This window comes from Aegilops tauschii, chromosome 4 (genome assembly GCF_002575655.3).
Source record: "Aegilops tauschii subsp. strangulata cultivar AL8/78 chromosome 4, Aet v6.0, whole genome shotgun sequence".
In the NCBI taxonomy this organism is placed as follows: Eukaryota; Viridiplantae; Streptophyta; class Magnoliopsida; order Poales; family Poaceae; genus Aegilops; species Aegilops tauschii.
In genome coordinates this window covers 392,492,138-392,564,226 of record NC_053038.3, presented here as the reverse complement: position 1 = coordinate 392,564,226, position 72,089 = coordinate 392,492,138, and the positions used below count along the sequence as shown (strand labels likewise).

Sequence of the window (72,089 nt, the reverse complement as noted above, 5' to 3'; positions counted from 1 at the left end):
TAGTTTCCTCGCCCTCGCTTCTACCATGGTTTTTTCCGTCATGGACGACCCAAAGAATGTCATGCAGCTGCGCCTCCAGCCCACCCAAGACGAAAAGCCCATTTTTTGTCATAGAAGTAGGAGCCCACCACATCTATGATGATACCGGGTTTTGTCACAATTATCGTCATAGAAGTGTTAGAAGCATGACAGAAATTTTTTTCGTTCGGCCCAGAATGTCACACATGTGTCTTTTTTTTGTAGTGCTTGGAGTTGTAGTCGTACTTGATGAAGTAGAACTTGATGTAGTCTTGGGAACCCACTTGACCAAGGCCTTAGGAGCTTCCTCAAATGAGTCAATCTCTTCTTGAAGCTTGTCCTTACCTTTTAGCTTGTGGTCTTATGGTGGAAGATCATCTTGAGCTTGTGTCCCCTTGAAAGAAGTGGGGTCATACTTCTCTTGTTGAGGGACAAACTTTGTCTTGGGGTATTGATCTTCTTCCCACTCAACTCCATTGGCATTGAACTTTCGTTCAAAACCAACACCTTGATTCTTCTGGTGCCTTCCTTCCTTGCTTGCGTACAATTTCCTCAAATTGCTTACTTTCGGCAAGGCTCTTGTAAACACCTTTCTCTATAATTCCCTTCAATAAGCTATTTTCTTGCTCAAGTGTAACTTGGCTAAGAGAATCATTAGTGGAATCAAGAGAACTACTGGAAGCAACAATATTGGAGTTAGAATGATTATTGTTACTACTAGAAGAAGAATCTTTCTTGCCCTTGTTGCTAGATTTTACTTGTGGCATGTAAGTAGACAAGAGTAAACGCTTGGCAATGTAAGAAGAACTTTTCTTTCGAAGATCATCATTGATTGCTTCTAAGAACCCATGCTCTTGCTCTAAATTGAGCTTGTCAAAGCGTAGCTTCTCACGAGTCTTTAAAAGCTCTCGATGATCCTCTAAAGTAGTTTCATGAGCTAACTTAAGAGTGTTTAGTTCTTTAGTTAGACGGTCAATCTCCTTCTTATCATTGTCATTCGTTTCATCTTGATTAGCATGATTAATAGCAATTTCATCATAGTTTTCATCACTAGTGTTGTCAACAAGTAAATCATCATCACCTAGCAAATCATCTTCATCACTATTGAAATCAACATACTCGGGGTGTGATACCTTAGGGACTTTACCCATGAAGCATCTCCCAATTCCTTCATTTGGTGAGTCAAATAGGTCGTAGGAGTTGGATGACACAAGTGCAAGACCGGCAACACCTTCATCTTGAGTATATTCGGAGTCGGAGTAATAACTTCTCTTGGAGTAGTTGTCGGAGTCAGAACTGGATACCCATTCACCAACGTGAGCTTGATGTCTTCGTCTGGTGTAGCTCTTTGATGACTTGTCCTTTCTTTTCGAATCCTTGCTTCTACGAGAGGGTCTTCGTTCATAACGATCATCTCTAATCCTTCTCTCTCTTGGTGGTGATTCATCTCTTTTACTTCTCCTTTTAGGTGAATCTTCTCTTCTCTTGTAGGGAGTCGTATACTCACTAGAGTAGTGTCCGGGTCTTCCACAATTGTAGCAATTACGATCATGACTAGAAGATCTTTTGCCATTGCAGGACCTTGACTTGGAACTTCTCTCTTTGCTTCTACTCTTGTAGAACTTGTTGAAGTTCTTCACCATTAAGCTCAATTCTTCATTGAAGACTTGTTTCTCACATGAAGTTGTAGGAGCATCACATGAAGCTTTGTAAGCACCACTAGACTTGTTGTGAAGCTCTACCTTATCCTTGAGTGACATCTCATGAGCAACAATTCTACCAATGACTTCCGTTGGCTTGAGATCTTTGTAGTTGGGCATCATTTGGATCAAGGTGCACACGATATCATATTTTCCATCCAAGGCTCTTAGGATCTACTTGATGATGAATCTGTCGGTCATCTCTTCGCTTCCTAAGCCGGCAATCTCATTTGTGATGAGAGCAAGCCTAGAGTACATCTCAGCGACTCCTTCACCATCCTTTATTTTGAACTTGTCAAGTTGACTTTGAAGCACATCCAATTTGGATTCCTTAACGGACTCGGTACCTTCATGCATATCAACCAAAGTATCCCAAATTTCCTTTGCATTCTCAAGGCGGCTGATTTTGTTGAATTCTTCGCGGCACAGTCCGTTGAAGAGAATATCGCAAGCTTGAGCATTGTATTGCAACATCTTCAATTCTTTCGCGGACCCTTCACAATCCGGTACTCTTCCATCTTCGAAGTATTCACCTTGCAATCTGTCGGATCCTAGGTTCCGGCAAACCCTTGTGAGGTTCGAACTCTGGGGTGCGCACGAAGGATTCTCTCTCCCTAGCTTGCTCGCTCAACGATCTCACGGCCTAGCTCGACGAACCCAAAGAACACGTGACACAGAGATTTATACTGGTTCGGGCCACCGTTGCGGTGTAATACCCTACTTCAGTGTGGTGGTGGTGGATTGCCTCGAGGGCTAAGGATGAACTAGTACAGTGGGTAAACAGCCTCCGGAGGGGAGGTGTTCTTGAGCTCTATGAGCTGGTGGGTGTGAGGATGATCTGAATGACCTCTCCTTCCTATGGTGGTGGCTAGTCCTATTTATAGAGGCCCCGGTCCTCTTCCCAAATGTTAGGCGGGAAGGGAACCCATAACTGCCAATTTTGAAGGGAGACAACTAGTACAAGCTATCCTAACAAAAGGTGCTCTTCGCATGCCAAAGGCTCTTGTCGTGACGCTGCCGTGGGCTCCATGATGACCTCTGTCCTGCCGTCTTGCTGGTCTTGGTCTCGTTGCGCCGATATGGAAACCTTTGCCTGATGCCTCGGGACTCCTCGTCTGCGCCTGCCTCTTTGCACCAAAGAGGAAACTGGTACACTGCGCCCGCTGGCGCCCGCCTGGCCTTGGTCGTCATGGCTCACGTCATATGAACCTCGTGAGGAGCCCCTTGCATAGATATCTCTGCTCCTTAGGAGCCAGCCTAGCGAGGCCACCCCCTGGGAGGTCTTGGTGTCATACGCCTCGTGAGGCTTGGCCCCTCATGAGGTACTTGAGCTGTTGTTGTCGAAGCTGGGCCGTACCGGGCCGTTGGTGGAGCCACGCCGTGGGCTGCATGCAGACAAGTCTGGGTACCCCCGTTCCCGGGACGCCGACACAATCCAATACGCACAATAGCCCAAACGGCGGGGTTATGACCAAGAATATGCATTTTCATCTTATCCCCTTCCAACTAGCAAAATTAGTACCATCAAAGTAAGGACCTCTACGGTGGTAATTTCCCTCGCTAGACGCCATACTCTCCTAGGTTGTGAAACCAAGGCTATGATCACCAAACCTATGGAAATCAAGGCAAATGGCGACCAAAGCTCTGATACCACTTGTAGGATCGAAAGTAGGTCTAGAGGGGGTGATTAGACTACTTGACCAAATAAAAATCTAGCCTTTTCCTAATTTTAACTCTTGGCAGATTTTAGCAACTTAGCACAAGTCAAGCAATTAACCTACACATGCAATTCTAAGAGTGTAGCGGCAGAAAGAAAACATTGCATATGAAGGTAAAGGGAACTGTTTGGAGAAGGCAAACGCAATGTAGACATAGAGATTTTTGGTGTGGTTCCGATAGGTGGTGCTATCGTACATCCATGTTGATGGAGACTTCAACCCATGAAGGGTAACGGTTGCACGAGTGCACAGAGGGCTCCACCCACGAAGGGTCCACGAAGAAGCAACCTTGTCTATCCCACCATGGTCATCGCCTATGAAGGACTTGCCTCACTCGGGTAGATCTTCACGAAGTAGGCGATCTCATTGCCCTTACAAACTCCTTGGTTCAACTCCACAATCTTATCGGAGGCTCCCAAGTGACATCTAAACAATCTAGGAGACACCACTCTCCAAAAGGTAATAGATGGTGTGATGATGATTAACTCCTTGCTCTTGTGCTTCAAATGATAGTCTCCCCAACACTCAACTCTCTCTCACAGATTTGGCCATGGTGGAAAGATGATTTGAGTGGAAAGCAACTTGGGGAAGGCTAGAGATCAAGATTCTTGTGGTTGGATTGGAAAGTCTTGGTCTCAACACATGAGTAGGTGGTTCTCTCTCAGAAAATGAGAATGAAGTGTCGGCACGTTCTGATGGCTCTCTCGCAAGTGGAGAAGGGGGTGGAGGGGTATATATAGCCTCCACACAAAATCCAACCGTTACACACATTTGACCCAACTCGGTCAAAATGAATAGAAGAACTCGGTGAGACCGATTTAGTTCAAAATGTGAACTTTAGGAATATCAGTGGGACCGACATGATCAACTCGGTGGGACTAATGTGCTAGGGCTAGGGCAAAACCTCATCTCGGTGGCACCGATTGCATCAACTCGGTTAGATCAAAGTGAAGCAATAAGGCAACAGACAAGATGTCAAGCAAAATCGGTGGGACCGATTGCACATTTCGGTGAGACCGAAATAATTACAATAGGCAACAGAGAGATTGCCAGGCCATCTTGGTGAGACCGAGATCCGTATCGGTTTGACCGAATTGTTTAGGATTTCTGGCAGTGGCTATGTTAAAAGAACTCGGTGGCGCCGGATAGATCAAATTGGTGGGGCCGAGTTTGACTTTGGGTTTTGGACAAATGTGGAAATGAGAAAGTGGTTGGGGGTTTTGGAGCAATATCACTAAGGACTTTGAGCAAGTAGACCATTAAGCAACACCTCATCCCCTTTTAATAGTATTTGCTTTCCTATGGACTCAATGTGATCTTGGATCACTAAAATGAAAATGAAGAGTCTTGAGCTTTTGCCAATATGTGTCCTTAGCATTTTGGGGGGTCCATGATGCGGCTTGAAGCTACGTCGATATTTCCCCAAGGAGGAAGGGATGATGCAGCAGAGTAGCGGTAGGTATTTCCCTCAGTGATGAAACCAAGGTTATCGAACCAGTAGGAGAACCAAGCAACAAAACGTAAACAGCACCTGCACACAAATAACAAATACTCGCAACCCGACGTGTAAAAGGGGTTGTCAATCCCTTTCGGGTAGCGGCGCCAGAAATTGGCAAATGGACGTGAATAAATTGTAGTAGATTGATAGATCGAATGCCAAATAAAATAAAATAGGAATAAATTGCAGCAAGGTATTTTTGGTTTAATAGATCTGAAAATAAAAGCAAAGGAAAATAGATTGCAAAGGCAATTAATATGAGAAGGAGACCAGGGGGCCGTAGGTTTCACTAGTGGCTTCTCTCGAGAAAAATAGCAAACGATGGGTAAAAAATTACTGTTGGGCAATTGATAGAACTTCAAATAATCATGACGATATCTAGGAAATGATCATTACATAGGCATCACGTCCAAGATTAGAACGACTCCTACCTGCATCTACTACTATTACTTCACACATCGATCGCTATCCAGCATGCATCTAGTGTATTAAGTTCATGGAGAAACGGAGTAATGCAATAAGAACGATGGCGTGATGTAGACAAGATCTATTTATGTAGAAATAGACCCCATCGTTTTATCCTTAGTAGCAATGATACATACGTGTCGGCTCCCCTTCTGTCACTGGGATCAAACACCGTAAGATCGAACCCACTACAAAGCACCTCTTCCCATTGCAAGATAAATAAATCAAGTTGGCCAAACAAAACCCAAATATCGTAGAAGAAATACGAGGCTATAAGCAATCATGCATATAAGAGATCAAAGAAACTCAAATAACTTTCATGGATAAAAAGATAGATCAGATCATAAACTCAAAGTTCATCCGATCCCAACAAACACACCGCAAAAAGAGTTACATCATATGGATCTCCAAGAGACCATTGTATTGAGAATCAAAAGAGATAGAGGAAGCCATCTAGCTACTAACTACGGACCCGAAGGTCTACAAAGAACTATTCACACATCATCGGAGAGGCACCAATAATGGAAGTGGCGAACCCCTCCGTGATGGTGTCTAGATTGGATCTGGTGGTTCTAGACTCTTCGGGGGCTGGAATTGATTTTCATCGACTCTCCTAGGATTTCTGAAATATTGGGGTACTTATAGAGCAAAGAGGCGGTTCAGGGGGCACCCTAGGTGGGCACAACCCACCAGGGCGCACCTAGGCCTCCTGGCGCACCATGGTAGGTTGTGCTCCCGTCGAAGCACCCCCCAGGCGCTTCTCCGGCCCATTGGATGTCTTCTGGTCCAAAAAAATCCACAAAAAGTTTCGCTGCGTTTGGACTCCGTTTGGTATTTATTTCCTGCGATGTAAAAAACATGCAGAAAACAGCAAGTGGCACTTGGCACTATGTCAATAGGTTGGTACCAAAAAATGATATAAAATGACTATAAAATGATTATAAAACATCCAAGATTGATAATATAATAGCATGGAACAATCAAAAATTATAGATACGTTGGAGACTTATCAGCGTCCCCAAGCTTAATTCCTGCTCGTCCTCGAGTAGGTAAATGATAAAAATAGAATTTTTGATGTGGAATGCTGCCTAACATGTCATCTCATATTCTTTTCTTTATAGCATGGACATTTGGACTTTTATATTGTTCGAAGCAATAGTCTAGTTTTGACATGATTACTTAAATGCTCAAGCATATCAACAAGCAACCAAGTCTTTCAAAATATCAACGCTAAAATAAGTTATCCCTAGCCCATCATGCTCAATCATTAATCCATTCATGAAACACACTCGCATATTAGCTACACCCAATGCTCAAGTACGATCATAGTGCCCCCTAGTTGGTGCTTTATAAGAGAAGATGAAGACTCAAATTCAAAAATAAAAATTGCATAAAGTAAAAGAAAGGCCCTTCGTGGAGGGAAGTAGGGATTTGTAGAGGTGCCAGAGCTCAAAGCAAAAAACTTAGAGATAAAAACATTTTGGGAGGTGTGCCTTTCCCACCAAAGAAAACGACTTAGAGTTCCCAACACTTGCCATGCTAGATACATCATAGGCGGTTCCCAAACAGAAAATAAAGTTTATTCCTTTTTCAACCATACTTTCACTTTCCATGGCTAGCCGTATCCACGGTTGCCCTCCATACCAACACTTTCCAAGGAATTTATTATTTGACAACATCAAGTAAATTCATTTTTCATTTCGGGACTGGGCATCCCTATTACCTTTGCCTTACTCTCGTGCAATGACAAGTGAATAAACACTCATCGTGAGGATAACACATCTAGCATGGAAAATATTAGCCACCCGTCACCACCTCGCGAGCGGTACAAGCACACAAAAGAGAGGTTCATTTTGAAAATTAGAGATGGCACATACAAATTTTCTTAGAACGGCAAAAGAATATCGCATATAGGTAGATATGATGGACTCATGTGGCAAAACTGGTTTAAAGGTTCTTGGATGCACAAGTAGTGATCATACTTAGTGCAAAATGAAGGCTAGCAAAAGATTGAGGAGCGACCAACTAAGAAATGAATAATCTCATAAGCGAGAATTAAGCATAATTAACACCGAATAATGCACCACAAGTAGGATATAATTTCATTGCATGACTATTGACTTTCGTGCTTGCATAGGGAATCACAAACCTTAACACCAATATTCTTACTAAAGCATAATTACTCATCAAGATGACTCACATATCACATCATCATATCTCAAAACTATTACTAAGAATCAAGTTTATTTTGTCCAATGATCTTCATGAGAGTTTTTATTATATCCTTCTTGGATATCTATCACCTTGGGACTAACTTTCATGTGTTGCTTTTGATAAGCTCAAACAAATATAAGTGAAGATCATGAGCATTATATTTCTTTCTCTCAAATTAATTTAAGTGAAGCAAGAGAGAATTCTTCAAAAAAATTACTAACTCTCAAATAAATCTAAGTGAAGCAAGAGAGCATTTCTTCAAAAATAACTAAGCACACCGTGAACAAAAAGATATAAGTGAAGCACTAGAGCAAATCCATAGCTCATAAAAATTTAAGTGAAGCATAGAGAGCAATTCTAACAAGTCATGGCATAATTTTGGCTCTCTCAATGTCCAGCAAGGAATCAAGACTTAAAAAGCAAAATAAAACAAGCAAAGACTCATATCATACAAGACGCTCCAAGCAAAACTCATAGTATGTGACGAATAAAAATATAGTTTCGAGTAAAATACCGATGGTTGTTAGAAGAAAGAGGGGATGCCACTCGAGGCATCCCCAAGCTTAGTTGCTTGCTCTCTTTGGATAATAGCTTGGGATTCCGGGGCATCCCCAAGCTTAGGCTCTTCTTACTCCTTATTCCTTCATCCATCGTAAGATAGCCCAAAACTTGAAAACTTCAATCACACAAAACTCAACAAAACCGTCGTGAGATCCGTTAGTATAAGAAAGCAAATCACTACTATAAGTACTGTAGCGAACCAATTCATACTTTATCCTTCCATTATATCTACTGTATTCCAACTTTTCTATGGCAAAAACTCATCAAAGAAAACCATAGGATCATCAAAACAAGCACACAACGCAAAGAAAACATAATCTTTCAAAAACAGAACAGTCTGTAGTAATCTGGATATTTCGAATACTTTTGAAACTCCAAAAATTCTGAAATATTAGGACGACCTGAGAAATTTTTATATTAATCTTTTGCAAAAATAATTGGTATTTTATCACACTCTGGTTAAAAATGAGAATTTTTTTCCTGAGCACAAAGGTTTCTGTTTTTTCAGCAAGATCAAACAACTATCACCCAAAAAGATCCTAAAGGCTTTACTTCGCACAAACACTAATTAAAACACAAAAAACACAATCATAACAGTAGCATAATTGTGTAAACACTCAAGAACAGAAAGCAAAAAGCAAAAATAAATTTTATTCATTGGGTTGCCTCCCAACAAGCGCTATAGTTTTACGCCCTTAGCTAGGCATAAAGCAAGGATCTAAGTTTTGTCATCTTTGTTTCGAGATCCATAAGATGCTCTCGTGATTGATTCATATGGAGGTCTAATTCTTGTTCTAGGGAAGTGTTTCATGCCCTTCCATAGTGGAAATTGGAACTTAATATTGCCTTCTTTCATATCAATCACGACACCAATAGTGCGTAAAAATGGTCTACCAAGAATAATTGGACAAGACGGATTCCAATCAATATCAAGAACAATAAAATCTATGGGCACATAATTCCTATTTGCAAGAATAAGAACATCATTAATTCTTCCCATAGGCTTTTGAATAGTAGAATCCGCCAAGTGCAAATTTAAAGAACATTCTTCAATATCGGTAAGACCAAGCACATCACATAAAGATTTCGGAATTGTAGAAACACTAGCACCCAAGTAACACAAAACAAAACACTCGTAAATTTTTATTTTGACTTTGATAGTAGGTTCCCACTCATCATGTAATTTTCTGAGAATTAAAACTTCTAATTCCAATTTTTCTTCAAAAGCTTTCATCATAGCATCGACAATATGTTTAGTAAAAGCTTTATTTTGTTCATAAGCATGGGGTGAATTTATCATGGATTGCAACAAAGAAATACAATCAATCAAAGAGCAACTATCATAATTAAAGTCTTTGTAATCCAAAAGAGTGGGCACATCACTAGTTAAAGTCTTGACCTCTTCAAACCCACTTTTATCAATTTTCTCAACAAGATTTTCACCCTCCAAGATATTGGGACGCATTCTAGCTAAAGTTGACTCTTCTCTAGTCCCTTTTTCATCAATCTTAACTTTACTAAACAAGGAATCAATAGAAGAAACACCAATCACTTTAAGATCATCATTTTTATCTTCTAACGAGATTGGTTTAGCGGCCATTTGATTTACTAGGGTAGCTTGTGCATTGGATATTTCCCTAGCAAACTTTCGGCAAAAGCATACTTAGATTGGAGATTGCAAACTCCTCTACTAATATCATCAAGTTGTTTTGTCATAGCATCAAGCACAACGGAGTGCTCCTTAAGTTCTTCGGTAAAATACTTATTATGCTCAAATTGTGTAGTCATATATTCCTTAGTACTTTCCTCAATTTAAGAAAAATATTGGGGTAAGGAACATCATAATATTTTCTTTGAGGCATCATGACTATGCAAACATGAACGCACACAAAAACAGACCCGACAAGAAAACGGCGAACGAAAAAAGAAGGCGAATAAAACGGTAAAACTTTGTGAAGTGGGGGAGAGGCAAATGTCAAATAATGTAAACTATGAGGAGATGAGATTTGTGATTAGGAACCTGGTATATGTTGAAGATCATCCCCGGCAACGGCGCCAGAAATTCCTTTTCTTGCTGCTTGAAGCTACGTCGGTATTTCCCCAAAGAGGAAGGGATGATGCAGCACAGCAGTGGTAGGTATTTCCCTCAGTGATGAAACCAAGGTTATCAAACGAGTAGGATTACCAAGCAACACAACGTAAACAACACCGGCACACAAATAACAAATACTCGCAACCCGACATGTAAAAGGGGTTGTCAATCCCTTTCGGGTAGTGGCGCCAGAAATTGGCAAACAGACGTGAATAAATTGTAGTAGATTGATAGATCGAACGCCAAATAAAATAAAATAGGAATAAATTGCAGCAAGGTATTTTTGTATTTTTAGTTTAATAGATCTGAAAATAAAAGCAAAGGAAAATAGATCGCAAAGGCAATTAATATGAGAAAGAGACCCGGGGGTCGTAGGTTTCACTAGTGGCTTCTCTCGAGAAAAATAGCAAATGGTGGGTAAACAAATTACTGTTGGGCAATTGATAGAACTTCAAATAATCATGACGATATCCAGGCAATGATCATTACATAGGCATCACGTCCAAGATTAGTAGACCGACTCCTGCCTGCATCTACTACTATTACTCCACACATTGACCGCTATCCAACATGCATCTAGTGTATTAAGTTCATGGAGAAACGGAGTAATGCAGTAAGAACGATGACATGATGTAGACAAGATCAATTTATATAGAAATAGACCCCGTCGTTTTATCCTTAGTAGCAACGATACGTACGTCTCGGTTCCCTTCTGTCACTGGGATCAAGCACCGTAAGATCGAACCCTCTACAAAGCACCTCTTCCCATTGCAAGATAAATAGATCAAGTTGGCCAAACAAAACCCAAATATCCGAGAAGAAATACGAGGCTATAAGCAATCATTCATATAAGAGATCAAAGAAACTCAAATAACTTTCATGGATAAAAAGATAGATCTGATCATAAACTCAAAGTTCATCTGATCCCAACAAACACACGGCAAAAATAGTTACATCATATGGATCTCCAAGAGACCATTGTATTGAGAATCAAAAGAGAGAGAGGAAGCCATCTAGCTACTAACTACGGACCCGAAGGTCTACAAAGAACTACTCACGCATCATCGAAGAGTCACCAATGGAAGTGGTGAACCCCTCCGTGATGGGGTATTTATAGAGCAAAGAGGCGGTTCAAGGGGCACCCGAGGTGGGCACAACCCACCAGGGCGCGCCTGGGCCTCCTGGCACGCCCTAGTGGGTTGTGCTCCCCTCGGAGCACCCCCAGGCGCTTCTCTGGCCCATTGGATGTCTTCTGGTCCCAAAAAATCCACAAAAAGTTTCACTGCGTTTGGACTCCGTTTGGTATTGATTTCCTGCGATGTAAAAAACATGCAGAAAACAGCAACTAGCACTTGGCACTATGTCAATAGGTTAGTACCAAAAAATGATATAAAATGATTATAAAACATCCAAGATTGATAATATAACAACATGGAACAATCAAAAATTATAGATACGTTGGAGACGTATCAGTCAACATCTCTAATCCATGCCATGCCAATCATTGAACTTTCTGAAATATTTAACTTGAAAGGATAGTTCAATGAGCTATATGTTGTTATGAATTACCAAAACCACCTGGGGATTAGTTGCACTTTCATCGGAGCAGCAGTCACGCCTCCTCACGAAGGCGGATCTGACGGATAAAGAATTCACCCATCAGATGGGCGCGGCACCACCGTTGGCCGTGCAAGTCAAGGAGGAGCCACAGTCCCCGCTGCGCTACCACATGAAGCCAGAGCCAGTGTCCCCACCCCGGTGGGTCAAGGAGGAGCCCACCCCCCTCGCGCAGCCACAACGCCTAGATTGGATGCGCGTCAAGGACGAACCCACATCACCACTGGCGCACAGCCAGTACGTGCACATCAATGGGCCCGCCTCACCGCGGCCGCCAAGCCATCAAGGAGGAGCTGTCACCGGTGGTAAGGAAGGCGTGTGGCCGTGTCCGACATTACCGCGGAGGGGGCGGTGTTGGCGGTCCCTCGAGCTCGAGGTCCGCCGTCTCCGAGGAGGAGCGCGCGGTGCGGCAGCGGGCGCGATACGACCGGCGCAACACCGCCCGTCGGTCCTCGTTTGCCAAGAAAGATGCGGTGCCGGAATTGGTCCGTGACAACCCGGACCTCGTGGTCACGTGGGCCCTCGATCGCTCCATCAACACCAGTGAGATAGACGCCAGCTGGCACCGCCTCGACACCGAGATCGCCAAGTACGGCGAGGAGTGGTCTCTTAGCAGGACATCTGACGTCGGCAAGGGCAAGGCCGGCGCCAAGTCTCCGCCGGTGCCATTGGCAGTGGCCGCGGAGTCACTCTGCACCATGCAGTAGAAGGCAGAGCGGCGACGCCACGAGCGGCACATAGCCGATGGACAAGCTTGTCGCGGCCCTCAGGCGCCCTTCTGCCACTGGAGGGACGACGGCGATGGTGCAGACGGCGACGGCGGTACGGCAGGGTACGGCGGCCACGCATACGAGGTGGTCGTCTGGTATAGGGTTTAGGATTTTTTTTGTTTTTAGTTAAACGATCGAAATATCGACCTTTTATGTAAATTATGTCCGAATTTTAATGAAATCCGACATGTTTGCATGAATTCCGTCTGGATAGTTCAAGTAGTGGTTGAAACGTATGTGAGGAACGACGGTTGCAGCGTCGACGACATCGACCGTCGCGGCTCGCTCCTCTCCGGTCATGGCTAGTTGTACTCACCATGCGTGACACCACCCCACCCCGAGCATCACATCACCCCCTCTATTTACTGGTTCCAGCAAAACAGAATCATCAATCTAGCAAAAACGCCATAGGTCGAAGCAAAAACCGCCGCCGATACCAGCAAAATCATCATCCATCGCCCACCGTTGCTCGTTCCAGCAAATTTCGACGCCTGTCGCAACAAAATTCACACCCGCTACCAGCAAAAACAACGTTAGTTCCAGCAATAATTACCACCGGTTGGAGCAAAAAACATCGGTGGTTCCAGCATCCCGCTGCCCCGGTTCTAGCACATCGCCATCTCGCGTGTCATCATCGTCCTAGCTTCTTTGAGTGCCGGTAGCAGCTTTTCCGCTAGCCGAATGCAGATTTTTCCACGGCCCGTTGCAGCACGCAGAAAAAAAGGACGGCGCCATAGTAGCACGCACGGCCGGTGATCTGTCAACCACTGCTTCTGTTCCAACATCGATGGCGACTGTGCATCGCGGGGCTGCGGCGCCAGTTGCAGCTTTTTTGTTCTGGGTGTAGCTCCACCAGTCCACCGCGATGCTCATACCGGCGGTGCGCGCGATGACAATGGGGCTTCTTGGAGCACGACCATGAAAAAGCTACCAGGGGCGCCGCGGGGAGCACAACTGCACAAGTGAGTAGCAGGGTGAAAGCGGCGGTGGAAAGGAGAAGAGACAAGGGGGAGAATGTGTGTCCAAGAGAAAAAGGGATAAGACAGGTGGTGGCGCCGCGCAGCCCACGTGGGAGGACGTGGCTCGCATGGGGAAGTAGCGACGCGCGTGATGATCGAGTCGACCGTCCAAACCTTCAGCGGACAATTAGAAGGAATCCTTTACCTATATCAAGTCATGGATTTTGCTATGTTGGCTCCTTGGTTTGTGATTTACGATGCGTTTAGTCAGCAAGAATTTGACACGTGCATTTATTTGCGCTTTAAAAAAAGTCGTAACTTTTGAATTGAGGGGCGGAATTAAGATCTCTTTAACCATTATAGGCTTCCCCCGGTGAGCTCTCTAAAACTAGATTGAGCACCTTTGGTGCTATGGAGACTACTTTAGTACTACATGATACAACTTCCTGCTAGGCTGTCTACCATGACCATCCTTAAACTCAATGCTCTCACAAGTTCCTACCTTGACTAATGAGTATCCTAATATTATCCTATATTACTCTCTCCATTTTTATATACGAGTCCACAAACTCAAATTACATGTATCAATGTAAAATTTAATGTCTACTTTGCAAGTCAGTTTTTTTTTACTGGGATCATTAATACCCCACATGCATGCAAGAAAATTGAGCGGAGGAAGTAGCTGACTATCATTATGACTGCATGCATGCAACTATTAAACAGGTTGCTAGTACGAGAAAATATCATTAATTTTGCCTTGATTACTGTTAGTGGCCTTGTATAGATGCAAAATGTATATGCCATAGTGGCCTTGTATAAGTAAATGAAGGGAGTACCTACAATTACTTTCCAGACAAATTTAGAAACAACAAATGAACTAAACTTTCGTAATATCGTACGCAACTTTATTAGTGATGGCATGCAACCGAGCAATGCATGTAGGCAACTAATTAATAATACATTAAGATTAGAAATACCAATTTGATATGGTCGTCACACCTACGAGATCTCATCCGGAGTCGATCCAATAAAAAGAAACTCGGTGAGGTTAGATTGTGTATTTAAATGAAGTCATCATGTTGAGAGTTGACACCACTAAACCTATGCACCATAAGCCTTATTTCCAACTATTGCAAATCTCTCACATTTCCACCTTGTTACCTTGTTGTTTTTATTATTACAAATAATAATAATAAATTCGCCATCCATATTGCGTATTTAACACACTTCAACTATCAAAAAATAACTTCCTTTGTATATTCGAGGTTCCTCCCATTAACATTGTGTGGGATAAAGTTTTTAACTTAGTTAATAATACCATCATCGTGGTTCAAGTCAATCGAAGGATTGTGGAATATTGAGGTTATTACTGATGAATCCAAAGAAGATGCCAATGTTGAACTAGACAATCATTCTGCTAATGGAGATGAATTAGCAATAGGCGTCTTTGGTGACATCTTGCAAGGTGTAGATAGATGAAGGAAGATATCTTTTCATCAAGTGCGCCATAGTTTCAAACAATTGATTCAGATCATTACACACATTTTCGAATCATGTTGTTTCTCTTCAAATTTAATTGGCTAAATGGTAATGCACCTATCTTCTGATCTTCTTTCCCTTCTTTTTAAGTAGGGCATGGATCTTACATCTGCAGGGATACAATAAGATTTTGCTACAGCGGAAACTTCGTTTTCATAAGTCGCAAGATATGTAAAATTTATGAGAAATAAAGATACTATGATATTACCGTGGCAAAAATGACAAGGAGAAGGGCAAGTGCAGTTGTCAGTGAACTTTCCCCTATCGTATCCTAGTCCTAGTGTATGCTATCAAACTATGTCCTAGTCTTAGTTTTATATTAATTTTTGTTATCCTACATTGTCTGTCGGTGAATTTTGTCTTATCTGTATGCTATCTACGTATATGACAATCAATGTTGCATGTGCTTGTATGAATTTGGGGTTGGAAAATGAGGGACACAGTTGCGTTGGCGGACAAATGGGGTCTAGGCTTTGATGTCGCAGACTCACCCACAAACAAATGAGGGGAGGGAGGGGGTCAATGAAGGAAATATGCCCTAGAGGCAATAATAAAGTTGTTATTTATATTTCCTTATATCATGATAAATGTTTATTATTCATGCTAGAATTGTATTAACCGGAAAATTAGTACATGTGTGAATACATAGACAAACAGAGTGTCAATAGTATGCCTCTACTTGACTAGCTCGTTGAATCAAAGATGGTTAAGTTACCTAGCCATAGACATGAGTTGTCATTTGATTAACGGGATCACATCATTAGAGAATGATGTGATTGACTTGACCCATTCCGGTAGCTTAGCACTTGATCGTTTAGTATGTTGCTATTGCTTTCTTCATGACTTAAACATGTTCCTATGACTATGAGATTATGCAACTCCCGAATACAGGAGGAACACTTTGTGTGCTACCAAACGTCACAACGTAACTGGGTGATTATAAAGGTGCTCTACAGGTGTCTCCAATGGTATTTGTTGAGTTGGCACAGATCGAGATTAGGATTTGTCACTCCGATTGTCGGAGAGGTATCTCTGGGCCCTCTCGGTAATGCACATCACTATAAGCCTTGCAAGCAATGTGAATAATGGGTTAGTTGCGGGATGATGCATTACGGAACGAGTAAAGAGACTTGCCGGTAACGAGATTGAACTGGGTATTGAGATACAGACGATCGAATCTCGGGCAAATAACATACCGATGACAAAGGGAACAACGTATGTTGTTATGCGGTTTGACCGATAAAGATCTTCGTAGAATATGTAGGAACCAATATGAGCATCCAGGTTCCGCTATTGGTTATTGACCGGAGATGAGTCTCGGTCATGTCTACATAGTTCTCGAACCCGTAGGGTCCGCACGCTTAACGTTCTCTGACGATCGGTATTATGAGTTTATGTGTTTTGATGTACCGAAGGTTGTTTGGAGTCCCGGATGTGATCACGGACATGACGAGGAGTCTCGAAATGGTCGAGACATAAAGATCGATATATTGGGTGACTATGTTTGGACATCGGAATGGTTCCGGGTGAGTTCGGGCATTTACCGGAGTACCGGGAGGTTACCGTAACCCCCCGGGGAGTGTATGGGCCTTATTGGGCCTTAGTGGGAGAGAGAGGAGGCGGCCTAGGAGGGGGCGCCCCCCCCCAAGCCCAATCTGAATTGGGAGGGGGGCCGGCTCCCCTTTCCTTCCTCCCTCTCTCCTCCTTCCTTCCTCTCCTACTCCTACTTGGAAGAGGGGAATCATACTCCCGGTGGGAGTAGGACTCCCCTAGGGCGCGCCATAGAGAGGTCCGGCCCTCCCCCTCCTCCACTCCTTTATATACGGGGGAAGGGGGCACCCCATAGACACACAAGTTGATCATTGATCTCTTAGCCGTGTGCGGTGGCCCCCTCCACCATAATCCACCTCGGTCATATCGTTGCAGTGCTTAGGCGAAGACCTGCGCTGGTAGCTTCATCATCACCGTCATCATGCCGTCGTGCTCACGAAGCTCTCCCTCGACACTCAGCTGGATCGAGAGTTCGTGGGACGTCACCGAGCCGAACATGTGCAGATCGCGGAGGTGCCGTACTTTCGGTAGTAGGATCGGTCGGATCGTGAAGACGTACGACTACATCAACCGCGTTGTCATAACGCTTCCACTTACGGTCTACGAGGGTACGTGGACTACACTCTCCCCTCTCGTTGCTATGCATCACCATGATCTTGCGTGTGCGTAGGAATTTTTTTGAAATTACTGCGTTCCCCAACAGTGGAATCCGAGCCAGGTCTATGCTTAGATGTTATATGCACGAGTAGAACACAAGTGAGTTGTGGGCGATAATAGTCATACTGCTTACCAGCATGTCATACTTTGATTCGGCGGTATTGTTGGATGAAGCGGCCCGGACCGACATTACGTGTACGCTTACGCGAGACTGGTTCTACCGACGTGCTTCGCACACAGGTGGCTGGCGGGTGTCAGTTTCTCCAACTTTAGTTGAATCGAGTGTGGCTACGCCCGGTCCTTGTTGAAGGTTAAAATAGCACATACTTGACGAAAAATCGTTGTGGTTTTGATGCGTAGGTAAGAACGGTTCTTGCTCAGCCCGTAGCAACCACGTAAAACTTGTAACAACAAAGTAGAGGACGTCTAACTTGTTTTTGCAGGGCATGTTGTGATGTGATATGGTCAAGACATGATGCTAAATTTTATTGTATGAAATGATCATGTTTTGTAACAAAGTTATTGGCAACTGGCAGGAGCCATATGGTTGTCGCTTTATTGTATGAAATGCAATCGCCATGTAATTGCTTTACTTTATCACTAAGCGGTAGCGATAGTCGTAGAAGCAATAGTTGGCGAGACGACAACGATGCTACGATGGAGATCAATGTGTCGCGCCGGTGACGATGGTGATCATGACGGTGCTTTCGAGATGGAGATCAAAGGCACAAGATGATGATGACCATATCAAATCACTTATATTGATTTCATGTGATGATTATCCTTTATGCATCTTATTTTGCTTAGTTCGGCGGTAGCATTATAAGATGATCTCTCACTAAATTTCAAGGTACAAGTGTTCTCCCTGAGTATGCACCGTTGCGAAAGTTCGTCGTGCCGAGACACCACGTGATGATCGGGTGTGATAAGCTCTACGTTCACATACAACGGGTGCAAGCCAGTTTTGCACACGCAGAATACTCGGGTTAAACTTGACGAGCCTAGCATATGCAGATATGGCCTTGGAACACTGAGACCGAAAGGTCGAGCATGAATCATATAGTAGATATGATCAACATAGTGATGTTCACCATTGAAAACTACTCCATCTCACGTGATGATCGGACATGGTTTAGTTGATTTGGATCACGTGATCACTTAGATGATTAGAGGGATGTCTATCTAAGTGGGAGTTCTTAAGTAATATGATTAATTGATCTTTAATTTATCATGAACTTAGTACCTGATAGTATTTTGCATGTCTATGTTGTTGTAGATCAATGGCCCGTGCTACTGCTCCTTTGAATTTTAATGCGTTCCTAGAGAAAGCTAAGTTGAAAGATGATGGTAGCAACTACACGGACTGGGTCCGTAACTTGAGGATTATCCTCATTGCTGCACAGAAGAATTACGTCCTGGAAGCACCGCTAGGTGCCAAACCCGCTGCAAGAGCAACGCCAGATGTTATGAACGTCTGGCAAAGCAAAGCTGATGACTACTCGATAGTTCAGTGTGCCATGCTTTACGGCTTAGAACCGGGACTTCAACAACGTTTTGAATGTCATGGAGCATATGAGATGTTCCAGGAGTTGAAGTTAATATTTCAAGCAAATGCCCGGATTGAGAGATATGAAGTCTCCAATAAGTTCTACAGCTGCAAAATGGAGGAGAATAGTTCTGTCAGTGAGCATATACTCAAAATGTCTAGGTATAACAATCACTTGATTCAACTGGGAGTTAATCTTCCTGATGATAGTGTCATTGACATAATTCTTCAATCACTGCCACCAAGCTACAAGAGCTTCGTGATGAACTATAATATGCAAGGGATGGACAAGACAATTCCCGAGCTATTCGCAATGCTAAAGGCTGCGGAGGTAGAAATCAAGAAAGAGCATCAAGTGTTGATGGTCAACAAGACCACCAGTTTCAAGAAAAAGGGTAAAGGATAGAAGGGGAACTTCAAGAAGAACAGCAAGCAAGTTGCTGCTCAAGTGAAGAAGCCCAAGTCTGGACCTAAGCCTGAGACTGAGTGCTTCTACTGCAAGCAGACTGGTCACTGGAAGCGGAACTGCCCCAAGTATTTGGCGGTTAAGAAGGATGGCAAGGTGAACAAAGGTATATGTGATATACTCCCTCTGTAAACTTTTATAAGAGCGTTTACAATTTTCAGACACAGCCGACAAATGGGGAAATGGACAGTTTTACCCTCAATTTGAAATTTGAGTCGTCTTCCTCCTCCAGAGCTCGCGTCGTCTTCTTCCTACAGGAGCTCGCCCGTCTTCCTTCTCCAGCGTGCCGTCTTCCTCCTGCAGGAGCTCGCGTCATCCCCTTCGTCCAAGCGCTCGGGCCCCGCCTGCAGGCACTCGGTCCCGATCCCAGGTGCCCAGTTCAGCCTCCGCTGCGCCCGCTTGGTTGCTGCCGCGCCCGCCCAGCTTGGCCGCCGCCCCCGCCCAGCTTGGTCGTCCCCGCCCCAGATTGGTCCTTGCCGCACCCAGCCCACCTAGCTCGTCCCCGCCGCCGCAGCACGTTGCTTCCAGACAGGTTCTCCTCGCCTCTCCCCTTGCACAACAACAGAACTCAGATCAATTCTTGTGTGCAATCTTACAAATCAATTCTTCTGTACAGTAGAAGTCAGACTAATTTCACAATTTTTTGCACAGTATCACTTGTGGGCAATCTTACAAATCAATTCTTCTGTACAGTAGAAGTCAGACTAATTTCACAATTTTTTGCACAGTATCACTTGTGGGCAATCTTACAAATCAATTCTTCTGTAATCCATAGTACTCCTGCATTTGAAAAAAAACCAAATCGATGTGTTCCCATAGAAGATTCTTTTCATGAAATTTGCTCATGTAAGAATGAGAAAGCTGATGTGCACTTCTGTAGCGATAGGGGCATGCACTGAATTGATCTTAGCTTCAAACAGACTGAACTGAACTGATAGGGGAGACAAGGAGATGTTATGGCGTACCTGGGATTTGAGGAGGGGGCGATGCCCAACCTACGACTCCTCTGTCTCCATAGCAAGGATCTAGCTGAGTTGGAAATTAATCTGGTCGATTCCCATAACTAGGCATCTAGCTAAGTTGGAAATTAATCTGGTCGGAGCATGTGATGTTTTCCTTTGTTCCAATTTCTGCTTCTGAACATATTCAGCAGTATTTGCCAGTCCGGTTGCAGGATGAATGGTGGATAATATGATAAAATCTTCAGGCCATTAACACCACATCTAGTGAAATGCCAAGGAAATTTGTCTTAGCTTCAAACAGACTGAACTGAATTAGTCTTAACTTCAAACAGTGCATCACATGATCATTCTAGTGCCCACTTGATTGTAATGTTCCCACCCGAATCAAGCGAATCGTACGCGCCTGCAAAATGCCAAGGATTACTAGATTCAGCAGATTGACACAAAATTTACAAATGGATCAGTTGAATGATCCTAGAGTACTCCTGCATTTCTATATAAATAAAAGGAGGAGTACCATGAAGGAGCATTTTGTCTCTACAGCAGCATTACTATGAATCTGTACAACAGCATCTAATGATACTCCATATAATTTTTTTCTCTAACGGAGTATTACAAAGAGTTCAAATTTATTTGGTCAATCTGGGCAAATGTATATGAATCTCTACAGCTGAATAAGCTAATGCATATAAATTCACACTATTCTGCATTACTACTCTTATTCAGAAACTACTCATATAAATTCAGCGGGTAATTCTTCAAACAGGAACCATATTCACATTATCCTGCAGGAAATGAACTGTACAAATGCTGTCCATTTTAAATGCAACACAATGGCAGCAGCAGTCACTCAATCAAGTACTCCATCAACAAATTAGCAGCAGTAGCTCAAGCAAGTACTCCAGCAACAAACACAATAGCAGCAGCAGTAGCTCAAGCAACAACAGCAGCAGTAAATTAGCAGCAGCATCAGCAACATCGCGAAGATGATGAACTTTGACCTGAATTGTTCTCCACCAGAAGAGGATGAACCTGGACCTCAAGCAAATACTCCACCTGCAGGAGAAGAAGTTGATATGGAGCTCCAAGAAGAAGTTGACATGGAACTCCAAGAAGAAGTTGGTATGGAACTCCAAGTAGAAGAAGCAGTGCATGGTCAAGCAGCAGGTACTCCTGCTAGCCACTCTAGCTAGCTACCCACAACATGTGGTCTATCTTGTGATCATTAAGGCCTCCATCACTTCCCTAATTTCCTTTTTCTTTTGCTACTGTAGGTAGTCAGCACATACGTAGGCAAAGAATGTCAATGACAGCTGAGCAGAGATATGCTGCCTACATGGCACTGCATACCCTGAATCTGGCCAGGGGTGGCAAGTTCAAAAGAAATGACAAGAAGGATGTTGCTCAAATTTTTCAAGTTGGTGTTCAACATATTCGGAAAATTTGGACGACAGCAAAGGAACAAATAGCGCTTGGTCGGGAGGTGGATGTATCCAGCAAAAGGAAAGGAAGATGCGGAAGAAAAGGAAAGGATGATACTCTATCCCAAATCCCCACAGTTCCATTGAACAGAAGGTCGACTCTCAGGTCACTTGCTCGCCAATTGAGTGTCAGTCATACTACACTCTACAAGAAACTCAAGCTTCGCAAGATTAGGAGGCACTCCAATCGTCTGAAGCCATCCTTGAAAGAAAAGAATAGAAGAGAGAGGATCAAGTTTTGTTTGTCAATGCTTGACGAGACCACCTTAGCAGCTCCAAGACCTAAGTTCATTGGTATGCACAACATTGTGCATATTGACGAAAAGTGGTTCTATATGACGAAAATGAACAGAAACTACTACCTCCTCCCAGAGGAAGATGATCCGGTCAGAACTATTCGGAACAAGAACTGTATTGGGAAAGTGATGTTTCTGACCGCTGTTGCTCGACCCAGATATGACGCTGAAGGCAATATGACATTCTCCGGTAAAATTGGTGTATGGCCCTTTGTGCAAGAGATTCCCGCTGCTAGAAGAAGCGAATATAGAGCAAGAGGGACCATTGAAATGAAGTCCGTCAACGTGAACCGACGGGTAATGAGGAGGTATATGATAGAAAAAGTGGTTCCAGGAATAAAGGAAGTTTGGCCCGCAGATGATACTAATCCAATATTGATCCAGCAAGATAACGCGAGAACGCACATTCTTCCCGGTGATGCAGAGTTTGCAGAAGCTGTGGCTACAACTGGTCTGGACATTAAAATAATAAACCAGCCTCCAAATTCTCCTGATCTAAACGCACTTGATCTTGGATATTTCAGATCCCTTGAGTCTTTGACCGATTGCAGAGCACCCACGACTATCAAAGAACTGATTCAAGGTGTACAGGAAGAATTTGATGAGTATGATGCCGGGAAACTCAACAGAATATTTCTAACACTTCAGACCATCATGGTAGAGGTGATGAACCATGGAGGAGAAAATTCATACAAAATTCCACATTTGCGCAAGGAGAGATTGGAAAGGCAAGGAATCCTACGGCCTAGGATTCACTTTCCCCGTGAGGTTTATGAAAATGCCATGGAGATTCTAGAACAAGATATCATGGAGTAGTGGAGTATGTCAAGACTTGTAATGCTTGCAACTTGTTGTGGAGTATGTTGAGACTTGTAGTGCTATGATGAAACTTATTTGTGGAAGTGCATTCATGAGACTTGTATTGTTTGTGGATATGGATTATTTGTAGGTGAAATGGATTATATTGTGTTGTTTGAAATGGAGTACTCCATATGTGTTGTTTGAAATGGAGTGTGCAAGTTTCTAAAATTATATGCAAGCTTCTGAAATTATATGCAAGTTTCTTAACTTTATGGAAATTTCCAAATTTTATGTGCAAGTTTCTGTTTTTTTTAAGTTTTCCGAATTATATGGAAGTTTCTGTATTTATTGAAGTTTTCTGAATGGAGAAGAGTGGAGAGGAGAGGACAAGAGTGGAGAGGAAAGGAGAGGACAGGAGCATGCTCTACAACTACTCCATGAGCAACACTAGATTAGCTGCTTAGTCTATTTTCAATTAACAGTAAGCAAGCAACTCCAGCAAGCAATATTCTACTCCAAGTACCAAATGAAAAATTTCTACACAATCATGCTCACTAAATATTCTTCTCTAGCAAGCAATATTCTAGTTTTGCGTACTCTATTTTCAATTAACAGTAATCAAGCAAATAAACAATGAACCATCAATAGATTCATTCCGAAACTTTCATGAGTACTCCTTGTTGGAAAGCTTGCTGGTGAATTAACAGTAAATAGTGAACCACCAGTAGGAGTAACTAGTGAAGCTTGCTGGAGTATTTTGAATCTCTGGTGAATACTCTTGCAAAAATTGACTCAGGAGCAAAGACTAAACACAAAATATGAAGTGACATCATCAGTAGTGCTCTGGTTGCTCTGTATACATCTACTACTCCCTCCATGTTCCTAATTTTTGTTCAGAACATCATTTAATTTCTGTAAATAATCATCACTCTACAGTGCATGAAGATCCTATCCCAAGTCTGTCTTAACAAAAAAGTGCAGAATTGAAATAATCATCAGAGCACACAATCTGAAGCAGAGAACACAAGCAGAGCATGAACAAGTTTTTCTTAGCATCTCTGAAGCAAAGCACACAATCAGAGCACACAAGGGGACGAAGATGAAGTCTGACCTGATCTGTAGATGAAGATGAAGTTGAAGTCGCCCGGCAGCTTGAACTCCCCCTCGTCCGCCAGAGCAGCAACCGCATCTGCAGGACCTCCACGTCGTGCAGACCTGGCAGCAGCAGCCGCATCTCCAGTACCGGTGCTCCTTGCAGGTCGAGGAAGACGAGGAGCGCTAGCGTTTGTCGCCGCCGTCGTCGAGCCGGAGAACGCTGCCACCGTCGTCGAGCAGGACAAGGCTGTCTGCCCTGCACTACTGCTGCTCTTCCTGGACTTCAGTAAAAAAGCCAGCTTTGGCTTGAGCAGGAGAAGGTGGCGCATGCGAAGCCGGCGAGAGGGAGAGGCGGCGCGGGCGAAAGGGAGAAGCGGCGACGTAGACGCAGGCGAGCCGCGTGGGTGAGAGGGAGAGCGGCACGGGCCAGAGGAAGAGCGGCGTGGGCGAGAGGGAGAGCGGCGCGGGCCAGAGGAAGAGCGCGCGCGGGCGAGCTAGGGATTTCAGAGTGAGTGGGGAGAGGAGGGGAATCACGAGTGAGTGAGGCGAGGGAGGGGCAAAATGGGAAACGACAAGATTTTCGTAGCGTTACGAAATTTGAACTACAATTCCTAAACGCTCTTATAAAAGTTTACGGAGGGAGTACATGTTATTGATGTGTACCTTACTAATGCTCGCAGTAGCACCTGGGTATTTGATACTGGTTCTGTTGCTAATATTTGCAACTCGAAACAGGGACTACGGATTAAGCGAAGATTGGCTAAGGACGAGGTGACGATGCGCGTGGGAAATGGTTCCAAAGTCGATGTGATCGTCGTCGGCACGCTACCTCTACGTCTACCTTCAGGATTAGTTTTAGACCTGAATAATTGTTATTTGGTGCCAGCGTTGAGCATGAACATTATATCTGGATCTTGTTTGATGTGAGGCGGTTATTCATTTAAATCTGAGAATAATGGTTGCTCTATTTATATGAGTAATATCTTTTATGGTCATGCACCCTTGAAGAGCGTTCTATTTTTGTTGAATCTCGATAGTAGTGACACACATATTCGTAATATTGAAGCCAAAAGATGCAGAGTTGATAATGATAGTGCAACTTATTTGTGCCACTGCCGTTTGGGTCATATTGGTGTAAAGCGCATGAAGAAACTCCATTCTGATGGACTTTTGGAATCACATGATTATGAATCACTTGGTACTTGCGAACCATGCCTCATGGGCAAGATGACTAAAACTCCGTTCTCCGAAACAATGGAGCGAGCAACAGATTTGTTGGAAATCATACACACTGATGTATGTGGTCCGATGAATATTGAGGCTCGCGGCGGGTATCGTTATTTTCTCACCTTCACAAATGATTTGAGCAGATATGGGTATATCTACTTGATGAAACATAAGTCTGAAACATTTCAAAAGTTCAAAGAATTTCAGAGTGAAGTGGAAAATCATCGTAACAAGAAAATAAAGTTTCTGCGATCTGATCGTGGAGGAGAATATTTAAGTTGCGAGTTTGGTCTTCATTTGAAACAATGTGGAATAGTTTCACAACTCACGCCACCCGAAACACCACAACGTGATGGTGTGTCCGAACATCGTAACCGCACTTTATTCGATATGGTGCGATCTATGATGTCTCTTACTGATTTACCGCTATCGTTTTGGGGTTATGCTTTAGAGACGGCTGCATTCATGTTAAATTGGGCACCATCTAAATCCATTGAGACAACACCTTATGAACTGTGGTTTGGCAAGAAACCCAAGTTGTCGTTTCTTAAAGTTTGGGGCTGGGATGCTTATGTGAAAAAGCTTCAACCTGATAAGCTCGAACCCAAATTGGAGAAATGTGTCTTCATAGGATACCCAAAGGAGACTGTTGGGTACACCTTCTATCACAGATCCTAAGGCAAGACATTCGTTGCTAAGAATGGATCCTTTCTAGAGAAGGAGTTTCTCTCGAAAGAAGTGAGTGGGAGGAAAGTAGAACTTGATGAGGTAACTGTACCTGCTCCCTTATTGGAAAGTAGTTCAACACAGAAATCTGTTCCTGTGACTCCTACACCAATTAGTGAGGAAGCTAATGATGATGATCATGTAACTTCAGATCAAGTTACTACCAAACCTCGTAGGTTAACCAGAGTAAGATCCGCACTAGAGTGGTACGGTAATCCTATTCTGGAGGTCATGTTACTTGACCATGACGAACCTACGAACTATGAGGAAGCGATGATGAGCCCAGATTCCGCGAAATGGCTTGTGGCCATGAAATCTGAGATGGGATCCATGTATGAGAACAAAGTGTGGACTTTGGTTGACTTGCCCGATGATCGGCAAGCCATCGAGAATTAATGGATTTTCAAGAAGAAGACTGACGCTGACGGTAATGTTACTGTGTACAAAGCTCGACTTGTTGCAAAAGGTTTTCGACAAGTTCAAGGAGTTGACTACGATGAGACCTTCTCACCCGTAGCGATGCTTAAGTCCGTCCGAATCATGTTAGCAATTGTTGCATTTTATGATTATGAAATTTGGCAAATGGATGTAAAGACTGCATTCCTGAATGGATTTTTGGAAGAAGAGTTGTATATGATGCAACCCGAAGGTTTTATCGATCCAAAGGATGCTAACAAAGTGTGCAAGCTCCAGCGATCCATTTATGGACTGGTGCAAGCATCTCGGAGTTGGAATAAATGTTTTGATAGTGTGATCAAAGCATATGGTTTTATACAGACTTTTGGAGAAGCCTGTATTTACAAGAAAGTGAGTGGGAGCTATGTAGCATTTCTAATATTATATGTGGATGACATATTGTTGATTGAAAATGATATAGAATTTCTGGATAGCATAAAAGGATACTTGAACAAGAGTTTTTCAATGAAAGACCTCGGTGAAGCTACTTATATATTGGGTATCAAGATCTATAGAGATAGATCAAGATGCTTAATTGGACTTTCACAAAGCACATACCTTGATAAAGTTTTGAAGAAGTTCAAAATGGATCAAGCAAAGAAAGGGTTCTTGCCTGTGTTACAAGGTGTGAAATTGAGTCAGACTCAACGCCCGACCATTGAAAAAGATAGAGAGAAAATGAAAGTTGTTCCCTATGCTTCAGCCATAGGCTCTATCATGTATGCAATGCTGTGTACCACACCTGATGTGTGCCTTGCTATTAGTTTAGCAGGGAGGTACCAAAGTAATCCAGGAGTGGATCACTGGACAGCGGTCAAGAACATCCTGAAATACCTGAAAAGGACTAAGGATATGTTTCTCATTTATGGAGGTGACAACAATGTTGGGGATATCGCTTATCGGGAACTTATCGGTCGACCCAAGATAAGGGGTAAATCGGCCAGTTTATCGGCATATCGGCTGATTTATCGCCATATCGGCTAATTTATCGGCTGATTTATCTTATCGGCCAGACAATGGTAAGCGATAAATCGGCCGATTTATCGGAATATCGGAAGATATCTTGAACAGTGGGTGACAAAGAGCTCGTCGTAAATGGTTACGTCGATGCAAGCTTTGACACTGATCCGGATGACTCTAAGTCACAAACCGGATACGTGTTTATATTGAACGGTGGAGCTGTCAGTTGGTGCAGTTCTAAGCAAAGCGTCGTGGCAGGATCTACGTGTGAAGCGGAGTACATAGCTGCTTCAGAAGCAGCAAATGAAGGAGTCTGGATGAAAGAGTTCATATCCGATCTAGGTGTCATACCTAGTGCATCGGTTCCAATGAAAAATCTTTTGTGACAATACTGGTGCAATTGCCTTAGAAAAGGGATCCAGATTTCACAAGAGAACCAAGCACATCAAGAGATGGTTCAATTCCATTCGCGATCAAGTCAAGGAGGGAGACATAGAGATTTGCAAGATACATACAGATCTGAATGTTGCAGACCCGTTGACTAAGCCTCTCTCACGAGCAAAACATGATCAGCACCAAGACTCCATGGGTGTTAGAATCATTACTGTGTAATCTAGATTACTGACTCTAGTGCAAGTGGGAGACTGAAGGAAATATGCCCTAGAGGCAATAATAAAGTTGTTATTTATATTTCCTTATATCATGATAAATGTTTATTATTCATGCTAGAATTGTATTAACCAGAAACTTAGTACATGTGTAAATACATAGACAAACATAGTGTCACTAGTATGCCTCTACTTAACTAGCTCGTTGATTCAAAGATTGTTAAGTTTCCTAGCCATAGACATGAGTTGTCATTTGATTAATGGGATCACATCATTAGAGAATGATGTGATTGACTTGACCCATTCTGTTAGCTTAGCACTTGATTGTTTAGTATGTTGCTATTGCTTTCTTCATAACTTATACATGTTCCTATGACTATGAGATTATGTAACTCCCGAATACCAGAGGAACACTTTGTGTGCTACCAAACGTCACAACGTAACTGGGTGATTATAAAGGTGCTCTACCGGTGTCTCCGATGGTACTTGTTGAGTTGGCATAGATCGAGATTAGGATTTGTCACTCTGATTGTCGGAGAGGTATCTCTGGGCCCTCTCGGTAATGCACATCACTATAAGCCTTGCAAGCAATGTGACTAATGAGTTAGTTGCGGGATGATGCATTACGGAACGAGTAAAGAGACTTGCCGGTAACGGGATTGAACTAGGTATTGAGATACCGACGATCGAATCTCGGGCAAATAACATACCGATGACAAAGGGAACAACGTATGTTGTTATGCGGTTTGACCGATAAAGATCTTCATAGAATATGTAGGAACCAATATGAGCATCCAGGTTCCGCTATTGGTTATTGACCCGAGATGAGTCTCGGTCATGTCTACATAGTTCTCGAACCCGTAGGGTCCGCACGCTTAACGTTCTCTGACGATCGGTATTATGAGTTTATGTGTTTTGATGTACCGGAGGTTGTTTGGAGTCCCGGATGTGATCACGGACATGATGAGGAGTCTCGAAATGGTCGAGACATAAAGATCGATATATTGGATGGCTATGTTTGGACATCAGAATGGTTCCGGGTGAGTTCGGGCATTTACCGGAGTACCGGGAGGTTACTGGAACCCCCCGGGGAGTGTATGGGCCTTATTGGGACTTAGTGGGAGAGAGGAGGAGGCGGCCTAGGAGGGGGCGCTGAGGGAGTCCAGGACTAAGGGGTCCTCGAGCGTCCGGCCTATTATCAATGGGCCGGACTGATGGGCTGTGAAGACACAACAACAGCAGCAACACAATGGCAGCAGCAGTCACTCAATCAAGTACTCCATCAACAAATTAGCAGCAGTAGCTCAAGCAAGTACTCCAGCAACAAACACAATAGCAGCAGCAGTAGCTCAAGCAACAACAGCAGCAGTAAATTAGCAGCAGCATCAGCAACATCGCGAAGATGATGAACTTTGACCTGAATTGTTCTCCACCAGAAGAGGATGAACCTGGACCTCAAGCAAATACTCCACCTGCAGGAGAAGAAGTTGATATGGAGCTCCAAGAAGAAGTTGACATGGAACTCCAAGAAGAAGTTGGTATGGAACTCCAAGTAGAAGAAGCAGTGCATGGTCAAGCAGCAGGTACTCCTGCTAGCCACTCTAGCTAGCTACCCACAACATGTGGTCTATCTTGTGACCATTAAGGCCTCCATCACTTCCCTAATTTCCTTTTTCTTTTGCTACTGTAGGTAGTCAGCACATACGTAGGCAAAGAATGTCAATGACAGCTGAGCAGAGATATGCTGCCTACATGGCACTGCATACCCTGAATCTGGCCAGGGGTGGCAAGTTCAAAAGAAATGACAAGAAGGATGTTGCTCAAATTTTTCAAGTTGGTGTTCAACATATTCGGAAAATTTGGACGACAGCAAAGGAACAAATAGCGCTTGGTCGGGAGGTGGATGTATCCAGCAAAAGGAAAGGAAGATGCGGAAGAAAAGGAAAGGATGATACTCTATCCCAAATCCCCACAGTTCCATTGAACAGAAGGTCGACTCTCAGGTCACTTGCTCGCCAATTGAGTGTCAGTCATACTACACTCTACAAGAAACTCAAGCTTCGCAAGATTAGGAGGCACTCCAATCGTCTGAAGCCATCCTTGAAAGAAAAGAATAGAAGAGAGAGGATCAAGTTTTGTTTGTCAATGCTTGACGAGACCACCTTAGCAGCTCCAAGACCTAAGTTCATTGGTATGCACAACATTGTGCATATTGACGAAAAGTGGTTCTATATGACGAAAATGAACAGAAACTACTACCTCCTCCCAGAGGAAGATGATCCGGTCAGAACTATTCGGAACAAGAACTGTATTGGGAAAGTGATGTTTCTGACCGCTGTTGCTCGACCCAGATATGACGCTGAAGGCAATATGACATTCTCCGGTAAAATTGGTGTATGGCCCTTTGTGCAAGAGATTCCCGCTGCTAGAAGAAGCGAATATAGAGCAAGAGGGACCATTGAAATGAAGTCCGTCAACGTGAACTGACGGGTAATGAGGAGGTATATGATAGAAAAAGTGGTTCCAGGAATAAAGGAAGTTTGGCCCGCAGATGATACTAATCCAATATTGATCCAGCAAGATAACGCGAGAACGCACATTCTTCCCGGTGATGCAGAGTTTGCAGAAGCTGTGGCTACAACTGGTCTGGACATTAAAATAATAAACCAGCCTCCAAATTCTCCTGATCTAAACGCACTTGATCTTGGATATTTCAGATCCCTTGAGTCTTTGACCGATTGCAGAGCACCCACGACTATCAAAGAACTAATTCAAGGTGTACAGGAAGAATTTGATGAGTATGATGCCGGGAAACTCAACAGAATATTTCTAACACTTCAGGCCATCATGGTAGAGGTGATGAACCATGGAGGAGAAAATTCATACAAAATTCCACATTTGCGCAAGGAGAGATTGGAAAGGCAAGGAATCCTACCGCCTAGGATTCACTTTCCCCGTGAGGTTTATGAAAATGCCATGGAGATTCTAGAACAAGATATCATGGAGTAGTGGAGTATGTCAAGACTTGCAATGCTTGCAACTTGTTGTGGAGTATGTTGAGACTTGTAGTGCTATGATGAAACTTATTTGTGGAAGTGCATTCATGAGACTTGTATTGTTTGTGGATATGGATTATTTGTAGGTATGAAATGGATTATATTGTGTTGTTTGAAATGGAGTACTCCATATGTGTTGTTTGAAATGGAGTACTCCATATGTGTTGTTTGAAATGGAGTGTGCAAGTTTCTAAAATTATATGCAAGCTTCTGAAATTATATGCAAGTTTCTTAACTTTATGGAAATTTCCAAATTTTATGTGCAAGTTTCTGTTTTTTTTAAGTTTTCCGAATTATATGGAAGTTTCTGTATTTATTGAAGTTTTCTGAATGGAGAAGAGTGGAGAGGAGAGGACAAGAGTGGAGAGGAAAGGAGAGGACAGGAGCATGCTCTACAACTACTCCATGAGCAACACTAGATTAGCTGCTTAGTCTATTTTCAATTAACAGTAAGCAAGCAACTCCAGCAAGCAATATTCTACTCCAAGTACCAAATGAAAAATTTCTACACAATCATGCTCACTAAATATTCTTCTCTAGCAAGCAATATTCTAGTTTTGCGTACTCTATTTTCAATTAACAGTAATCAAGCAAATAAACAATGAACCATCAATAGATTCATTCCGAAACTTTCATGAGTACTCCTTGTTGGAAAGCTTGCTGGTGAATTAACAGTAAATAGTGAACCACCAGTAGGAGTAACTAGTGAAGCTTGCTGGAGTATTTTGAATCTCTGGTGAATACTCTTGCAAAAATTGACTCAGGAGCAAAGACTAAACACAAAATATGAAGTGACATCATCAGTAGTGCTCTGGTTGCTCTGTATACATCTACTACTCCCTCCATGTTCCTAATTTTTGTTCAGAACATCATTTAATTTCTGTAAATAATCATCACTCTACAGTGCATGAAGATCCTATCCCAAGTCTGTCTTAACAAAAAAGTGCAGAATTGAAATAATCATCAGAGCACACAATCTGAAGCAGAGAACACAAGCAGAGCATGAACAAGTTTTTCTTAGCATCTCTGAAGCAAAGCACACAATCAGAGCACACAAGGGGACGAAGATGAAGTCTGACCTGATCTGCAGATGAAGATGAAGTTGAAGTCGCCCGGCAGCTTGAACTCCCCCTCGTCCGCCAGAGCAGCAACCGCATCTGCAGGACCTCCACGTCGTGCAGACCTGGCAGCAGCAGCCGCATCTCCAGTACCGGTGCTCCTTGCAGGTCGAGGAAGACGAGGAGCGCTAGCGTTTGTCGCCGCCGTCGTCGAGCCGGAGAACGCTGCCACCGTCGTCGAGCAGGACAAGGCTGTCTGCCCTGCACTACTGCTGCTCTTCCTGGACTTCAGTAAAAAAGCCAGCTTTGGCTTGAGCAGGAGAAGGTGGCGCATGCGAAGCCGGCGAGAGGGAGAGGCGGCGCGGGCGAAAGGGAGAAGCGGCGACGTAGACGCAGGCGAGCCGCGTGGGTGAGAGGGAGAGCGGCACGGGCCAGAGGAAGAGCGGCGTGGGCGAGAGGGAGAGCGGCGCGGGCCAGAGGAAGAGCGCGCGCGGGCGAGCTAGGGATTTCAGAGTGAGTGGGGAGAGGAGGGGAATCACGAGTGAGTGAGGCGAGGGAGGGGCAAAATGGGAAACGACAAGATTTTCGTAGCGTTACGAAATTTGAACTACAATTCCTAAACGCTCTTATAAAAGTTTACGGAGGGAGTACATGTTATTGATGTGTACCTTACTAATGCTCGCAGTAGCACCTGGGTATTTGATACTGGTTCTGTTGCTAATATTTGCAACTCGAAACAGGGACTACGGATTAAGCGAAGATTGGCTAAGGACGAGGTGACGATGCGCGTGGGAAATGGTTCCAAAGTCGATGTGATCGTCGTCGGCACGCTACCTCTACGTCTACCTTCAGGATTAGTTTTAGACCTGAATAATTGTTATTTGGTGCCAGCGTTGAGCATGAACATTATATCTGGATCTTGTTTGATGTGAGGCGGTTATTCATTTAAATCTGAGAATAATGGTTGCTCTATTTATATGAGTAATATCTTTTATGGTCATGCACCCTTGAAGAGCGTTCTATTTTTGTTGAATCTCGATAGTAGTGACACACATATTCGTAATATTGAAGCCAAAAGATGCAGAGTTGATAATGATAGTGCAACTTATTTGTGCCACTGCCGTTTGGGTCATATTGGTGTAAAGCGCATGAAGAAACTCCATTCTGATGGACTTTTGGAATCACATGATTATGAATCACTTGGTACTTGCGAACCATGCCTCATGGGCAAGATGACTAAAACTCCGTTCTCCGAAACAATGGAGCGAGCAACAGATTTGTTGGAAATCATACACACTGATGTATGTGGTCCGATGAATATTGAGGCTCGCGGCGGGTATCGTTATTTTCTCACCTTCACAAATGATTTGAGCAGATATGGGTATATCTACTTGATGAAACATAAGTCTGAAACATTTCAAAAGTTCAAAGAATTTCAGAGTGAAGTGGAAAATCATCGTAACAAGAAAATAAAGTTTCTGCGATCTGATTGTGGAGGAGAATATTTAAGTTGCGAGTTTGGTCTTCATTTGAAACAATGTGGAATAGTTTCACAACTCACGCCACCCGAAACACCACAACGTGATGGTGTGTCCGAACATCGTAACCGCACTTTATTCGATATGGTGCGATCTATGATGTCTCTTACTGATTTACCGCTATCGTTTTGGGGTTATGCTTTAGAGACGGCTGCATTCATGTTAAATTGGGCACCATCTAAATCCATTGAGACAACACCTTATGAACTGTGGTTTGGCAAGAAACCCAAGTTGTCGTTTCTTAAAGTTTGGGGCTGGGATGCTTATGTGAAAAAGCTTCAACCTGATAAGCTCGAACCCAAATTGGAGAAATGTGTCTTCATAGGATACCCAAAGGAGACTGTTGGGTACACCTTCTATCACAGATCCTAAGGCAAGACATTCGTTGCTAAGAATGGATCCTTTCTAGAGAAGGAGTTTCTCTCGAAAGAAGTGAGTGGGAGGAAAGTAGAACTTGATGAGGTAACTGTACCTGCTCCCTTATTGGAAAGTAGTTCAACACAGAAATCTGTTCCTGTGACTCCTACACCAATTAGTGAGGAAGCTAATGATGATGATCATGTAACTTCAGATCAAGTTACTACCAAACCTCGTAGGTTAACCAGAGTAAGATCCGCACTAGAGTGGTACGGTAATCCTATTCTGGAGGTCATGTTACTTGACCATGACGAACCTACGAACTATGAGGAAGCGATGATGAGCCCAGATTCCGCGAAATGGCTTGTGGCCATGAAATCTGAGATGGGATCCATGTATGAGAACAAAGTGTGGACTTTGGTTGACTTGCCCGATGATCGGCAAGCCATCGAGAATTAATGGATTTTCAAGAAGAAGACTGACGCTGACGGTAATGTTACTGTGTACAAAGCTCGACTTGTTGCAAAAGGTTTTCGACAAGTTCAAGGAGTTGACTACGATGAGACCTTCTCACCCGTAGCGATGCTTAAGTCCGTCCGAATCATGTTAGCAATTGTTGCATTTTATGATTATGAAATTTGGCAAATGGATGTAAAGACTGCATTCCTGAATGGATTTTTGGAAGAAGAGTTGTATATGATGCAACCCGAAGGTTTTATCGATCCAAAGGATGCTAACAAAGTGTGCAAGCTCCAGCGATCCATTTATGGACTGGTGCAAGCATCTCGGAGTTGGAATAAATGTTTTGATAGTGTGATCAAAGCATATGGTTTTATACAGACTTTTGGAGAAGCCTGTATTTACAAGAAAGTGAGTGGGAGCTATGTAGCATTTCTAATATTATATGTGGATGACATATTGTTGATTGAAAATGATATAGAATTTCTGGATAGCATAAAAGGATACTTGAACAAGAGTTTTTCAATGAAAGACCTCGATGAAGCTACTTATATATTGGGTATCAAGATCTATAGAGATAGATCAAGATGCTTAATTGGACTTTCACAAAGCACATACCTTGATAAAGTTTTGAAGAAGTTCAAAATGGATCAAGCAAAGAAAGGGTTCTTGCCTGTGTTACAAGGTGTGAAATTGAGTCAGACTCAACGCCCGACCATTGAAAAAGATAGAGAGAAAATGAAAGTTGTTCCCTATGCTTCAGCCATAGGCTCTATCATGTATGCAATGCTGTGTACCACACCTGATGTGTGCCTTGCTATTAGTTTAGCAGGGAGGTACCAAAGTAATCCAGGAGTGGATCACTGGACAGCGGTCAAGAACATCCTGAAATACCTGAAAAGGACTAAGGATATGTTTCTCATTTATGGAGGTGACAACAATGTTGGGGATATCGCTTATCGGGAACTTATCGGTCGACCCAAGATAAGGGGTAAATCGGCCAGTTTATCGGCATATCGGCTGATTTATCGCCATATCGGCTAATTTATCGGCTGATTTATCTTATCGGCCAGACAATGGTAAGCGATAAATCGGCCGATTTATCGGAATATCGGAAGATATCTTGAACAGTGGGTGACAAAGAGCTCGTCGTAAATGGTTACGTCGATGCAAGCTTTGACACTGATCCGGATGACTCTAAGTCACAAACCGGATACGTGTTTATATTGAACGGTGGAGCTGTCAGTTGGTGCAGTTCTAAGCAAAGCGTCGTGGCAGGATCTACGTGTGAAGCGGAGTACATAGCTGCTTCAGAAGCAGCAAATGAAGGAGTCTGGATGAAAGAGTTCATATCCGATCTAGGTGTCATACCTAGTGCATCGGTTCCAATGAAAAATCTTTTGTGACAATACTGGTGCAATTGCCTTAGAAAAGGGATCCAGATTTCACAAGAGAACCAAGCACATCAAGAGATGGTTCAATTCCATCCGCGATCAAGTCAAGGAGGGAGACATAGAGATTTGCAAGATACATACGGATCTGAATGTTGTAGACCCGTTGACTAAGCCTCTCTCACGAGCAAAACATGATCAGCACCAAGACTCCATGGGTGTTAGAATCATTACTGTGTAATCTAGATTATTGACTCTAGTGCAAGTGGGAGACTGAAGGAAATATGCCCTAGAGGCAATAATAAAGTTGTTATTTATATTTCCTTATATCATGATAAATGTTTATTATTCATGCTAGAATTGTATTAACCAGAAACTTAGTACATGTGTAAATACATAGACAAACATAGTGTCACTAGTATGCCTCTACTTAACTAGCTCGTTGATTCAAAGATTGTTAAGTTTCCTAGCCATAGACATGAGTTGTCATTTGATTAATGGGATCACATCATTAGAGAATGATGTGATTGACTTGACCCATTCTGTTAGCTTAGCACTTGATTGTTTAGTATGTTGCTATTGCTTTCTTCATAACTTATACATGTTCCTATGACTATGAGATTATGTAACTCCCGAATACCAGAGGAACACTTTGTGTGCTACCAAACGTCACAACGTAACTGGGTGATTATAAAGGTGCTCTACCGGTGTCTCCGATGGTACTTGTTGAGTTGGCATAGATCGAGATTAGGATTTGTCACTCTGATTGTCGGAGAGGTATCTCTGGGCCCTCTCGGTAATGCACATCACTATAAGCCTTGCAAGCAATGTGACTAATGAGTTAGTTGCGGGATGATGCATTACGGAACGAGTAAAGAGACTTGCCGGTAACGGGATTGAACTAGGTATTGAGATACTGACGATCGAATCTCGGGCAAATAACATACCGATGACAAAGGGAACAACGTATGTTGTTATGCGGTTTGACCGATAAAGATCTTCATAGAATATGTAGGAACCAATATGAGCATCCAGGTTCCGCTATTGGTTATTGACCCGAGATGAGGCTCGGTCATGTCTACATAGTTCTCGAACCCGTAGGGTCCGCACGCTTAACGTTCTCTGACGATCGGTATTATGAGTTTATGTGTTTTGATGTACCAGAGGTTGTTTGGAGTCCCGGATGTGATCACGGACATGACGAGGAGTCTCGAAATGGTCGAGACATAAAGATCGATATATTGGATGGCTATGTTTGGACATCAGAATGGTTCCGGGTGAGTTCGGGCATTTACCGGAGTACCGGGAGGTTACTGGAACCCCCCGGGGAGTGTATGGGCCTTATTGGGACTTAGTGGGAGAGAGGAGGAGGCGGCCTAGGAGGGGGCGCTGAGGGAGTCCAGGACTAAGGGGTCCTCGAGCGTCCGGCCTATTATCAATGGGCCGGACTGATGGGCTGTGAAGACACGAAGGCCGAAGACTGTACCTGTGTCCGGATTGGACTCTCCTTGGCGTGGAAGGCAAGCTTGGCGATCAGCTATGAAGATTCCTTCTTATGTAACCGACTCTATGTAACCCTAGATCCCTTCGGTGTCTATATAAACCGGAGGGCGCCGTCCGGATAGCGGATACTCATTACCATAGACATACTGGCTAGACTTCTAGGGTTTAGCCCTTACGATCTCGTGGTAGATCAACTCTTGTAACACTCATATTCATTAAGATCAATCAAGCAGGAAGTAGGGTATTACCTCCATAGAGAGGGCCCGAACCTGGTTAAACATCGTGTCCCCTGTCTCCTGTAACCATCCATCCTAGACGCACAGTTCGGGACCCCCTACCCGAGATCCGCCGGTTTTGACACCGACATTGGTGCTTTCATTGAGAGCTCCACTGTGTCGTTGACGAAAGGTTCGATGGCTCCTTCAATCGTCGATGGTGACGCTGTCCAGGGAGAAACCTTCCTCCCCGGACAGATCTTCGTATTCGGTGGCTTCGTACTGCGGGCCAACTCGCTTGGCCATCTGGAGCAGATCGACAGCTACGCCCCTGGCCATCAAGTCAGATTTGGAAGCTTAAACTACGTCGCGGACATCCGTGGAGACCTGATCTTCCACGGATTCGAGACCGCGGCGATCGCTCCCACTCGCTCCGATCAACATGACTTGAATCTGTCATCGGATCACATCCAGGAGATGGTTCATGTTGGTGCAACGACCTTTCATCCGGAGCAGATTGCGCCATCCGAAGCCACGGAGTCCGCGGCGTTGGAGCCGCACACAGACTCGACACCCTGCAATACTTGCGTCAACGGAACTCCGGACTCGTACGCTTGCGGACACCGAGCTGGATCGGCTATCAATTTTCGAATTCGACGCCACAGACATCTTCCAACACTCGCCCTGGGCGATGTGTTAAACTCGTTAAAAAACATGTCCTTGGCGGGGGACTCACAGCCGAACTATGTCCAGCTCGAACTAGGGGCTGACGACGGAGAATTTTGCTTCCCACCCGCCACCCACTTCATAGCCACTGTTGATGACTTAACCAACACGCTTGGCTATGGCTCCAAGGACATCGACGGTATAGACGACGATGCTGACAAGGAGCAAGGCCAAGACCCGCCATTCATGGGGCGTGGGACGGCCACCTCTTCGTACGACGTACATGGTTGATACACCTAAAAAAGCCAGCGATGATGACAAAGAAGATCCAGTTGAGAACAAACCTCCTGAGACACAGTCTAAGTACCGGCGCCCTAAACGCCACTCTAAGTCACATCGCAGCAACACTGGCACCGGAGAAAATAGTACTCCGGACGACGCCGAAAACAATGAAGCCCCTGTTGGAGCAAGATCCGAACAGGAGGAAGAAGAAAACGGGCAAGCCAGCCCCGATGAACAGGCCCTGCCCAGCGACAATTCGGAGGACTACAACTACCTTCTGCTCTCCGAAGAACAGGCCCTGCCTAGTATGACATGTGGGGCTTTAGGTGTGACTAGAACCAAACACCCATCTAACTCGATCAAACTTATAGAACCTAAGTTATGACAAAATATGGAAAGATGTGGCTAGGAACTAAACAACCCATAAACTCCCGCCCCTCTTCCTAATAATTGCCAAACGTGTTTTCAAAGCATATACAGCTGGACCCCTCATACCTCCCTATATGTCCGGATGGACGACCCGATCATTGCCTGATCACTTTTTTGCCACCCAGCCGGACAACTCAAATCTGCCCTATACGTATGGGCTGATTGACACCCTCATACCCAGGCCATATGTGGGCACATATGGGGACACCCAGACGCGTCTGCCACGTAGGATCCAATAGGACAGACCCGTACCAAATCCACTTCAAATTGACAAAGTCCACCAAACCAACCGCACACTCTTCCATCATTCGTCCTTCATTACCTTATTCGAGTCCTCCTCCTCATCGACCCTTTCTACCCATCCGCACTGCCACCCTCCGTCCCCCACCATAGATGTCCTCACCGAGTACCCCGTCCCCCATCGTCATCATGGATGGTGATTTGGAGGAATCCGTGGGGCTCCCGACCATGGCCGTCAGTTGCATGACAAGCTCGACCAGAGGGAGTGGCACCAGAAGCAGTGACAGAGAGGGCCGACGAGGAAATGGCCGGTGATGAGGACATGAACATGGGTGCTTCCGGCCTGGTGATATCCACACGATCCGTCTGTCATGGTCGCGAAACAGAAGAACCCACCGACACAAACCGAGTCCCTTCGCACCTCCCAGTAGCCTGGCATTCCAACTAAGGAGACGATGTTCGATTCACCAAAACTCCAAATTAACAGGCAACGGCAGGCAAGGCCAGCGCCGGGGATGCCCACCTACTATTTGACAATATGCACCCACAAGACCCGGTACATTCTTTGCCCCATATGCCATTTGCATTGCTTGCTTAATTTGTGCACATAAAATTGAATAAATCTAGGGATGATGGCTTACTTGTGATGCATGTTGTAGGATGAAATAATGCTAAACATGATTAATAATGGTCAAGAGTCTGCCCATTTTTACTTGGGTGTACCAACTCCTCCTTGTTTGAAGTCTTGCAAATATCACGCGCTTAAAATAAGAAGGTAGCCAAGCCTAGAGGTATGGCATTCACAACCTTTGAAGATGTGTTCTTAGCCGAATCCTGGTTGGCCACAAGCTTGGATCCAATATGTGGAGCCGAGAAAAAGGGCGTCAAATATTGGAAAAATCACAAACTCTACCATGAGCAAAAGAACTGTGTGGAGCCGCACCCTATCTATAGGAACCGCAATGACGATTCTCTCCAACATAGACGATCCACCATCTAAGAGAACGCTAGCAAGTTTGCTGGTTACTACAAGCAAGTGGTTGACTAGAACCAAAGTGGTGTTGAAGTCCAAAGCCATGCAATTTGACACCGACTTTGTACCAACAAACCGAGAAGAAGCCATTCACTTTGTCCCATTGTTGGTTGAATGGAAAACCAAAATGCCAAACCATCATTGAGGAGCTCCACAGTGGCACCAAAAAGATGAAGAAAATAATGACACTAGCTCCAATCAATAAATTGCATTGGATGTTGAAGAAGAACAAAGTGGAGGGGCAAGTCTTGCCCAAGAGGAACCGGCGGGTGGTGGGAAACAAGCGGGAGAAGAAGACGCGCGTGATGGCGTGATATATCTCCAATGTATCTATAATTTTAGATTGTTCCATGCTATTATATTATCAATCTTGGATGTTTTATATACATTTACAAGCAACTTTACATCATTTTTTGGGACTAACCTATTAACTTAGTGCCCAGTGCCAGTTGTTGTTTTTTGCTTGTTTTTGGTTTCGCAAAATATCAGTACCAAATGAAGTCCAAATGCCACGAAACTTTTTGGAGACTTTTTTCTGGACATAAGAGACACTAGAAGCTTCGGGAGAAGACCTAATGTGGGAGCATGGGCCCAACACCCACCAGGGCACGCCCAGGGGGGCAGGCGCGCCCTGATGGGTGGGGGGCCCAGGTGGCTCTGTTTGATCTAACTCCGCCTCTATAAATACTCTAAAATCAGGAAACCTACCGGGGAGTCCACGAAATACTTTTTCCGACGACGCAAGCCTCTGTTCTCAAGAGATCCCATTAGGAGGCCTTCTCCGATACTCCGCCGGTGGGGGAAATGATCACGGAGGCGTGAGTAGTTTACCACAAACCTACGGGTCAATAGTTAGTAGCTAGATGGATTCTTCTCTCTTTTTGATTCTCAATACAATGTTCTCCTCGTTGTTCTCGGGGATCTATTTGATGTAATGACTTGGAGCTATATTTTTATTCGTCACATATCATGAGTTTAGCTTGGAGCGTCTTGTATTATATGAGTTTTTGATTGTTTTGCTTTTTAGTTTGTCACAATCATCCTTGATGCACAAACCTAGTTGAAAGAGTCATACTGACATCATGATTTGTTAGAATTGCTCTAAGTGCTTCACTTAATTTTTTTTGAGCTAGGCAATTGCTCTATGTGCTTCACTTAAACTTTTTAGAGCACGGTGGTGATTAAATTTTCAAGAAATATGCACTCTCATGCTTCAGTAATATTATTTTGAGAGTATAATTTTTTTGAAGAAATATTTATGCTCTCGTGCTTCACTTAAATTTATTTGAGAGTTGATAAATAGTAGTGGTAATTTGCACGAGATATGAATTTGGTCCCGAAGTTATGAATATTCAAGAGAGATATACTAAAAACTTTCGTGAAGATTATTGGATATTATAGACTTGATTCCTTGCAATAGTTTTGCGATATGAAGATAGTGATATGTGAGTCATGTTGGCGAGTAATTATGCTTTAGTAAGAATATTGGTGTTAAGGTTTGTGATTCCCTATGCAAGCACGAAAGTGAATAGTTATGCAATGAAGTTACATCCTACTTGTGCTGCATTATTCGGTGTTAGTTATGTTTAATGCATGTTTATGACCGTTTTCATTTTTTGGTTGGTCGCTTCTCAATCTATTTACTAGCTTTCAAGTGTACTAAGCGGGAATACTGCTTGTGCATCCAACTCCTTAAACCAAAGTTGTGCCAAATGAGTCCACCATACTTACTTATACGCGGTATTTACATCTCGTTTCAAGTAAATTTGCATCTGCCAACTCTAATATTCAAAATGAATTTCTGTATTGTGCGCCCATGCCGATCATGAAGTGGCGGGGCTGGCCAATATTTTCCATGCTAGGTATTATATTCTGACGATGAGTGTTTATTCACTTGTCATTGCACGAGAGTGTGGCAGGTAATAGGGATTCCCATCCCAAGATGAATTTTTTATATGTTGTTAAATAATAAATTCCTCGGAAAGTGTTAGTATGGAAGGCACCCGTGGATACGGCTAGCCATGGATTGTGTAAGAGTGGTGGAAAGGAAATAAACTTTATTTTCTGTTTGGGAACCGCCTATGATTTATCTAGCATGGAAGATATTGGGAATTCTCGATAGTTTCGTTGACAGGAAAAGCATGCCTCTCAAAATAATTATATCACAATTTAAGCTATGAGTTCTGCACCTCTACAAATCTCTACTTCCCTCTGTGAAGGGCCCTTCTATTTACTTTTATGCAATTTTTATTTTTATTTTGAGTCCCCATCTTCTCTTATAAAGCACCAACTAGGGAACACTATTGTCATACTTGTGCATTGGATGTAGCTAATATTTGAGTGTGTTTCATGAATGGATTAATGATTGAGCATAATGGGCTGGGAATAACTTTCTTTAGCGTTGATATTTTGAAAGAGATGGTTGCTTGTTAATATGCTTGAGTATTGATGTCTTCATGTCAAATTATAGACTATTGTTTTGAATCATTTAAAGTCCAAATATCCATGCTACAAAAGAAAAGAATATGTGATGAACATGTTAGGTAGCATTCCACATCAAAAATTCTGTTTTTATCATTTACCTACTCGAGAACGAGCAGGAATTAAGCTTGGGGATGTTGATACGTCTCCAACGTATCTATAATTTTTTATTGTTCCATGCTATTATATTATCAATCTTGGATGTTTTATATACATTTACAAGCAACTTTTTATCATTTTTTGGGACTAGCCTATTAACTTAGTGCCCAGTCCCAGTTGTTGTTTTTTTGCTTGTTTTTGGTTTCGCAGAATATCAGTACCAAATAAAGTCCAAATGCCACGAAACTTTTTGGAGATTTTTTCTAGACATAAGAGACACTAGAAGCTTCGGGAGAAGACTAGATGTGGGAGCATGGGCCCACCACCCACCAGGGAGCGCCCAGGGGGGCAGGCGCACCCTGATGGGTGGTAGGGCCCACGTGGCTCCGTTTGACCTAACTCCGCCTCAATAAATACTCTAAAATTAGGAAGCCTACCAGGGAGTCCACGAAATACTCTTTTCAGCGCCACAAGCCTCTGTTCTCGAGAGATCCCATCTGGAGGCCTTCTCCGGTACTCCGCTGGAGGGGGAAATGATCACGGAGGGGTTCTTCATCATCCTTGCTGCCCCTTCGATGATGCGTGAGTGGTTCACCACAGACCTACGAGTCCATAGTTAGTAGCTAGATGGCTTCTTCTCTCTTTTTGATTCTCAATACAATGTTCTCCTCGTTGTTCTTGGAGATCCATTTGATGTAATGACTTTTTGCGGTGTGTTTGTTGGGAATTGATGAATTGTTAGTTTATGATCAGATCTATCCATGAATATTATTTGAGGTTTCTCTCTCTCTGAACTCTTTTATGCATAATTAATATAGTCTCATTTTTCTTCTCTGATTTATTGGTTTGGTTTAGCCAACTAGATTGATTTATCTTGCCATGGGAAGAGGTGCTTTGTAATGGGTTCGATCTTGCGGTGCTCAATCCCAGTGACAGAATGGGATATGACACGTATGTATCATTGCTATTAAGGGTAAAAAGATGGGGTTTATTCATATGTGAGTTTATCTTGTCTACATTATGTCATCTTGCTTAATGCATTACTCCGTTTTCCATGAACGTTATACACTAGATGCATGATGGATAGTGGTCGATGTGTGGAGTAATAGTAGTAGATGCAGGCAGGAGTCGGTCTACTAATCTTGGATGTGATGCCTATATGTTTGATCATTTCCTTGGATATCGTCATAATTATTTGCTTTTCTATCAATTGCCCAACAGTAATTTGTTTACCCACCGTATGCTATTTTCTCGAGAGAAACCTCTAGTAAAAACTATGGCCCCGGGGTCTATCTTTTATCATATAAAAATCCTAAAAATACTTTGCTGCAATTTTCTTTTATTTATTTTATTTTGTATTTTTGTTTAATCTATCTATCAAAACCTATACAATTTAATCTTGCTCGTAACCGTTGAGGGATTGACAACCCCTTTACGCGTTGGGTTGCAAGTATCTGTTGTTTGCGTGTAGGTGTTGTTTACATAGTGTTGCTGGGTTCTCCTACTGGATTGATAACCTTGGTTTTGTAACTGAGGGAAATACTTATCTCTACTGTACTGCATCATCCCCTCCTTTACGGGGAAATCCCAACGCAGCTCACAAGTAGCATGCGCGCGACAAGCAAAATCTCCATTGTATGGACAAGCATTTTTCCGTCAAGGAGATGAATATAGAGGAGATGTGTAATCTCTTCATTGATGTGCAAAGGGAGAGGATGAAGTTAGACCATGAGAGGGTCAAAGAGATGTTGAACATTGAGAGGGATAAAATAGAATTGAAGAAGAAAGAGAAATATACAAAATGGGAGCTCAAAAAGGAGGCGACATTGCAAGCAATTGAGAGAGGGAGAGAGAGCTTGAGGCTTTCTAGACAAAGGAGGAGTCGAGGATCATGTTGCAGGACACTGGCCTCTTGGATATTGAAGGCAACAAGTAGGTGATCAACATGAAGAAGATGATCAATGAGCGAAACAATGCATGTGTTTGATTCATTCATGTATCCCTTATCTATGTATGAATTGTTATTTTGTATCGTCAAATTGTTGAAATGATAATTAATTGGGTTAATTGATGTTATGCCCTTAGTTGCGTAACACTCGGTTGGCTTGCCTCTAATTTCGAAAAACCCTTGGTCTTGCTCAAGTGCATTTGGTCCCCTTATGTTTTTGCCCTTCCGTCCCAATTCCGTTCAGTCAAAGGCGTTTGACTGTTACGGAGACATTTTTTGGACCATTTTGCCCTTCCTTACATGTTGGCAATGACTTGTCAAATAGGGCAACTAGATCATTGGGTCCACCTGTCATAGACTGAAATGCTTTATTACTAATTGTCTAACTGCCACATATGGCCATGTCACAAAAGAGATAAAAATGCATCTTTCCCAGCCCCAATCCCCTCTCAGTCGACCGCGCTGCCGCCAGGAGAGGGTACACGTTGCACCGCCCGATCCGGCGCCTGCCCAAACCATCGCACCGCTGGACCACCGCCGACAACGAGCAGCAGGACCCCGGTGCCCTTGTCCTTCCTTTTCTCCCTCTGGTTCTTCCTGTCTGAGGCGCCACCATTATCTCGCAGGTTCAAGCCACCATGGCCATGGTGCCCTGAGCCCCGGGACGGAAAGCTCGTGCCCATTGCTACTCGTGAGCTGCGTTGGGATTTCCCTGAAGAGGAGAGGATGATACAATAAAATAGAGATAAGTATTTCCCTCGGTTAAGAACCGAGGTTATCAATCCAGTAGGAGAACCACATGAAACCTCGTTAGTAGCACCTACACACAAAAAAGCAAATACTTGCACCCAACGCAAACAAGGCGGTTGTCAATCCCTTCGGCGATTAATTGCATGGATCAAATATCATAGTGATAGATAGATATATTATAACACAAAATAAAATAATGATAAATAAATTGCAGCAAGGTATTTTTGGATTTTATATATGATAAAAGTACACCCGGGGGCCATAGTTTTCACTAGAGGCTTCTCTCTTAAACAAAAAGCATACGGTGGGTAAACAAATTACTGTTGGGCAATTGATAGAAAAGCGCATAGTTATGACGATATTCAATGCAATGATCATGTATATAGGCATCACATCCGAGACAATTAGACCGAATCATGCTTGTATCTACTAATATTACTCCACCCATCGCCCGCTATCGAGCATGCATCTAGAGTGTTAAGTTAATAAAATGGAGTAATGCCTTAAGTAAGATGACATGATGTAGACAAAGTAAATCCAACCAATATGAATAAACCCTATCATTTCCCCTTAATGGCAACAAAACAAATATGTGTCTTGTAGCCTACTTTGTCATGGGATATAGAGCACCGCAAGATTGAACCCATTACAAAGCACCTCCCATTGCAAGGTAAATCAATCTAGTTGGCCAAACCAAACGGATAGATCGAAGAGTAATACAAAGCTATAACAATCATGCATAAAAGATTTTAGAGAAGACTGAAATAATATTCATGAATAATCTGATCATAAACCCACAGTTCATTGGATCCCAACAAACACACCGCAAAAGAAGATTACATCAGATAGAACTCCTAGAACATCCAAGAGAACATTTTATTGAAGATCAAAGAGAGAGAAGAAGCCATCTAGCTACTTGTTATGGACCCGTAGCTCTGTGCTAAACTACTCACACATCATCAGTAGGGCAGCAAGGTTGATGTAGAAGCCCATCGTGATCGATTCCCCCTCTGGCAGAGTGCCGGAAAAGGCCTCCAGATAGGATAGCGGAAGAAAAGAGACTTGTGGCGGTGGACAAAGTATTTTGGGTGGCTCTCTATTGGTTTCCCGATTTTAAGAATTTATAGAGGTGGAATTAGGTCAAACGGAGCCATGAGGGGCCCACAAGGTACTAGGGAGCGGCCACCCCCTCGGCATGCCCTACTACCTTGTCGTCTCCTTGTTTGCCTTTTGGTCTCCTCCCGAAGCTTCTAGGGTCTTTTATGTCTAGAAAAAAAATCATCTTTTCGTAGCATTTGGACTCCATTTGGTACTGTATTTCTGGAAAACCAAAAATAGGTAAAAAACAACAATTGACACTTGCCACTGGGGTTAATAGGTTAGTCCTAGAAAATGATATATAATTGCATATAAAACATCCAAGATTGATACTATAATAGCATGGAATAATAAAAAAATATAGATACATTGGAGACGTATCAGCATCCCGAAGCTTAATTCCTACTCGTCCTCGAGTAGGTAAATGATAAAAACATAATTTTTGATGTGGTATGTTACCTAACATGTCTATCATGTAATCTCTTTTAGGTATGAATATTAAGACCTGAGTGATTTAAAGCAATAGTCTATAATTTTATATAAAGACATCAATACTCAAGCATACTAACAAACAATCATGTCTTTCAAAATAAAAATGCTAAAGAAAGTTATCCATACAAATCATATAGTCTTGTCATGCTCCGTCTTCTTCACAAAAGTATTTATCATGCACAACCCCGATGACAAGCCGAGCAATTGGTTCATACTTTTTAACGCGCTTCAGCTTTTTCAACCCCCACGCAATACATGAGCGCAAGCCATGGATATAGCATTATGGGTGGAATAGAATGCGGTGGTAGAGATTAATAAGGGGAAGTCAAAAAGGAAGACCGTCTCACATCGACAAGGCTAATCAACGGGCTATGGAGATGCTCATCAATTGATGTCAATGCAAGGAGTAGGGATTTCCATACAACGGATGCACTAAGAGCTATAAGTGTATGAAATCTCAAAATAAAAACTAAGTGGGTGTGCATCCAACTTGCTTGCTCATGAAGACCTCAGACATTTGAGGAAGCCCATCATCGGAATATATAAGCTAAGTTCTATAATGAAAATTCCCACTAGTATATGAAAATCAAAGCACATGAGACTCTTTATACGAAAACATGGTGCTACTTTGAAGCACAAGTATGGAAAAGGATAGTAACATTGCCCCTTCTCTCTTTTTCTCTCAGTTTTTGGTGGGCTCTTTTTGGCCTCTTTTTTATGGGCTCTTTTTGGCCTCTTTTTTATTTTTTATTTCCTCACTGGGATAATGCACTAATAATGAATAATGATGATAGTCACACTTCTATTTACTTACAACTCAAAATTACTACTCGATACTAGAACAAAATATGACTCTATATGAATGCCTCTCGCAGTGTACCTGGATGTGCAATGATGGTGGCGTAACATTACTAGAACAAAATATGACTCTATATGAATGCCTCTCACAGTGTACCAGGATGTGCAATGATGCTAGTGTAACATGTATAAAACTGATGAACGGTGGCTGAGCCACAAATACTATGTTAGCTATATGATCATGCAAAGCAATATGACAATGACGATGTGTGTCATACAGACGAAACGGTGGAAGTTGCATGGCAATATATCTCGAAATGGCTATGAAAATGTCATAATAGGTAGGTATGGTGGCTGTTGTGAAGAAGATATAAGGAGGCTTATGTGTGATAGAGTGTATCATATCACGGGGTTTGGATGCATCGGCAAAGTTTGCACCAACTCTCGAGGTGAGAAAGAGCAATGCACGGTACCGAAGAGGCTAGCAAATTGCGGAAAGGCAAGAGTGAGAATAATCCATGGACTCACATTAGTCATAAAGAACTCATATACTTATTGCGAAAGTTTATTAGCCCTCGACAGAGCAACATACTACTATGCATGCCCCTAGGGGGATAGACCGGTAGGAAAAGACCATCGCTCGTCCTTGACCGCCACTTATAAGGAAGACAATCAATAATAAATCATGCTCCAACTTCTTAGCATAACTAAAGACCATAGGTTCATGCTTCGGGAATCACAAACCTTAACATCAATATTCTTACTAAACCATAATTTATTCACTAGTACATCCCACATATTAACATCTTAATATCGCAAAACTATTGTAAGGAATCAAACTTATTATATTCAGTGATCTACATGAAAGTTTTTATTATATCCTTCTTGAATACCTATCATATTAGGACTAATTTCATAACCCGTGCATATTGTCATTACTTTTATAAGACTCTCAAAATTATATAATAGAAGCATTAGAGTGCAACTATTTCTTTAAAATATAACCACCACCATGCTCTAAAAATATAAGTTAAGCACTAGAGCAACTGTGTTGGGATTTCTCTGAAGAGGAGAGTATGATGCAGTACAATAGAGATAAGTATTCAGAGATTTCTTTGACAAGCCTAAGAAGAAAGATAATAACGCCCATACCCATTGGTCAAGCCTGACCAGGATGCCAAACCCTGAATGTGGACGGGAGTTTCAACGAGGCCGATGCTAGCGGCGGATGGGTATTTGTTGTACGAGATGATGTCGGTGATGTACTGTTGTCTGTTGCAAGCTCGCATTTTACATGCATAAGACCCCCTACATACTACATACAGAAGCGGAACTGCAGAAACATGCCTACAAGCCGTGACAATGATCCAAGACTTTGGCATCAATCAGATTGCAGTCGAGACACATGTGTTGCTACTGGTCCAAGCTATCAACATCAGTGAACATGATCTAGCTCCTAATGGTGGCGCCGCCTGAGACGAAGCTGGGTGGTGTCAGGTGGGAGACGCCCCTTCCACTCTCCTATTTGCACAAGGACATGCCCGCCTTTTATTTACGTATATGTTCACACATGCACGTGAAACTGATCAGGACATTCCTAAAACCAATCAGATGCAAGCAGAATGATTTGGTAACTTGTTTCTCCCGGTAATTGTAAGCTGCTACAACATCTCCAACACTAAAAGAGGAAACTCTCAGCAGGAAACGATTCATCCAGAGGTAACATACATCAACATGGAAAGCAAGAACACTAGCACTCATTGAAGCTTGATCAGAAATGCAAGCTTCTTTGGTTTTCTTTCAGACATATACAGAAACCTTCATTCTTCTAACCGGCTAGATATGGAGCTGATTAATTAGATCGATATGAGTACCTACAAACACAGGAACAAGTACATAGTTATGTTGATTTTGCAATGAAATAGAAGATAGAACCAATCAACTTGAAGTAGCATTCCCCCACTTGTTCATTAGAATCATTCATCTTGTTGGATGCAGCACAAGAAGCGACGAATTAGGTAGTAAAATTCCCCCATTTGCAGGCTCTTCATGAGGACGCCACGCTCGTTCACCAGGAGGGTCTCCAGAAGAGTGGACCAGAATCCCATCATGCCCGAATGTGCCTGCCACACAGAATGCGCTGAAAAAAATTAATTGACAGCAATTGAAATCCATTACGGCCACTGCACATGCATAAAAAAGATTAGGCTAAGAAGCAAAGACAATAGCATCATATATACTGATAGGTGCATATAAACACAGAGACATTGTTTATAACCTAGATGAGGCAGTGTTTATAACCTAGATGATTGACCTGCCGATAAGCGGAAACATAAAGTTGAATATCATGCTCAGAGAATGCGTATAAAAAGTTTAACTTCAAGATGAAAAACACAATAGCATGGACTTTCATACTTCAGCGTGTAATTTTTTTTGCAGAATAACTGCTATAATGCTTTTACAAAATAGAGCTTACCTAAAAGAAAAAAAATATTGCTCAGAGGCTGAGGTAGGGATTCCTTCAGGCCACATTGGTATGACTACATAAACAGCAAATCATTCGCCAGCTCTAATCTTGGTTGCAATTTTGAGGGCCAATTCCTTTGGTATTAGATTGTCCGCACCTGCAGCTTCCCAATGGATCAAAAATCCAGTTTGTGTAAATCATGTGATAACATTGAACATCAATGTTCAATTTACACAATAGTACCGTTAGCAACAAAGGCATGAATGAAACAGAAACATTGTGCCCTACCTATCAAAAGTAGAAAGAGCAAAATAAACCCATGTTCTCCATGCAATGTGGCCTATCAAATAAACGAACGAAGAGAAAGATAAATCCATGCTCTCCCTGCATTCCGTAGTGCGTGTTTTGCTCTGTTTTACCAGCTTAAGAATATGCAGGCAAATGTGGAAGTGAAGCTATGCCTAACAATCATTATTCCAAGTTAAAACCAGCAATAGACTCCTTACCGTAGTTAAAGAAACGTTGTTAGGCACTTGCCTAGGTGTGCTTAAACGCTGGGCGTTGGCACGCTGGCATAATGCCGCTTTGGCCCTAGATGCTCAAAAAGGCGACCAGTAAGAAATCAGCCTTCTCCGTCAATCTCCCTGGCAAGGATTTGACCTCCCTAATAAGGATTTGACCACTCGAACGAGAAATCGATCGATTCCGTCAAGGGGTTGAGATTCTCCAGCGTGAAATCGAGCAAGGAAGAGGGAGAGAGGCAGTGCGAGGAGGATCCCTATAAATTTTGTCGACTGTGCACACACGGCAGATTTTAATAAGAGAAGAATAGGATAGACGGGCCAGTGCTTTAATGAGCTAGGTCAGTCCGTCTTACTTATTTCTTCACACCGGGTATGATGGAATTGCCGTCGACATCTCGATGCGAGATTGATAGCGATGGTGGCACCTACAGGAAGAACACATCAGGATTACACATTAGAAGGAACATGTACAGAACTGAGAGAAGTTCTGGTTGATAAATAGAGGTAAATAGTGAGACCATTTTTAAACAATTTGCTGCTTTATATGAAGTCCAAGTTATCAATTCACTAATGTTATTGGTAAGTAAAGATGTTCATTTACGCCTAAAATGTAAAGATATTCGTGTTCAAAGATCCCACTTAGTTGTTGCAAAATAGCTTTCATTTAGGGATACTTACGGGAAAAAAATTGCACGTATGCCTAGACAAAAATATTATCATACTGCAATAACATTGCTATCAAATAATGATGATTGTAGCGGAAAACATATCAGATGAACTTGTTGAAAACCTTTAGCTCAGCCACCTAAAACCATGTTGTATTGAGTGAGTTATAATGAGTCATAAACAATACTCCCTCCGTAAACTAATATAAGAGCGTTTAGAATACTAAAATAGTGATCTAAACGCTCTTATATTATTAATTTACAGAGGGAGTATTAAATATACACATAATACAAGAAACAAGACTAGGAGACATATGGGGAATTATTGCAAAGGCTCGTCAACAGCTTACATGCAAAACCGATATATCTGTAAACATGGACATAACTGAATTTTGGGTTGGGAAGCATTTGAATTTCAGTATAGTTTTGTCCTTGCAAAAACAAAAACCTCTAATTTCTCAACAATTCATATGATTGATAAGAACCAGAAAACAAAGTGGCTCCCATATGACAGTCTCGTCAACTGCATATCCTATTTTGTAAAGTAAACATACATGTGCTATTTTTTCCAAACAAATGTCGTCTTTGCATACAGGGGTGTTACTGTGTATAAGTAGATGCAGGACAACAGCCAAGCTGACAAACATGAATTAACATGTATGATGGGATTGGATTGAGTGAGCGAAAATAAAATGGATCACAAGAAATCAAATGTTTAAGCTTAAAAAACATATTTTCTATAGCTGTCCTCTGCAGCCTGATTGGATTAGAAAACATAAGAGAGTTAGCTTTAAGTCAATAAATGTCCTTAGCTGCAAGACCTGCTAAGAATAAATCATGGCATTCAAGCTTCCACATAATATGTGCTTATAGATTCAAACAACTCACCACTGTCACATTGCCACAGTCCCCAATGCAATATTCTCAGGTAAGCAAGTTCCCATTACTTCCATATCTTCTGAAGAATATGTCTATTCCATATCTTCTGAAGAATATGTGTACATTTGACCAAAATGAATTATGAAGTACACTCACACAAGCACAAGCTCTCTATTGATGCCATGTACAGCTGTAGGCACCGATATGTATCAGATTTACATATGATGGTAACATGCAGAGTCAAGTTATAATTTCATTTCTTTAAGTATTTGGATTATGCTAATACAGTGGTACATGCAGATTCTAAATTACAAGATCCGCAGAGAGTAGGTGTAGGAACACTTGAAACAAATAGTAATGGGAGTAAAACAAGGACTACACTATGTATATTCTTGCAAGCATTGATGGAAAACAACTGATGACATGGTACGACCCACGTGAGCATCAGATTGATCCAGAATTCCAGATCAACATTAACACATACATGGATGGATCAAGATGAAATTGTGAAGTATCCCTCCCTACCCTTGTTGGATTGATTGATTTGGAATGAACAGAACTGATTGTGCACTAGATGAATAGTACAATCCAGCTGCTGGTAGCCTGGTGCCTCAGTGGGACGGGGTGGAGACAAAGTGCCCGGCAAACATGACGGAGAATCAGATTACCTGGAGAAACGGCAGCAAATGAATGCTTCATGTCTCTCCTCCCCTGCTTGGCCTCCTCCCTTGTTCCCCATCCTCCTCTTTTTCTGATGGTCCTCCCGTCACCGCCACGCATGTTCCCTTCCCATCACCACCAACGAAAACCGCATCCCCGTCGACCAAGGGATCAAGAAATCTGTAGCGCCACTAACTTTTCCAATTGGACTTCCCCTGCCGCTTCCTTGCTCCTCTCTGCCGCTATGTCCTGGCCGGGAGACGACGTCTCACCTCACCGGTGACGGCTCGCCCGTAGACGAGAGAAAAGGGGCGGCGGTGGCGCTGGTCGGGATGGAGCAGGGCGAGAGAAGAAGCAGCGGAGAAACGGCCGTCCTCTGATGGGCAGCGCTAGAGAAGCGATGGGGGCGGGGGCGACGACGGCGGCAACCGTTGGGGTGGAAAGTGAGAGAGGGAGAGAAAAAGAATCGTTCCGTGCGAGGGATGACCTACCAGCATTTTTTCTTTCTGTGCGAGTGTTGCACAGTAACACAACGATACGTGCCTTCCGCAACTGTTAATGGGATGTATGTATTTTAGAGAGATTAAGTCTATTGCTATGCTGCTTTTTTTTTTGAACTTTATTGCTATGCTGCTCTTTAGTCGCTGTACCATCTCACATTGCCTAACGCTTTGTAATAATGTTGCAAACCTCTAGCGCTGTTTGGGTGGAGGATGGAACATGAGCCCCAAGCCGTATGGCCGGGCGATATCCCTACCTTCGCTCAATGTTTCTTTGCCAGCGATCGTGCTCGGCAAGTTGGTCAATGGAATGAGATTTTCAATTTTTTTTATAAAAAAAAAAACTCTGTTCTGAGATGAAAAGACTCTGTCATGTCAAAAAAAAAAAAAAAACACGCCGTGCATCACTCATTCACGCGCCTCTCGTCAGACCGACGACCTGCATCAGCAGTTCAGCACCTTCACGGCAGCACGGGTCCGCTACGGATAAACGGTCGCTACTCGCTAGTCGTCCGGTGAAGCCGCGCAAGCAGCTGCCGCCGGGATAAACCGTTTGTTGGCCAGGTCCCTCTATCCGGTTTCACCCCTCAAATTATATCGCCCAAGCAGCCGCGCCGCCGGGCAAAAATGCTCTCGCTGCGGGCGCCGCCCCGTACTCTGTCGCCCTCGCCGTGGCGGAGACGGGGCCGCCTCGACGGTTTCGCCGCGCCGCGTTGTGTCAGCGCCGCGCCACCTGCGACAACCCTAGAGACGGCTACCGCGCGGCCGGCAGGCGTCTCCTTCCCGATTCTGGTACGCCGGCTGCATTTATCATGCCACCACTAACCTGTTCGGCGGAATGCCGCTGAGGCCACTGGTATTCAGTTGTGTGCAATCTCACCTTTATCGCATCAGGCAAACTTTCACGATTGTCTCATCATAAATCGTTTCTTTAGTTATATATATGGCTACTTGATGCACAGTGAGCTATTATTCTTTTCCAGCTCTAAAAAAAATTCCGTTTCTTATCATTATGGTACTGGATTTCGACTTCCCATGCTGGAAAGGAGGCTATTTTCAGCCGTCAAATATTAGTGCAATATTCTTGACAAGCTATATCATTATATTACTGGAATTCGAGTTCCATGGCACTATTTTATTTGAAGGAACCGAATATCAGTGCAACATAAGACATGGTCAATCCTGCTCACTATATCTTATGCCTATAATACCCTATTCCTTTGGAAGGCTAAGGACGGATGAGGAAGTTGATGCAATCATCAAACTAACATAAGCATAGCTGCCAAGATAACGAAAGGAAGTTGAGCTGACCTAACCACATTTGATTTCTTTAGTAATAGATGAGGCCCATGCATAATTCTGTAAGATGAACGATGTCCTATTTGGTTCACATTCTACACTGATTTTTTTGTATCCACCTGTAAATAACAGTCTACTTTAGGAGAAAAACAGAAAATATGTTGATCTCATAGTCCAATGTTTTTTTAATCCAAGTTTCAAAACTTTGTAGATGGTAGGCCAATTTGCCAGCCCCTTGCTTGTACATATTAAGGATGACACATGTGTAGTCAACAACAATGATTACAGGTCCAGTCCAACAACTCTGGCTGGATAAGACAAAGGGACTAGAGTTACTGAATTTATACAATTTCCTGCAATGCTTTACTAGAAGATCAATTGAAGTATATTCTCATAGTCATGCTAGACAATTATGTGACAAATTTATTTAGTAGTATTTACTATTTAGTCTTTCATTTGTTCAATTTTGTAGGTGAATGGCTGCACTGGTAAAATGGGGGTATCTGTTGCTGAGGCAGCTACTTCAAGGGGTCTTCACCTAGTTCCTGTTTCATTCAGTAGTAGAGAGAACCTTGACAAAACAATACAAATTGGTGATATAGATGTTGAGATATATGGCCCTTCTGCAAGAGAAGATGTTCTTTCATCTGTCATCGACGAATTCCCAGATGTCATTGTGGTGGACTACACGGCGCCTAATTCTGTGAACTGTACGGTTTTGTCTTGTTATTTTATTTTGCTTTATGACGTCTTATAACTTGCTTGGAATGATTTATCATCGCTGGTAGCTTCTACAATCGTGAAATTACTGCTCCAGAAATTCCTTTTCCAAGCCATTATGTACAAACATGCTTCTATCTGAACTAATATCTGCAGAAATTTCAGCTGCTTGGCTTTTCTTGAAAATTTATTTGCAAGATTTGACGCATATATTTTTTGTTTGGCTTACATTAAGGATTAATCTCAGTTTTATATGGCAAGATACTGTGATAGGAAACTACTTTGATTTGATAGCTTGATTTTTTTAACCTAGAATAACTAAACTAGTAAATTGATTTGGATCTTGTTGAAAGGCTCAGGTTCTTAATCCGTGGGTAGATTTTGCCCCTCCATTGCTCAAGAGATATACAGAAAACAAACTAAAGATGCTTGATTTTTCGGTATCTGTGTTGTTTCCTTTCCCGTCGCCGCCTTCGGTCTGCACTCTTCTGGCTGAAAATACACAATACTCTTGCATTATGCAGCTAATGCCGAGCTCTATTGCAAGCTTGGTGTGCCATTTGTAATGGGCACAACTGGTGGCGATCAGCAGTTACTGTACAAATCAGTGCAAGATTCAAATAACTACGCACTAATATCTCCACAAATGGGCAAACAGGTACGCCGAAAAAGCACTGTCAAATTTAATAAGTAAACTATTATTGTTGCCAAGTTGTTGAAAACACAAACGGCACACATCATTTTTCCTTGTCAGGTTGTTGCATTTCTTGCTGCAATGGAAACAATTGCGGAGCAGTTTCCTGGGGCCTTTTCAGGCTATCGTTTGGAGGTATGGTTCTACCTGAAAATTAGGTTCAGAAAGGAAGTGTCTGACAATGTTAAAAGTCTTTAAGCTTTTACTTCGAGGACCAGTACTTCAATCATTAGTCTACCCTAATATGTTTGAGAGCAACTACTCAGTAATATAAGCTCTTTTGCAAGTTTTCGTATTGTTTGTTTGGTCTGAGACTTTCTAAAAGAAATTAGGCCAAACACATTTCTATTGGCTGACCCTAAACTTCCACGTGTCATTTTGGAGGTCTAAGTGTGAGAATATTTGCAGGTACTGGAATCCCATCAAGCAGGAAAGCTGGACACATCTGGTACAGCTAAAGCTGTAATTGCTTGTTTCGAGAAGTTAGGCGCGGTCTTTGACATGGACCGGGTAAATTCGTATTCTTGTGCTTGAAATTGAATGTATATATTATCCGTATTCTTAAGCAAATAGCAACTTGACCCTCATAATGCGCATCATGACCTTAAACTAGTCATTTTCAAATCCACAGTGAAATTACCATACCATCTTTTTTGGAATTATATCTTTCCTTCAAATATGATTGATCTTCTCTCAAACTTCTCTCTTTCTAAACCTGAGACATTAAAATAGTGATGATAACTACTTCGGTGTTGGATTTTGTTGATATTGCATTACTGCAATCTAGATGAGGAATTATCTTTTCTTTCCACAAAAAAGGTACCATAGTATGTATTACCAATTTGAAAGAAGGGTTGGGTCTTAGTGACTACTCTTGGGAGTTCAGCCAAACTGGTTCCTTGACTGCAGGATAAATTCTGAAAATTGTATGCATGATCACAGCTGCATCTCCTTGTTATATTGTTGGAAAATATTTTAGTACATCAACTGGAGGTTATAAGTCCCAACTCTAGCCTCCTTACTCTTAAATGCTTGATAACTCCTTTTGGGAACAAATACTTGATGACTGAATTTTTTGGAATCATGATGATTGTAGGTTTCTATCTTTGCCTCTTTATTCCTTTGGAGCCGAGTTTATGTTTACCTGTTAGTGTCCTGAAGCTAGGATTGTAGGAGATGCGTTGCGGTGCCTGTTTACTTTCCTCCTATTTTATCGGAAAGACGGATGGGTCTGCTGGTAGACGAGTTCACAAGTCTCATTTCATTTCTCCTCCTACCACCTGGGGAGGGGGGCTGGGAACGGTACAATACTACAGTGAGCTCTTCAGGTGTGCCACTTGCCACCAGCTCACTCGATATAAATGACAGAATGAAAGTCTATGCACAGTAGTACAGTGAGCTCTTCGGGTGTGCCACTTCGGGCGGAGCCTGTTTTCTTCCATGAGAAAGATCCATTAAATTTACGAACTACCAGCCCAATTTTTTTTTCTGTGTACTGATGTCTTTTTTTCTAGCTTGTTACTACTGATTTATGGCATTGGTTTGCTATACAAGTGGTCAATAGACCTGCACAATTTTCTGAAAGTTATGAAACTGGTGTTATATTATGTATTGGTTGTTACCTTCTATGCCAGCAGATGGTTAAGATCAGGGATCCTGAGCAACAGCTTTATATGGTGGGTGTCCCCGAAGAACACATTGAAGGGCATGCATTCCATCTGTACCATCTAACTTCTCCCGATGACAGGTAATTACCACCCTTCTGAAATGTGATGCTTTACATTCAGGTTTGCTGATTGTTCGGTTTTCTCCTGCCAGCGTTTCATTTGAGTTCCAGCACAATGTTTGTGGCCGTTCAATCTACGCCGAAGGGTCAGTTGATGCTGCCGTATTTCTGTATAAGAAGGTTTGTTTATGCTTGCTTCGTACGATTGTTGTAACACGTTTTACTTGCAGTTCTTGTTTCTTATTATCTTACTATTTCTTTCTAATTTAGGTACAATCAATGGATCCTAAGAGAATTTACAACATGATTGATGTCTTGCAAGAAGGCGATATGCGGTGAAGTTAATTGATTACCTCTTAATGGATCTGAGTGAAATTTTGAAACAAATCTTCCCATATCTTGCGGAAACACAGGGGATTGGGAGGGGGTAGTATTTAGTGAGTAGTGTGGACTGTGGAGTACTAGAGTTGATATATGTACTGAACTGCGAATAGTTTAGTCCAGAACCTTAAACTGTACGAACAGAAGTGGGGCAGGACGTCAATATTGTTCATGTGGGTGGTAGCCTGGTTGGTACTCTGCTCCGTTCCATAATGTAAGACGTTTTTTGAAACTAGTGTCAAAAAACGTGACTAATGTAGTGTCAAAAACATCTTACAATAACTGTTAAGCAAGTTTTTCTGGGCATCCCGCTCATTCATCTACCAAAGTTGCATCTCATATGTACCATCAGTGAGAAGGTCAGTGGCAGAAGTCGCCGTACGCATCAAGTGAGAAATAACAGGATGCCAATCATATTTCCAACATACATTACACATTTACACAGTACATCAGAGTGGAACAAACACACAAAACAAGCAAGATCGAACTACTCCAGAAATGGAACGCCCTCAACCGAACTAACAATAGTCCTCGCAATCCAGTTCAAAAAAATGAAAAACAATCGTCCTCGCAAACATTATTTTGTGGAAGCAACGTCGCCTGCTACCAGCGAGCAAAGGAGTGAAAAGAACTCGTTCGTGGCTTCAAACAAAAGAGCGAGCAACCTCGCTCCGCCGCGGACAAAACCATCTACGGCTTGCCGCCGCTCTGCTTGGCAGGAGGAAAGAACGGCAGCTTCTTGAGGAACGGGAGCATCTTCTTGAAGAGTTGTGGCTCAGTGACGGCGTCACGCTGGGCCCGGGGGTGGTAGATCGGCGTCGGGGTTGGCGCCGTCGGCGTGTACACCGGCGTCGTTGGCGGCTTGACTGCAGGCGCGAGATCGTGATCGTGATCGTGGCCATGATCGTGATCGTGGTCGTGGTCGTGATCATGGTCGTGGTCGTGGTCATGGTCATGATCGTGCTTGGGAGGGACAGTCACGGGCTTGTGGAAGACGACCAGGTGGTGCTTGTGCAGAGGATGGCACAGGAACGCGGATGCGCACTCAGCTGAAGGTTGGTGCACCTCGCCGGCGAGCGCGACGAAGGTCGTCTGGCCGTCGCGGCCGGGCCGTGCCGCGACGATCTTGGAGGGCTCCTGCCCGGGGCACGGCGCGCCAGACGCGCTGTGGAGCTGCGCGAAGCAGTCCTGCTTCAGCTCGCCGCCGTCCCCGACGAGGCGTCCAGGGGGACGCTGAAGGCGCCGGATTTGTCCACAGGCCCCACGGACTTGCTCTCGTACTCGCCCTTGCCATTCTTACACTTGACAGCAACTTGGAGACCTGACACAAGTAGATAACAAATTGAAAAAGGGCCAATTAGGCTCTGCTTTTCTTTGACGCCGTTGGCAAATTCAGTGTGTCTAAAAGTACTTTTAGAGGGACTGTGGTATCCCCAGTCCATCACGGTTCAAGTTCTGGTGCTCGCATTTATTCATGAATAATTTCAGGATTTTCGGCGATGCGCATTTAGTGGGAGAAGACGTTCCCGTCGACGACGAAGTGCCTACGGTAACTTTGTAAATTTTAAGATGATATGCCGGCTCAGTCTTTCGGAGATGCTCATAGGGGTAGGGTGTGTGCGCGTTCATAGGGTGAGTGTATGCGCGTGTATATGAGCGCTTGCGTATGTACTGTGTTCAAAAAAGTTTACGTACCTTTGAAAGCTGCCTCGGCGTTCATGTTCTTCCTTGTGCAGTCCGAGCACCTGGCCAGGCCGACCACGACCGGCGCCGCCTCGCCGTGCACAGCGTTCGCGAGGCCGATCGCCAGCGCTACGGCGCAAACTCCGAACAGGAACCGCCGTGGTAGGAGCGCCATTGTGGAGCTCAATCTACCACTTGTTCGGAGATGCCAAGGAAGGGAAGCTGTGGATGGATGGATGTGGCCAAGGATGGCATCGTTTATATAGGCGTCAAACACCGACGCGGTTCAATCAACCGGATCGGCCCGTAAGTGAAAAGGTGAAGAACAGCTAAATTCGGCGCCGGCTTTGCAGATTAGCCATTAACGTCGCGTAATGTGATCTCCTTTCCTTCAAATATACTCTCCAGTTCCAACTTTCCTCGTACTGGCCGTTAAATGCTCAAGCGAAGTTTAGTACATAGCACATGGATTGCCCTTTTGCAGGATCAAGTTGTCGACCAGATCAAGGGAGGGTGAATGAAAGATTTTAACAACTTCTTAAAAAAAACACATTTTCGGAAGAAGAAGAAAGTAAACAAAACAAAGCGCAAATACTGAAAAGATGAATAGCTGAACTTAAGCGGTCATTAACTTGTAAGCATGTGAGGCAGACTAGTAAGCTAAAGACAGAAGTACGCATAGGGTTCATCTGACTCCCACCGGCGCCGCCGCCGGTCCGCCTTGTCTCCGGTGGCCCTAGGGCCATGAAGACGTGGTAGACCCCGGCCCTTGCCGGTGGGAGGGACCATGCTCCCTTTTTAGGTGTTTTTATGATTTCGTTTAGGGTTTGTGTCCTACTCACGAAAAGAAGGCGGTGACGCATCTCTGAAGATGGAATAAGCTTCCCCCATCTGATCCCATTCTGGTGATGGGTCTAACATCGTCGGAGGGCGTGTGGAGGTGTGTCTCCGATAGATCTTGCAGGATTCAGTCAGTACTGGTCTTTGATGGATCTGTTTGTATCCAGTCTTCGTTCGTGCGTCTACAGGTTGGTTCTTTCGATGTATACTTCTCTTCATCGGCAACGGTTGCTGTTCTGGTGCGCTGGTCCTGTAGGGCCTTAGCACGACGACTTTCCAACTGTCTACTACAACAAGTTTGGCCCGGCTCCGGTGAGGGAGGGACGATGACGGTGGCGCATCTTCAACGCGCCCCAGTGCTTGTATTCGTCGCTACTCGCTAGGTGGTCGGACATGGATATAATTTTTGTTATTTTTGTGTTCTTTGTACTACCACGGCATGATGAATAGATCAAGAGTTTTCTAAAAAAAGGCAGAAGTACGTTAGATAGAGAAATAACCAAGTAGCATTACAAAAAAAGTGAAAGTGCATCTAATCCTCAAGGTGGATTTTGATAATTCATGTCTACATATCTCAAAGAACTAAGCATGAAGTTAAGCCGCGGAAAAACATACAATACTGAATAATGTTTCTACAACGATTAGAAAGAAAGGGGAGGGGAAGTTCTTCGAAATAGAGGCGATTATAGAATGTAAAGGCAGTGCGAGGAAATATAACTCGACAAAGACAAAGAGATCTGTTACCCCAGTTCGAACTATTGGCACATTTCTATGTCTGGTTGGAGAGGATGAGCCATAGCTCTGGGAACACTTAGTCCTCGTCTTGTTCTCCATGAGTTAAGTTCCTCGAAACTTGCCCAGTCACTCGAGGTAGATCTTGATTTGATCTTCAGGCCTTCACATACTTGTTCTTCGGCGAATCCACAATCTAGAAGCTCTTGAACAGACGGCTAACCGTCTAGAGGATGCACATCCTCAAGAGTAACAAGCACAAGTTAGGCTTTGATCAAATTATTCGGTGATGCTCGATCACTTTTCGTAATTAGGCTTAGATTATTATGAGGAATGAGTTGCTCATACAACACTTGTAAATTTCTCATGGATCAACCAACCACTTATGGTTGAGTTAGGGTGCTAATTATAGCTATGGGTGGCAACCCAGGGCTTGATATGACCGTTGGAGCTACACGCACAATGACAACACGACACACGACTAACAGTTGAATTTCAAATCAGGGACGTGTGGACTTCAATATAACTTAGCATTTAGACATCCAACGCATCGCCAAAGACGTTTAACTCGGATGTGTTGATAGTAGTGAGACTAAATAACTCGCCTAAAAGGATATTTAAAAGTATTCTCTCTCATAAGAAATAGGTTGGATTGAGTACACATTAAAGATTTCAATCTAACTTTCACTTGAACCCCTCTTAATAGTACGTTTTATCACATGACTCAAATAGAAGCAATAGAGAACTAGTAAACAAAAGTCTACACAGAAGCTTCTAATACTCCACAGGACATTTCGAGTTCTTCAATTGTTCCACAATTTTTATGGGTCATAAGTCTTGGGTTAAACCAAATCCCTGGGGACTTTAACTTGTGTACACTGATGACCCACAAGTATAGGGGATCAATTGTAGCTCTTTCCGATAAGTAAGAGTGTCGAACCCAACGAGGAGCAGAAGGAAATGACAAGTAGTTTTCAGTAAAGTAATGTCTGTAAGTGCTGAAACTGTAAGTAGTGGAGTAGTTTGGTAGCAAGATAATTTGTAACGAGCAAGTAACGATAGTAGTAAAAAATATGCAGCAAGGTAGCCAATCCTTTTGAGGCAAAGGACAGACCAAAACGGTCTCTTATGATAAGCAAAGCGTTCTTGAGGGTACACGGGAATTTCATCTAGTCACTTTCATCATGTTGGTGAAAGTGCGTTAAGTCGACTAGATGGGGGGGGGGGTGAATAGGCAATTTTTAATAATTCTTCACTGAGGAATTTCAGGGTGAGGAAATTCCTAAGTCACGAATGACTAGCAGCGGAATACGTACTCAGATGCAAGCATAACAGAACAGAAACACATGCATCATGATGAAATGAAAGCAAGCATAGAGTACAGAAAGCGTAAACACAGGATTAGCAGGCTGAAGACAAACTGACTGAAGAAAATGAACTGAGGAAATTGTGAAAGTCTTCAGTCAAATTCTTCAAATAGTAACGATCAAGTACACAACACGGTAATGAGGAAATGAAAGGGTTGAGGAAATAGAACCGGTTAGCTCGGTGAAGACAATGATTTCGTAGACCAGTTCCAACTACTGTGACAGTTGTACGTCTGGTTGGAGCGGCTAGGTATTTAAACCCGAGGACACACAGTCCTCACCGTATTCTCCTTGAGCTAAGGTCACACAGACCTCGCCCAATCACTCGTGGTAAGTCTTCAGGTGACTTCCAAACCTTCACAAACTCGATCACTCGGTGATCCACAATTTCCTCTTGGATGCTCTAGACCATGACGCCTAACCGTCTGGAAGATGCATAGTCTTCAAAGGTAACAAGCTTCGGATCCACACATGAACAATATCTTCAGTGATGCTCAATCACTTTGGGTTTGTAGGTGTTTGGGTTTGGGTTTTCCTCACTTGATGATTTTCGCTCAAAGTCCTCGGAGGATGGGATGCTCTCAATGACAAGTGTCAGTTTCTCGCGGAGCAGCCAACCAGCTAGTGGTTGTAGGGGACGGATATTTATAGCCTAGGGAGCAGCCCAACATGATAAGACATAAATGCCCTCCAATGATATGACCGTTAGGTGGAAGATATTTTGGGACAGCTGGCGCATAACACAGCAACAGTCGGAATTTTGAGGTTCAAATTCCTCAGGCCTATCATGTTCCTCACTTGTAGGCAATCGACACTGGCGAATTCCTAACTCCTCAGTCAGAACAAATTCCTCAGAGACCAGAAGAACTTCGTCTCTGTCACTGAAGAAATTGACTGAACTGTATGAGATTTCCAATGGCTTCACTCGAAGGGATTGGTAGGTATAGGATTTTGAGATGAGCATCACTTGGAAACTTTTCCTTAGTTTTACCTCGACCCCCTTTAACAGTACGGTGTTTCCTATGACTCAAGAAAGGGAAAACGAAACTACGGAAACAAAAGTCTTCACGCTTCATATTCCTCGCATGAATATTAAGTCTTCAGGATCACACCAATTTATTCACTTTCAAAGTCTTCAGAAAGCCAAAGTCTTCAGTTGAAGACATTCATTTTTAGGGGCCGACTTTCTCTGTAACTATCAAACTCCTAATAGACTTATAGACCTGTGTACACTCATAAACACATTAGTGCCTTAACCTATAAGTCTTCAATACTCCAAAATCACTAAGGGGCACTAGATGCACATACAATCTCCCCCTTTTTGGTGATTGATGACAATATAGGTTAAGTTCTCAACAGGAATAAATATATGAAGTGTAAATACTTGTATTGAGGAATTTGATTGCAAGATATAGAAGAACTCCCCCTGAAGATGTGCATATGTGAGGAATTTGGTTTTGAAGCAATGCACATTGAAGAGTAGAATCATGGAGATCTCCCCCTATATCTTGTAATTCATACACGCATTTAACATATAATATAAAGAATTTGAAATGCATGATGAAATACGGTGGCTGATGTAATTCAGCATGCGTGCATAAACATATATGAGGAAATAGCATGCAGAAGAACATAGCGAAAGTATCAGACCACCATCGGACTTAAGTTTACAAATCGATCCAACAAATCTTTAGAAGAACGAGAGTTGTAACTTAGCAAAAAAACGCCCGTATAGATAGACCCGATTGAAGACTAACTCAAATTTCCCCCCCTTTGTCATCGAATGACCAAAAGGGATGAAAAATGAGGACTAACGCCCCTGAAGAATATCATCACGAAGTCGATGGAGGAGCGCCAGCGTTGTTGGGGTCGGTTGTGGAAGTAGGGCCTGCCGCAGTGTCGTCCAAATCTTCATTATCATCAGTCTCGCGCGATGAAGAATAAGAGTTGGCCACCAAGTGAGGAACTTTGACCTTCTTGAATTTCTTCGAAGGTGGCTGAGACCAGTCAAAGTCCTGCTTGAAGCCCATCTGCTTGAGATCTTCTTCACCGTAGAGATGAGATAGAACAGCCTAGGTGCGATCAAAGACTTCATGGAGGTAGTAATGGTTCTTCTTCACTGAATTCTGAGTGATGGTCATGTTCTGAAGAATTGAACCAAACTGTCTCTTGACCCATTTGTGGTTGCGATCGAACTTCTGGTGAAGACTGAGAAGAAGCTCATGATCAGTCATCACCCTTGGAGCTGTGCCTTGAGGATTTTGCTTAGAAGCATTGGCGGCAGAGTCGTGAGTGGCAGAGTCATAAGTAGCTGAGATGATTTTGAAAGTCGGCCTTGTAATTGATTGAAGACCTTGATCTAAGGAATCTCATAATCCAAGGACGCGTAAGGCTTCAACTCAAATGGTGACAATGCGATATTTGCCAGAGTCCTCATGAACAAATCATGGTAGTTGATTGGAACACCATGAATAATGTTGAATAGCAAATTCTTCATGATGCCAACGACTTCTTCTTCATTAGAATCATGGCCTTTGATAGGACTCAGGGTCTTGGTCAGAATTCGATAGACAGTCCTCGGCACATATAGCAGTTCCTTCACGAGGAATTTGGTTCTGGGGGCTTGACCAGGCCTCAGCGGCTTCATCAGTACTTGCATGTAATGATCAGATAGCTCAGGTTCATGGTAGATAAGTTGAGCGCCTTCAAGAGGAGGACTGACAGGCAGGGCATGAAGCAATTCAGAGGCCGGTGCTTTATAGTGCGTGTTTTCTGTCATCCAATCCAGCACCCATGAATTCACATCTTCTGCATTGCCGGTGATGTGCAGTGTGGCGTAGAACTGAAGAATTAGCTCTCATTCCAGTCAACGATGTCGGTGCAGAAGTTTAGCAGCCCAGCGTCATGAAGAACACTGAGGACTGGGGTGAAGCAAGGCAGTGATTCCATGTCAACATGAGGAATATGCTCATGGTCGAAGATTTTGTCTTTATCGAATAGGAGTGAAGAGTAGAAGTTCATCTGACTGGCTGTCCAGAAACGCTTCCTTCGAAGACGAGCAGAGTCATAGGGGCGTAATCAGTGAAGAATACATGCTCGTGAAAGAAGTCATCAGCCTTGAACTTCTGCTTCTTTGAGAAAGGATTCTTCGGCTTGGGCTGAGGAGTGTCAGTCAATGTCTTCGCAGCCTCAGGAATCACAGTCTCAGGAGCCGCAGGCTCAGGAATTTCAGTGTCAACTTCTTCAGTGGTAGCCTGGGTCTCCATCTCTTCAGCAGTGATAACATCAACACTAGTGGCTGGAACAACTTCAGGAATGATAAGAAGTGAAGCTTGATGTTCATCAGAGCCCATATGAATTTCTTCAGTCTGAACTGGGGACTGAGGAATCTGTTGTAGTGGGTGAACATTGGAGAGTTGGGATGATGACTTTCCCAATAGTCATCATTCAGAACAGGAGTGGTGCTCCCAATGTCCACGTCTTCATCTTCTTCATTTATTTCTTCAACGCCTGCCTCTTCAGCTGTGAACTGAGGCATGGGCAATGATACTTGTGGGGTTGAAGGGATATCATCCACTTCAATTTCTTCGTCCAACTGCTCTGACGAAGCAGCAGAAGGAACATCTTCATCCGATCCGCTTGGGATCTCATAATCTTCACCAAAGGGAACGAGTTCCTTGGATGCCATGCTTGAAACAGGAACAACATCAATTGGGTTCTCAAATGAGCTTGTCGAAGTCTGCGTCTTATTTGGTGCTGAAAACTCCGAGGAAGCAGATGCTTTCCTTTTCTTTACAGCTGCTCGTTCCGCAACTTTGGTTTTCTTCGCTTCTGATGCAGAAGGAAGAACTGGACTAGGCATTGGTGCAGGAGGAGCAGAGGAAATTGATTCATTTTCATCAGGCGCAACTGATGCAGTTGCCCTGGCTTGTTTAGTTTCTTCAGGCGCAGCGACAGATGCTTCAACTGGCCTGGCTTGTTCTTCAGGTGCAACACTAGTGGTTGCCCTGGCAATTTCATCAGCGGCCGGAATAGCTTCATCAGCCCTGGTACTTGCAGTTTCATCAGCAGCCTGATTTTCATCAGCTGTGCTGGCATGCTCTTCAGTGGGCTGGGCAGATGCTTCAGCCTGAGGAGATTCATGTTGCGATGGGGCAGCAACATTTGAAGTGAATTTTTCAGCCATCTTAACAAATCTGACTTTGGCTCCAAGCCAATCTGCACGGTAGGTTGAAATTCATCATTGAGTCCCTTGATCTCCGCTTGTGCAGCCACAAGTTCATCAGTTGTCATTTTGACAACATTCTTCTTCAGAAAGCGCTCCTTCTTGTATTGAGCTTTCTTCAGCTGTCTGGCCTTTTCATATTTCCACTTTTCTTCGCCAATGAAGGCGGTCAGCATGTGACTCTAGCCAGGAGTAAGCTTGAAGTCTGGCATAGGTGTGTTGGGGTCCTTGTGCCAGAGATCAATATACTCAAGGATCAGCTTGGGATCCAGAAGAAGAGGCACTTCACTTCATTTGGCTCTAGCGGCCTTTTGCTGTCTGTCCCTGATGATTTCAGCGAGTTCTTCATCATCAGCTTCATCATCACTGGACGACACATGAAAGGCAACCTGCTTCTTGTGAGGACTTGGTCTAGAGCCTCGTCTAGCAGTGGCCTTGGTCTTCAGCAAGGTGGGGCCTATTGAGGATTGCGGAGGAGCTGAAGAACTTGCAGAGGCTCCTGAGGCAATTGAGATGCCTTTGGTCCTTTGACACGAGGCGAGATGCACAGGTGATGAGGACTTTGCCGGAGGAGCTGAGGACTTTGCAACTTGTGGAACTGGAGTAGCTTGAGGAATCGACCGTGAGGGCATTGAAGAGTTGGGCCTTGAAGGCATAGCAAAGGAACTGTGCTTGTGCGCTGGCTTCTTGATCATGGCCTTTTTAGGCTTGCTTGCAGAGGCCTCAGCAGCAACAGCAACAGAGTCTTCATTGAATTTTCTCACTGCTTCTTTAGCCATTTTGGCTTGCCGTTTTGCCCATTCATCAGGATAGTCCTCACCACGCTTGAGGCTGGTGGGATCAGCTTCTTGGCCAGGTGCCAGTGGAGGTCTTGGGTAAGCAGGGTGAAGAGCGAATTTCTTCATGTACTTTTGAGTGACATATCTGTATTCCCTCCATTCCCATGCCCATCTCCTCTCTATCCTTTAAATACGTATCTTGCGCTGATTCTTGTTCTCCTTGCCATGTTTGGCCTCATCAGGAGTACAATATTCTTCATAAATGTCCTCAGGGATCTCAAATGCTGTGTTGACTTCCAGTCTCTTGCCTCCCTTCTGAGGTTTCTTGCTATCTGCCATATTCTTCAGCCGAGGATTTTGAACAATTGAGTTCTCTGAAGAAGTATGCAATTTTTCTTCGAGGAACGCTGCAAATGAGTTAAGTTGATGAAAACCTAGTGATTCAGCAGCGGACATGAGTACCTGTGAACAGAGTATAGGTGCGAAGAATTTGGAGAGGTCATATGCGTTCTCAGCAATTTTTGCAAAAAGAACAAGTTTGAGGAATTTGACAAGTGGCGTCTTGAGGAATTTCACTAAGTGCTTTTTGACTTAGGTTCCAGAGTTGTATAGATTGAAAATCCACACAGTTGAGGAATCTTGAAGAAAAATGTTGCTTAAGAGAAATAGTTCAAGAACAGATGCTCGTGCGAGGTGTTTAAAGTATGGAAGTTGAAGAATAAACACCTTTTGAGGATTTTGTAGAAATCAACAGAATCAACAAGGGTAGTAAAAGTAACTTTTAATTACCCTTGACGAAGAACACGACGAACTGAGAGTAGTAGATTGGAAGTTCGTCAGTCCAGATCTTCCACGCCCTAACTTGGCAGAGGAAGACAGCTACGGCGGCGGCGAGTGAAGAAATCCGCGGCCGGCGCGAGTACGACGGCGACGAGGTCGAGGCAGTGAAGCTCTTCCTCACCGGCGACGATGGAAGTAGCGGCGGCGCTAGGTCAGGAAGCTCGAGTGAGGGGAGTGAGGTCGAGCAAGGTAAATGCAGTCTGAGAAGGGAAGGGGTATATATAGCCGAGGTGAAAAACCGCTCGCCCGAGGAAATTGGACGAACGTGCCCCTGACTCTTCTCATCCTAGCGACATGTATCACCCACGTACAGAGCGATGGAGTTCGTGTGGGATCGTGGGTGAGTAGATAAATCCTATCGTGGGAGGTGGAACGGTTTGAGCGGCAAAAGCCGAAAATTCATATTAGAATATTTTAACGTTTCGTTCGCAAATTCTTCAGCCGACAAGCACACAGTGAAGATTTTGAACGGATTTCAAATAGAACGCACATGAAGAATTTGTGAATAGATTGGATTGAGTATAGCATAGAGGGGGAAGGGTCCGATCACATTCACTTAGCAGAAAAAACAACTTGAAGCAATAGCAATAAGTGAATGCTGTAGAGGACTCAAACTTATATACATATATATATATATATATATATATATATATATATATATATATATATATATATATATATATATATATATATATATGACTCCTCTTTTATACTCCCAGGAGTACATACTCCCACTCTTTAACAACTCCTTTGGATAGAAAAACAGCTCCTTTGGATGGGATATACCCTAACAAACTAAACCAGCCGATAGGAAAAGTGGAACTACTTGTGTGTGCGCACGGGTGTAGGTCCTTGTTTTTTTGAAAGCTACGTCCTTTTTTTTAACGTGGTCAAGGGATCATACTTGTGGATCCTAACTTCTGAACGTACAAACCTTTTGATTCGTGGTATGTAGGAGTATATGTAGATTAAAAATAAAGAGAACATAGGTTCAAGTGAAGTACTGCATGCATGTGAGGTCTATACTAATTTGTTTCTTTAGGGGTATCTATACTATTTTGTGGAGAACCCATCTATTAATATTTATTGGCCGCATATACTAGATGTTTAATGGAGTATATATACATTTTCATGAAAGGGTATACACCATAAGTTTCTCGATGCAGCACATACCACACTTTTGTTTGAAATGAAGTATACCTCACTTTTTTCATGGAGTATAAGCCATTTTTTGGTGACTGGATATCTACCACTTTTTCCAAAAAGAGTATATTCAATATTTTTTTGATGGAGTATGTACCACGTTTTAGAGATGGAGTATATATATCCATAAAAAAAGTGATGGGGTATATACCACATTTGGTCAACTGAAGTATATGTCTGATTGTTTTTCGCGATAGAGTATATACCACTTTCTAGTGACGGAGTATATGCCACTTGTTTTAGGAAGTATATATCACGTCTTTTGCCATTTAGTATGCACTATATTTTTGTGATGAAGTATATACCACAATGTTCATACAAGATCGACAGTATATACCACATAGCATGGATCGAGAGTATATACACCACTTGCCACTTGGTTTACATAGGAGTGTGTAATACTAGTATGGTTCACTAAAAAAGCTACTATACCAAGTTCTAAAAAAAGTATTGTATAATTAATGAAAAGAGTATACTACAAGAAAGACTAGTTTGATTATTTATAATCAAAGAAGTAGTATAGTTGCTTCAAATAGTGATATTGGTCCACGGCAGAAATACAAAGACTCAAAATGTAAATGTACTTGCATCACATTAGAGCATCATATATTTTTTGTGTATGCCTCTTGCATGATGCAGGAATCATCCTATGATTGCAGTGTCGCGTCATCGAAATTGTCGACGAAGTCCCTTGCGTCTTGTAGCCTTGTAGGTGCCGATCCGGGAGAAAACCTGATATACTAGCAAGCAACGCCCTGGCAGGCGCCGGCTTGCGTGGCGGGTATAATACGATTCAGATCAGCTGTGTAGATCAATCATGCCTGAGATATAAAATAATTAGTCAAACAGATGCGTGTGGTCTAATCATACACGTATGCATGCACATGAATCAGCGAAGATACCTTACCATGATCAATGCCGATGGGCGTGCATGCGCGCTCCATCGCTGGCCGCATGATACACAAACATCTTTTTTATGATTGTGATACACGAACTTCAATGGTTAGCTAGGAGATTCATCGTCTCGGTCATCGATGAACTCTCATCGGTGCATCCCGTGTTCACCGTCAAAGCCGCCATCGACCCGCGCGGACGGCCACATCTGGTCTCGTTTGGCGTTGTGGACTTTTATTAATCTAAGCGTGTAGGCAGCTTATCCTCCCTATAATTGTGGAACTAACTTTCCTATCAATTAAAGGATAATTAAGTGTAGCACATCGATTCAACAAACATCGATGGAGAAGGAAACAGCTCACACGTGGCACAGGAGTATGTACTCCTAGGTGTACCAAACCATTTTCATATATATATATATATATATATATATATATATATATATATATATATATATATATATATATATATATATATATATATATATATATAGCCAATGAAGAAAAATGACGGAAAGAGTGAAGACATTGCAAAGTTGAAGAAATTGAACAACTGAGGAATTTCAAAAGCTAAAGAAAACTCAAATGGAAGATTTTCAACTTTTGTTGGTGGCGTAACCCATCATATAAGAATGGTGATTTCAGACGCCGCGTACAATTGTCGTAGGGCTCTGAGAATCAAATTCTTCGTTAATTTCTTCACACTTAGAGTGTTAGTCTTCATTGATTGAAGAAAAACATTAGTTCGTGTGTTGCACATCTAAGTCATCAATTTTGCATAAGTGTTAGGATGTGTGTCCTTTTCAAAGGGCATTCGAAGATTCTAAGATATTTAGCTCACACCGCAACTTGCTAAATCTCTTCTCATCCAAGGGCTTTGTGAAGATATCAGCTAGTTGTTTTTCAGTCTTCACGTGCTCGATGGAGATGTCGCTGTTCAACACATGATCACGAAGAAAATGATGATGAATCTGGATGTACTTTGTCTTCGAGTGCTGAACTGGGTTATGAGCAATCTTGATGGGACTCTCATTGTCACAGTAGAGAGGCACATTCTTCACATTGATGCCGTAGTCCTTGAGGGTTTGCTTCATCCATAGCAACTGAGCACAACACGAACCAGCAGCAATGTACTC

General features: G+C 43.1%; 3 protein-coding genes, 1 long non-coding RNA gene and 1 pseudogene across 4 annotated transcripts; 3 read left to right on the top strand and 2 right to left on the bottom strand.

The window, feature by feature from the left end:
* The first annotated feature begins 21,319 nt into the window (after positions 1-21,319).
* LOC141021909 (uncharacterized) lies at positions 21,320-22,926 on the top strand. The gene is made up of 2 exons (XM_073497763.1): positions 21,320-21,500; positions 21,608-22,926. Exons 1-2 carry the CDS (start codon positions 21,320-21,322, stop codon positions 22,924-22,926), a joined length of 1,500 nt encoding a protein of 499 aa, XP_073353864.1.
* A 6,459-nt stretch (positions 22,927-29,385) lies between these two features.
* On the top strand, positions 29,386-30,470 carry LOC141021908 (uncharacterized). The gene is made up of 2 exons (XM_073497762.1): positions 29,386-29,566; positions 29,674-30,470. The coding sequence occupies exons 1-2, from the start codon at positions 29,386-29,388 to the stop codon at positions 30,468-30,470; spliced, it is 978 nt and encodes a 325-aa protein (XP_073353863.1).
* Positions 30,471-49,488: 19,018 nt separating this feature from the next.
* Positions 49,489-51,120, bottom strand: LOC109783628 (uncharacterized). Its single transcript, XR_006662882.2, has 4 exons — positions 50,850-51,120; positions 50,353-50,500; positions 49,840-49,999; positions 49,489-49,750 (listed from the first exon to the last, which is right to left on the bottom strand). It is a non-coding gene; the product is annotated as an uncharacterized lncRNA (long non-coding RNA).
* Positions 51,121-53,965: 2,845 nt separating this feature from the next.
* LOC109783629 (probable 4-hydroxy-tetrahydrodipicolinate reductase 2, chloroplastic) lies at positions 53,966-58,673 on the top strand. Its single transcript, XM_020342218.4, has 8 exons — positions 53,966-54,363; positions 55,343-55,580; positions 56,115-56,248; positions 56,345-56,419; positions 56,693-56,794; positions 57,922-58,031; positions 58,103-58,190; positions 58,281-58,673. The coding sequence occupies exons 1-8, from the start codon at positions 54,199-54,201 to the stop codon at positions 58,347-58,349; spliced, it is 981 nt and encodes a 326-aa protein (XP_020197807.1). The 5' UTR covers positions 53,966-54,198; the 3' UTR covers positions 58,350-58,673.
* A 115-nt stretch (positions 58,674-58,788) lies between these two features.
* Positions 58,789-60,346, bottom strand: LOC109783618 (proline-rich protein 2-like; annotated as a pseudogene).
* Positions 60,347-72,089: the final 11,743 nt, after the last annotated feature.

Bases quoted from the DNA above. Each gene is read 5' to 3' on its own strand.
- LOC141021908 (XM_073497762.1), top strand. From the start codon at position 29,386: ATGATGAACTTTGACCTGAATTGTTCTCCACCAGAAGAGGATGAACCT. The intron at 29,567-29,673 runs GTACTCCTGCTA...TTGCTACTGTAG, and splicing joins AGTGCATGGTCAAGCAGCAG to GTAGTCAGCACATACGTAGG.
- LOC141021909 (XM_073497763.1), top strand. From the start codon at position 21,320: ATGATGAACTTTGACCTGAATTGTTCTCCACCAGAAGAGGATGAACCT. The intron at 21,501-21,607 runs GTACTCCTGCTA...TTGCTACTGTAG, and splicing joins AGTGCATGGTCAAGCAGCAG to GTAGTCAGCACATACGTAGG.
- LOC109783629 (XM_020342218.4), top strand. From the start codon at position 54,199: ATGCTCTCGCTGCGGGCGCCGCCCCGTACTCTGTCGCCCTCGCCGTGG. The intron at 55,581-56,114 runs GTACGGTTTTGT...TGCATTATGCAG, and splicing joins GGCGCCTAATTCTGTGAACT to CTAATGCCGAGCTCTATTGC. The intron at 56,795-57,921 runs GTAAATTCGTAT...CTATGCCAGCAG, and splicing joins CGGTCTTTGACATGGACCGG to ATGGTTAAGATCAGGGATCC.